A 72,089-nucleotide genomic window follows, 5' to 3' on the forward strand; every position below is an offset into this window, starting at 1 on the left:
TGTGAGAGATTAAAGTCACTTAAAAATAATAGAATTCAATGCTCTTGACTTTAAGTTACTCTAACATTGGCAGACCTTGGGTGCTGGCTTCGCACCCAGTCCCACAACACCCAGAGGTTGCTCAGCTCCCAAGTGCTCTAACAGGCCCAAAATCACAGGATCACAGGATCACAGGATCACAGGATCACAGGATCACAGAGGAAGCTTGACACCCAGAAGATTGGACAAACCAAGGAACATTGGAGCTCTGACACACTCGAGATTACAGCTGCCACCACAACATGTTTTCCAAAACCCAGTGTAACTGGGACCTCCACAGAAACAAGGGAAACACAAATCCCCCACATATCCAGAGGTACCAGTTCCTTCCAGCTTGTACCCGTGACTGGAGCAAACTCGGGGCTCTGGCTCACCACCAAGAGAAAGCTTGACTCCTATGAGATCTTACAGAAGAGTATCTCAGGAGCTTGCTCATGTGAGGATTTGAAGATCCCAAAGGCATCTTGACTCCCAAGAGCTCTGACACAAAGATCTCTGTATCATAGGATCACAAAATCACAGGATCAAAGAGACAGCTGGACTCTGAGGAATTCTGACACAACCAGGATGAGAGAAAGAACAGGCTTCAATCAGAAATAGTAAGGACTGGTACCACTAGAGACAACCAGATGGTAAATTGCAAGTGCAAGAACAAAATTAACAGAGACAAAGTATACTTGGCATCATCAGTAACCAGTACTCACACAATAACAAGGATTGGATAATCCATCACTTCTAAAATACAAGATTCAGATTTAAAATCACTTCTCATTATGACAATAGAGGACATTAGGAACACAAGTAACACCCTAAAAGAATTACAGGAGATCATAGGTGAACAGGTAGAAGCCCTTAAAGAGGAAACACAGAAATCCTTTAAAGAATGACACAGAAACACAAACAAACAGGTGAAGTAATTGAACAAAACCATACAGGATATAAAAATTAACATAGAAAAAGCAAAGAAATCACAAAGAGAGACAACCCTGGAGATAGAAAATTTAGGAAAGCGATCAGGAGTCATAGATGCAAGCATTAACAACAGAATACAAGAGACAGAAGAGAAAATTACAAGTGCAGAAGATACTATAGAAAACAATAAAACAGTCAAAAAAGGCAAAATGCAAAAAGTATCTAACCAAAACCATCCTGGAAATCCAGGACACAATGAGAAGACCAAAACTAAGGAAGATAGGTATAGAAAAGAGCAAAGAGTCCCAACTTAAAAAGCTAGTACCTATCTTGAACACAATTATAGATGAAAACTTTCCTAACCTAAAAAAAAAGTGATGCCTATGAACACACAAGAAGCCTACAGAACTCCAAATAGACTAGATCAGAAAAAGAATGTCTTTCATCCAATAATAGTCAAAAATCAAATGCAAAAAACAAAGAAATAATATTAAAAGCAGTAAGGGAAAATGTCAAGTAACATATAAAGGTAGACTTATCAGAATTACATGAGACTTATCATCAGAGACTATAAAAGCCAGAATGTCCTGCAAAGATGTCACATAGACCCTAAAAGAACACAAATGCCAGTCCAGGCTACTATATCCAGAAAAACTTTTTCTTGGCACCTCATGGTACCTTCTCCAAAACTGACAATTTAATCGGTCACAAAACATGCCTCAACAGGTAAAAGATGATTGAAATAATTCCATGCATTCTAACAGATCATCATGGACTATAAGGCTGGCCTTAAACAACAGCAAAAACAATGGGAAGTCTATATACACATGGAAGCTGAACAATGCTCTACTCAATGGTAAGTTGGGTCAAGGAAGAAATAAAGAAGAAATTAAAGATGATTTAGAATTCAGTGAAAATGAAGGTGCACTATACCAAAACTTATGAAACTCAATGAAAGAAGTGATAAGAGGAAAACTCATAAATATAAGTGCCTCAAAAAACAAAACAAAACAATTAAAAAAAACTGTAGAGAGCATATACTAAGCAGCATAACAGCACAACTGAAGCATGTAGAACAAAAACAAGCAAATGAATTCAGAAGGAGTAGATAGTAGTAAACAAACTCAGGGCTGAAATCAACCAAGTAGAAACCAAAAGAATTATACAAAGAATCAACAATACCAGGAGCTGATTCTTTGAAAAAACCAACAAGATTGATAAACCATTAGCCAGACTAACCAGAGGGCACAAAGACAGTATTCAAATTATTAAAGTCAGAACTGAAAAGGGAAGCATAACAACAGAAACTTAGGTAATTCAAAAAAAATAATCAGATCCTACTGCAAAAGCATATATTCAACAATACTGGAAAATCTGGATGAAATGGACAATTTCCTAGACATTTACCAAATACCAAAGTTATATTAAGATCAGATAAAACATCTAAATATTCCTATAACCCCTAAACAAATAGCAGGAAAAATTAAAAGTCACCCTACAAAAAAAAAAAAACAAAACAAAACAAAACAAAAAAAAAAAAAAAAAAACAAAAAAAAAAACCAAACAGGACCAGACTGTTTTAGTGCAGAATTCTGTCAGACCTTCCAAGAAGACCTAACACCAGTTCTCTATAAACTAGTCCGCAAAATACAAATAGAAGAAACACTACTCAATTTGTTCTATGAAACCACAATTATGCTCATACCTAAAACAAAGACCCAAAAATGAAAGAGAACTTCAGACCAATCTCCCTTATGAATATGGATGCAAATATTCAATAGAAATTTTGAAAACCGAATCCAAGAACACATCAAAACAATCATCCATCATTATCAAGTAGGCTGTATCCCAGGAATGCAGGGAAGGTTCAGTATTTGGAAATCAATCAACATAATCCATTATATAAAGAAACTAAAAACTAACCTTACATGATAATTTCCCTAGATGTTGAAAACTAATTTGATAAAATTTGATACACCTTCATGGTAAAAGACTTGAAAAGAATAGGAATTCAAGGCCCATACCTAAACATAGTAAAAAAATATGTAGTAAACCAGTAACCAACATCAAACTAAATGGAGAGAAACTTGAAGCAATCCCATGAAAATCAGGAACTAGACAAGGCTGCCAACTCTCTCCCTACCTATTCAATATAGTACCTGAAGTCCTAGCAAGAGCAATTAGACAACAAAAGTAGATGAAAGGGACACAAACAGGAAAGAAAGAAGTCAAAATATCACTATTCACAGATGGTGTGATAGTATACTTTAATGACCCTAAAACTTCCACTACAGAAATCCTAAACCAGATAAACAATTTCAGCAAAATGACTAGATATAAAATTAACTCAAATAAATCAGTAGCCCTCCTCTCCTTTATAGGATAAGCAGGCTGAAAATGATATTATGGAAATGACTCCCTTCACAGTATTCACAAGTACTATAAAATATCTCAGTGTGAATTTAACCAAGCTAATGACAGATGTGTGTGACAGAAACATCCAGGTCCTGAAGAATGAAATTGAAGAAGATCTCAGAAGATGGAAAGAAGTCCCATGCTCATGGATTGGCAGGGTTAATATAGTAAAAATGCCCATCTTGCTGAAAGCAATCTATGGTTTTAATGCAATCCCCATAAGAATTCCAACTTAATTCTTCCCAGAGATAGAAAGAGCAATTCTCAAATTTATTTAGAATAACAAAAAACGTAGGATAATGGAAAAGTATAATCAATAATAAAAGAACTTCTGGGGGAGTCACCATCCCAGACCTCAGCTATACTACAGATCAGTAGTGATAAAAACTGCATAGTATTCATACACTGGTAGGCAAGAAGATCATTAGCACAGCAGTAAAGTTCCTGAACAGGACACCAATGGCTTATGCTCTAAGATCAAGTATTGACAAATAGGACTTCATAAAATCACAAAGATTCTGAAAGGCAAATGGCTGTCAATAGGACAAAATGAGAACCAGCAGATTAGGAAAAGATCTTTAACAATCCTACATCTTATAGAGGACTAATATCCAAAATATACAAATAACTCAAGAAATAAGACTCCTGACAATCAAATAACACTATTAAAAATAGGGTACAGTGCTCAACAAATAATTTCAACTGAGGAATATCAAAAGGTTGAGAAGCACCTAAAGAAATGTTCAGTATCTTTAATCATCAGGGAAATGTTTAGGAAAGCAACCCTGAGATTCCACCTCACACCAGTCAGAATGGCTAAGATAAAAAACTCAGGTGATAGTAGATGCTGTCGAGGATGTGGAGAAAGAGGAACACTCCTCTACTGTTGGTGGGATTTTAAGTTGGTACAACCACTCTGGAAATCAGTGTGGCTATTCTTCAGAAAATTGGACATAGTATTACCTATAGATCCAGATATACCACTCCTGGGCATATACCAAAAAAATGGTCCAACATACCTCAAGGTCATATGCTCCACTATATTCATAGAAGCCTTATTTATAATAACCAGAGGCTGGAAAGAACCCAGATGTCCTTCAACAGAGGAATTGGATACAGAAAATGTAGTACATTTACACAATGGATTACTACTCAGATATTAAAAACAATGAATTCATGAAATTCTTAGGCAAATGTAACCAGAAAATATCATCCTGAGTGAGGTAAGCCAATAATGAAAGAAGGCAAATGGTATACACTCATTGATAAGTGGATAGTAGCCCCAAATCTCACAAGACATAACTCACAGACTACATGAATTCCAAGAAAAAGAAAGAACAAAGTGTGGGTCCTTTGGTCCTTCTTAGAAGGTGTAACAAAATACAGGGGCACATAGGAAAAAATGTGTGTGACAGAAACTGGAGCAGCTACTCTCCAGAGACTGAGCCATCTGGGGATCCATCCCAGGTATAATCACCATATTCAAACACTGTTGTAGATGTCCAGAAGTGCTTGATGACTGGAGCCTGAGATACCTGCCTCCTGAGATGCACTGTTAGAGCCTGACATATAGAGGCAGATGCTTGCAGCTAACCATCAAACTGATAATATGGACCCCAGTGGAGGGGTTAAAGAGAAGACTGAAGGAGTTGAAGGGGCTTTTGGGCTCATGGAAAGAGCAATAATACCAACAAACCAGCTGTCCCAGGGTCTAAACAATGAACCTGGGAATACACATGGAAGAACCCCTGTCTCCAGCTGTATATGTAGAGAAGGATGGACTTATCTGGCATCATTGGAAGAGGAGGCTTTGGTCTCTTGAACACTGAATGTCAGAGGGGGGGGGATTCAAGGACCAGGAGGTAGGAGTGGGTTGATTGTTGGGGGCAAACCCTCATAGAAATAGGAGGGAGGATGTGGTATAGCATTTCTGGGGGTGGGGTGGGGAAAGGAGATGAGATCTGAAATATAGATAAATAAAGTATCAAATAACGAAAAATATAAAAAAGAAAAATAAACTAACAAAAAACCCCAGATAATGGAACTGGCTATTACAGTCAAATAGTTGAGATGTTTTGTCAACAATTTTGCAGCGTAATGTCAGCAACATTACGAATCTTACTGAAATTCCTTAGAAATGTCAAGGACAAGAGACTGTGCAAGGGGCACATGGGACTTTAAAACAATAACTTCATAAAGTATAAAAGTTGTGGATATATACCTGTAAACCAGAAGTTAATTTAAATCATGTTTATTTTATTTTGCTTTTTAAATTTGGATGCCAGAGAACTTTCTGCAGAGTGTCTCTGACACCATACAACTAGGCATACTTATGCATAGGTGAAAGGGAAGGATCCACTTACTGGCATATGGCATGATCTCAATCAGGTATTAAATATGAAGAAGAGGGCATACTTCATACTTGTGGTTTTTCTGCAGGATGCTGAAGGTGCATGGTTGCTGCCAGAGTGATGGGTGAGATATGCTGATGCCAGGACAAAGAATGATGCAGACCTGTGAGCTTGCTGAGTGCCCTGACAATGGAGATTGGGCAGCTGTATTTGACATATGTTTCTGAACCACTGTTGCTTACCTATACACCTGATGAAACAAACTGCCTTGCCTCTAGTTTTAAGATTTTGTAGAATGGAGAATCAAATTATAATAACACTTGTAATTTTCTTAAATTTGACCAGTTATTTGAACTCAATTATGTACTGGTCTAGAAATCAATCCAATATTGGAAATAACAGTTTTCATTTGGATGTGTGATTCTGGATATTTTCAGAGTCATATTTGGAAGTTAGCTGCAGTTCTTTGTGTTATGTTAGCAAGAAATAGAGTTGGTGCAGGATCTGGATTTCAAACAAGTGTTAGCACATGTGTTAAGGCTCTTTTAATTGTCAAGTTCAAACGACTTTTTTTTTTTTTTTTTACCGTATTTAATGTAAGTTGCATTGATTATAAACCTTCTAAGTGTGCTAGTGTTATGAAATCCAGCATGTCAGTAAGGGAGGTCTATCAACCAGATTTTGTTTCCTTGCATGAGTATCACAGAACCTTGGTATTCTAAAAATATCTCGCAAGTACTGGAAAAAATCAGTCAGGCTTTAAGCAGAAGCAAGAGGGTAGTGGGCTTGATTATTGCTGATATAACACCTTTATTTACATTAATTGCTATTCCTACTCCTGCAATTGCGTTGACACATAAAGTAGAGACATTAATTTAAGACTCGGAGATATATAAATATGTGAAAAATGTTATAACCTGACATACTTTGATTTCTGCATTTACTAACATAATCTTTTCTATCATCTGACTAACAGAGCCTTAATCTTCATGTACTTAAATGGATTTTAGACAGACCTGAATCTGACTTTAAGTAATCCTGATCTGACTTTAAGATAAACTCTTCTTTTCCTAAGATTATTAACTTAAAAATTTATTTCTACAATTTCCTTCTCTGTACATTTTAGCTGCAGTTTTAAAAATCTCTGGCAAATCTTAAGTCTTTAGACTCTTTTTGAAGCATTTTGAGATATCTCTCTCAGTTGTGACCATCAATTTGCCTGTCTCCAATTTCTGTGAGAACCTGGGATGAACAGTGGTAGATATTCTATAGCAATTCAGAAACTTCCTCTGTCAGAAAGACAGAAGTATCTTTTTTTTCTCTGTGTATCTCTAACACACCCCCTGGGAGAATATTCAAATCCTTCTAGTGCTTTATTTTATTGATATTAAAATTCTACTATTTATATTAAAGGGTCTTTGTCCTACTGCAAATTCCTTCAATGAGACAATTGTCATTTGTGTAATTTTCATGGCAACATTGTTGCTCTGACATAATATGAGTAAGTTGATATACCTAAAAAGCAATATGATCCACCCAAATTTCTTTCAACCAGCAAAAGCTCAAAGCAAAATGGTTTTAGTGTAGAATCTTACAAGACATTCTTTTCTTTTTTTTCTTTTTTATTGTTTATCTTGTTTAGTTACATTTCAAATGTTATCCCCTTCCAGATTTCCCATCCAAAAACCTACCATCCCAAACCTTCCTCCCCTGCCTCTATGAAGGTATACAGAAACTTTGCAATTATATGAGGTCCCATTAGAGCATAAACAATTGGTGTTCTCTTCAAATGTGCCTTCGTGTTTGAGGTTCTTCCCCCACTTTCTAATCTGTTAAATTCAGTGTATCTGGTTTTATGTGGAGGTCCTTGATCCAGTTGGACTTGACCTTTGTAAAAGGAGATAAGAATGGGTCAATTTGCATTCTTCTACATGCTGACCTCCAGTTGAACCAGCACCATTTGTTGAAAATGTTCTCGTTTTTCCCCATTGGATTGTTTTATCTTCTTTGTCAAAATCAAGTGACAGTAGGTTTGTCGGTTTATTTGTGAGTCTTCAATTCTATTCCATTGCTCTACAAGCCTGTGTTTGTACCGATATCATGTGGTTTTTATCAGTATGGCTCTGTAGTAGAGCTTGAGTTCAGGGACAGTGATTCTTTCAGAAGTCCTCTAAATGTTGAGACTAGTTTTTTCTATCTTGGGTTTCTTGTTTTTCCAAATGAATTTAAGAATTACACTTTCTATCTCTGTGAAGAATTGTGTTGGAATTTTGATGAGGATTGCATTGAATCTGTAGATTGCCTTTGGTAAGATGGCCATCTTTATTGCTAATTCTCTACCAGACTTTCAAAGAAGATTTAATGCTAATATCCCTCAAATAGTTCCACAAGTAGAATCAGAATCTAACACCACATCAAAGATAACATCCATTATTATCAATAGAGGAGCAGGGATGGTTCATCACACAATCAAGTACAGCTGCATTAATCGTTCAACATACAAAAAAAAAAAACAGTAAATGCAATCCATCAAATAAATAAACTTAATTTAAAACAGCAAAATGAACAACAACATAACAATAATCATTTCATTAGATGCTGTAAAACCTCTTTTTGACAAAATTCAACATACCTACATGAAAAAAATTCTGGGGAGATCAGCGATACAAGGGATATATCGCAACAGAATACATGCAATTTATAGTACTTTATAGCCACTATCAAATTAAATGGAAAGATACATAAACTAATTCCACTAAAATCAGGAAAAGGACAAGACTAGCAACTCTCTCCATATCTATTTAATATAGAACATAAAATTTTAACTAGAGCAATAATACAACTGAAGAAGATCAAAGGGATCAAAGAAAGGACTTAAAGTGTCATTACTTAGATATGAAGTAACATCGATATGTGAACAACAATATTTAACCAGGGAACACCTACAACTGGTAAACACATTCAGAGAAATGGTTAGATACAAGAGTAACTCAAAAATAAATCAGTCCCCCTCTTATAAACAAATGGCTTGAGAAAGAAATCTAAAACAACACCCTTTATGATAGCCAAAAATAATATAACGTATCTTGGTGTAACTGTAACCAAGCAAGTGAATGGCCTATATAACACGATATTCATGTCTTTGAAGAAATAAACTGAAGGAAGTTTCAGACAATAGAAAGATTTCACATGATCATGGATTGGTAGGATTAAATAGTAAAAATAAGTGTCCTAACAAAACATTCTATAGATTCAATGCAATTCTTTTCAAAATTACAACATAATTCTTCACAGACTTTGAAGGAACATTATTCAACTTTATATGAACAAAAAGAAACAACAAAAAAACAGGATACCTAAAACAATATTATACAATAAATGAATTTCTGCAGGTATTACTATCCCTGATTTCAAGCTATATTGCAGAGCTATAGCAATAAATACCACATGGTATTGGCATGAAACAGACATATTGAACAATGGAATCACATTTAAACTTAGATATCAATTCACAAGCCTATGGACATGTCAGTTTTGATAAAGAAGCAGAAAAGATACATTAAAAATGTATAGTATCTTTAACAAATGGTGCTAAACAATCTAGATTTATTTATTTATTTATTATGTTATTTATTTACATCCCAAATATTGCCCCCCTACTGGTTTCCTACTTGGAGAGTTCACCTCTGAGAGAGTGCCTATTCACCCCTGTATCCCCCTACCCTGAAGCATGAAGTCACTAAAGGATTAGGAACATCCTTTCCCACTGAGGCCAAACATGGCTGCCCTCTGTTATATTTGTACCAGATGCCTCAGACCAGCATTTGCATGCTCTTTGGTTGGTGCCTCAGTCTCTGGGAACACCCAGGAGAGTCCAGGTTAGTTGTCACTGTTGATCTTCCTATGCAGTTGTCATCCCCTTCAGCTCCTTCAGTCCTTTCCCTAACTCTTCTATAGGGGTCTCTAATCTTTGTCCAATTCTTGGCTGTGAATATCTGCATCTTTCTCATTCAGCTGCTTGTAAAATTTCTCAGAGGACAGCCATGCTATGTTTCTGTCTGAAAGCATAAAATATCATTAATAATAGTATTAGGTATTGATGCCCATGCATCAGATAGATCCCTAGTTTGGCCAGTTACTAGGAGGACATTTCTTCACACTCTGTTCCATTTCTGTCCCTACACTTGTTTTAGACAGGAGTAATTTTGTTGGGCCTTGGAGGTAACTCCATTTAACCTGTTATTTTCAGTCACGTAGGACAGGTAGAGGGCATGATTAACAAGTCTCTACCTCCAGAGATTTAAATATTAATGAATTATCAAAAGGCCAGGGGCGTAGCTAATTAAGTTATTCCCTCCCCTTTCTCTCTTCCCTATAAGACTGGTCTCCCCTGGCCTTTGGGGGGGAAGAAGCGCACAACACCTACATCCATTCACTATGTCATGGACAATAAAAGCTTTGGAAAACCGGACTCCACGTGTCCATGGTCTCTCCGCCTGATTCCCAGCTTTTGGAACCCTGGAACCTTGCCGATGCAGCCGCCGGCCCGCCCACCGACAGCTGCATGAATGTGGGGCTGGCGGCGCGGGAAGCCCTGGTGCCAGACCGCCCTGAGACTCTGTCGCCGGACTCCCTCCTTCCCCACCCACGAGATTCGTCCCCACATAATTTGGGTTAAAAATATTGTAGGTGGGTTGGTGTCCCCATCCCTTCGCTAGCAGTCCCGTCTGACTATTGAAGGTAGTCTCTTCAGGTTCCATACCTCCTTTTTTGGATATTTTAGCTAAAGTCACTCACATTGACTTCCATGATTCTCTTCAAATACCAGGTCCCTGGTACTTTCTAGATGTTCTTTCCATCCCCTACTCCTGGCAGCTGCATATTCCCATTCATTCTTCTGGCCCTGTGTGCATTTCTCCTGTCCCCTACACATTTCTCCTGATCCTGCCCTCTTGATCCATTTGTCCTCTTGTAACTTTCCCAGGTCCATTCCTCTCTCTGCCTCTCTTGATTTATTTGTTCAACCTTCTAAATGGTATTTAAGGATCCTCAATTGGGCCTTTTTGTTCAACTTCTTTGGGTCGGTGGGATATATCATAAGCATCCTGTACATTTTGGCTAATATCTTTTATATGTAAGTATATAGCATGCATGTCCTTTGGGGTCTGAGTGACATCACTTGGAATGATATTTTCTAGTTCCATCCATTTGCCTGCAAAACTCATGAGTTCCTCAGTTTTAATAGGTAGACAACATTCCACTGTATAAACAAAATTCATTTTCTATATCAATTCTTTCATTGAGGGACATCTGGATTGTTTCCAAATTCTGGCTATTACAGATAAAGCTGCAATGAACATAGTGTGTCCTTGTAGTATTTGGGTATTTTCCCTGGAGAGATACAATTTAGATTTCTATATGTCAAAGAATGAAGATAGATCCATATAAACCTAACTCAATATAGACCAAAGACTTCAGCATAAATATGGAAACACTGAACTTGAAAGAATGAAAACTGGGGAAGTGTCTTCAACACATTGGCCCTGAAGTAGTCTTTCTGGAAACAAAACAAAACAAAACAAAACACTAGTAACACAGGCACTAAGTTCAAAGGTTAAAAAAATGGGACCTCATGAAACTGAATAGCTTCTGTAAGACCAAGGACATCATCAATGTGACTTGCAAAAAAATCTATGAAACAGAAAAAGACTTTTTAAACTACTCATTCTATAGAAAATTAATATCCAAAATATATGAAACTCAAGAAACGAGATATTGAAAAAAACAATGCAATTTAAAAAATGGTGTATAGATCTAAGCAGAAAATTCTTAACAGTGGGGTCACAATTAGCTGAGAAACAATTAAAGAAATGTTAAACATCCTTAGTGTTGAGTAAAATGCTAATCAGATATCTGTGATTCTGTCTTATACCTGTCAGATTGACAAAAATCAGTAATACAAGAAATAGTTCATGCTGACAAGGATGTGAGAAAGAAAACACTCCTTTTTTGATGGTGGGTGTGAAAATTTGTACAGCCAGAATGGAAATCAGTAATGTGGTTCCTCATAAAATTGGAACTCTATCTACTTCAACCACTAGAGTAAACTTGACACCCACAAAACTTTGTGACTAGAGTCAGCCCTTTCTGAAAGGTGTCCTGGAGAAATGGTGGTGCAGAACATGTTGGAGTCAACCAATGGTGAGTTTAACTTGAAGCCTACCCAACCCCATTTCCTATATTCCATGGGATGTCAGGCATAACAGGAGGTCTAATCTCCATTCTACATTTACCCTTCAGTCATGTACACAGGTGGACTGATAAAGAGGCCCCAGGCCGTAGAGAGATCTTCCCCTCCCTATTTAACTCAGGTCTGCCCTTGGTTTTAGGGGGTGCACATCCAGATCCATATACCATCTGTCATGCCAATAAACCTGTTTTGGAAACCCAAGGACTTCCTTGTGTGTTGGGGCCTCACCATGAGGAACCATGGAGAGGCCTTTGGTTAATGAGCAGCTGGGCCTAACTTGCAGCTGGAGGAACCCAGGGTGTTCCCAGCCGACTACACACAGCCTGTCCTAGAGGAACTCTCTGTGTTCCCCAGCTGTTTTTTCCCCACAGCTGGAGCACCAACTTGGACCAAGAACACCCAGGAGTCTACAAGAACCGTTCTGGCCGAGTCTGCTAAACAGGTATACTTCCTGTGAGGCTTGACACCAGAGCTCTCCCTTCTCAGTGCATGCACGAATGTTCCCTGCCTTCATCCTACCATATGTCCAAAGACCTCAAGATGGCATGGCGCATGGACCTGTCACCATGTGCCCCCACAATCTTTGTCTTGCTTCGTGCCACCCCCCCCCAGATGGCTGGGGCCCAGAACAGAGATTCTCAAGAGAGCCCTGCGCCTGCCTCTCCTACCCTGAGATATTCACCCCTGACAAAAGATGGCTCACCCAACATGGGACTCAATCCTCAATCACCCATGCAACCAAGCAAGTATAGTAACCTTTCTTCTGTGGTGTGCTGCCAGAGCCTCTTTCTTCTCCTCTCCGCCTTATTACTCTTGGCTGTGGGCTAGCCTGTCATGCTCCCACATGCCCCCTCGTCTTTCTTCCTCTCAGCTAAAAACACCAGGCTAGACCTGGTTGCCACATGTCTCTCCCATAGAGACAGCCTTTCACTCTCTCTGACTCTTGGCTCTCCTATCAAGCCTATATGTCTCTTCCTCTAAGCTTTGTTCAAAGTTAGCCTTTTTCTCCTTCTCTACATTTAAGATTTCTAAGAAAAAAAAGGGGGAATATAGGACTTCTCTGCCAGAACACCCAGACACCACATGGCAGAGCAAGCCCCTCCCCTACTGCTTCCAAACCTGCCATTACTGCTTCTCCACAACAGGAAGACCTACAACACCATTCATGTTTTTCAAGCAAAAATTTTAAACGTTTCCTTTTCTCCCTATCAGGAACACCTAAAGCAACAATGTCCGTGCTTCTCAACCAAAAATTTTCTTGTTTTTTGTTTAAATATCTCCTTTTCTCTCTAACACTCGTGATCTATGTCCAAAATTTGTCCAAAATTTTTTTCAACTTTTAATATTTCTTTAAGGTTCAAAAGTTATCTACTCAACTTCCACAGGTTAAATCAACATGCTGATCAACATTCTTCAGCTTTTAATTAACAACTACTTCCCTTTTACAGACAAATTGTTGCTGACTACCTGGTACATAAATAACATTATGTTTTTCTTCTATAGCTATCCAAAGCAGACTCAAAGGTGCCTTCTAAGACTAAATTTCCTCAAACACCTTTGATTTTCTAGGATCTCAACAACAGACCATGATGTGCTTGCTCCAAAGTAGCCTAATGCTTGCTACATACCCTTTGCAGACATCCCCCTGCTGGGGTGCTGCTTTCCTGTTGTGATTATCCTATAGGTGCTCCCATAAGTCCATCAGAAACAACGCTATCTCCTGGAACCTTCCTGAGATGCTGCCTTCTTTTGGCCACCTCGTCTGACTGAAGACTCCAGAGATGCACGTTGAGACCCAGACATGCACACTGAGATCCAGAGACACTCACTGTAGACTCCAGAGACACATGCCAGACCCAGAGATGCTCCTACAGAAGACAGATACAGACCTTCCAGCTACAAATGAACTCTTTTGCCAGTCACACATCTAAAGTTACATGTTGGTAAGGAAAACATAATGTTTATTTAGATTAATCAGATGTTATTACCCTCAAACTGTACCACCTGTGCTTAATTGTTTCAATGACCCCCTGCCTTCCTAACCCCCACTCCCAACTCCCCTTACCTTTTGGCTTAATTGTGCCACACCCTTTGGCTTAATTGTGCCACACCCTATGGCCTTCATAGTGTCTTCTTTTAACACCCTTAACCAAAATTTTCACTAAAAAAGAATGAGATTTGGGCCATAAAGGGAAGGTTTGGTCTCCCTCGTAGAGCACTGGGTTTGAGATAGCCAGGGACCCAAGAGGACATTGCCTGTCAGCATATATCTCCCGTGCTCCCGGATTCTAGACTACTCCATGTGTTCCACATCTCTCATTAACACAGAGTTGCCCTTCCTTTTATGAAAGAAAAGAGAGTGGGATGTCTGGCCTAACATGAGGTGAGGTCTAATCTCCATTCCACATTCACCCTTCAGTCATGTACACAGGTGGACTGATAAACAGCCCCCAGACCCTAGAGAGATTTACATACTAATGAGGTACCTGAAGGCCAGAGGGTGGAGCCTATTAAGCATTCCTCCCCAGCCCCTCCCCCCTCTTCCCCTCCCTATTTAACTCAGGTTTGCCCTTGGTTTTAGGGGGTGCACATCCAGATCCATATACCATCTGTCATGCCAATAAACCTGTTTTGGAAACCCAAGGATTTCCTCATGTGTTGGGACCTCACCATGAGGAACTGTGAAGAGGCTTTTAGTGAGCATCTGGGCCTAACTTCCAACTGGAGAAATCCAGGGCATTCCCACCGACTACACACAGCCTGTCCTAGAGGAACTCTCTGAGTTCCCCAGCAGCCATTGTTTTACCTACAGTGGGTGGCTACAAACAGGAGACTGTGCAGCCCAGAGACCTACTATAGAACTGTGACTGGCAAATGAAAGAAAGAAAGAAAAAGAAAGAAAGAAAGAAAGAAAGAAAGAAAGAAAGAAAGAAGTGTGCGAGTGGATGAATGAAATAAGTGATTATAGTGATATTCTGCTATACTTATAGATGCCTTGTCCAATGGTCATTGGAGAGACTACCTTTAGCAGCAGATGAGAACAGATGCTGAGACCCATATTAAGGCATTATAATGAGAATCTAAGTGGAGGTCTCTATCAGTACCCTTCCCTTGGAGACCTAGGAATTCTGTGGAAATAGAGGAGAAAAGATAACAGGAGTCAGTATGAATAGGGGATACTAGGAGAATATGGCCTACAGAATCAACTAAATAGGGCTCACATAGACTCACAGAGACTGGTAAGGCAAGTAAGGGGCCTACATTGGTCTGCATCAGGTCTTATGCATATATGTTATGGCTGTAAGATTGGTGTTTTGTTGTACTCCTTACAGTGAGAACAACTGTATCTGTGACTCATTGTTCTGTTCTCCATACGCTTTTACTCCTCTTAAGTTGCTTTGGCCAGCCTCAATAGGAGGACATTGTCTGGTCATACTGCAAATTCTTTTTTTATATCTGGCTATCGTCTCTTGGAGATTTGCTCTTTTCTGAACAGGAAATGGAGACTCAGTAGTAAGTGGATCTGGGAGAGAATAGACAGATGTGGTGGAATGAGGGTGATGGGAGGAATCAATGAAAGAATAACTGTGATAAGGATTTATTTTTATGAGAGAAGAATCTGTTTTAAAAACCTACTTAAAATAGAGGATTAAACTTTTTGAAAAAAATAAAATGAAATAATCTCAGAAAACATAAATCAAACAACTACCTCACCATGGAAACCACAGATTAGGCTGTCTTTTACTTACATGATGACAACTATGGCTTAAGAATTCCAAGAGAGTTTCTTACCATTTGTTGGAAAAGGGGAACAAGATGGTTGACTATTTTCATTCCAATAATAATCTTAAAGTAGACCAGCAAAACCAAAGAAGTTATTGATATATAGTTAAATCTAAAAGTAAACCAAGCAAGAAGAACACATTCATGTAATATTGTGCCACACACATCATAAGTAAAGTAGTTTTAAAATAATTAACTTTAAGAGAAAACACTTTATTGAATATTGTAACAATCTCTTAACTTTTTTGCTCTGATCAAATACACAGAAACACTTTAGGGGAGTATGCATTTATTTCATTTCAGACAACTCACTCTGACTAATCATCATGAGGAAAAGTTTAAGGTTACCACGTGGTCCAGTAGCAGTGTTTCTGGAGGCTGATGTGGGTTACATGTATTAATTATGAAAGAAAAATGAAGAAATTAAGTTAGGCAAGCATATAACCTTCATTATAATTCTCTAAAGCACTAGGGTTATCAATTTAATCTTGCATCTTTAAGGATTCACCCCCCCAACAGCATCCAACTGAGATATCAGTGGCTAAGCAAATGGTTTTTCAAGTACCATTACAGACTGAATAATATATAGAAAATGAAGAGCCTACTTAAAATTAAGTAATTACAGTTACAATGAGGAAAGACATAAAACATGCAAAAAGTCATAAAGTGAATGATTATGCTGCTGTGTATTGGAATAAAATTAAAGAAAATATATTATATCTCATGATTGTCTAATGAAAGTTGGAAAATTCATCAGTAAAGAAATTTTATAAAGGTTTAGAAAATATTGAAAATGTCTCACCTAAGAATGGTTAAATAATCACACAAGGTCTAAGCTTGAGTTTTAGTTTGTGATTTCGTATTTTTACCTGAAAAACAAAGCATAGTAAGAGAGAATGTATCCTTGTACCTAGCAAGACACATAGGAGTGGGTGGACAAGGAGATTTGTTCAACTCTGAGAATACCTTTGCTTGTAAAAAAGAAGACTCCCACCTATTATAGATATGAATTAAAACAAGGTAAAACAAAAAGTCAATTTGCTTATATAGCATAGGCTTTATTTTATTTAAAAGAAAAATATGTAGGAATTAAAAATAATTAACTATAATGCATGAAACTGGCTTAAACATTTGCATGATTTCTATATTTCATATCTATGAATAATATAAAAATTTAAAATGCCAGGATACTTTTATATCTGTTAAAACAAATAACATGTTAAGCCTAAGCACAATTGCTATAATAAATATCAGCTAGTGTGTCTGGGTTTGTAAAAAAATAATTTCAAATTACAAGCAATCTCTGATGACAATTGGAAGTTGTACTATTATTGGGAAAAATGACTTGAGTTCCTTCAAACACACACATACACACACACACATACACACACACATTACAGTATGATTCAGACTTTCTATTCGTATGACCATACTTTAAATACAAAATACAAACAAAAACATACAGTATCCTACTCAGTATTACAATAAAATATAATGAACCAAACTCCAAAAAAGCTGAGAACTTGGAATCTCAGATTCCAAAGGGGTAATCACATAAGATGAAATATTTTTTCCACCCTAAGCAGAAGATATACTCTATGCTCACTCTTTGAAATATTGCCTTTGATTGAGGAAATTAAACTAAAAATAATTTTCTCTCAAGGACACGCCAGGAAAAACATTATTGATGTTTTTCAGGGACCACCATTAGTTGCCTCTAGACATTTAACTACAATTAATGCTAAGCATGCTCTTAGATAAGAGGTAGAAAGTACAGTCCACAAGGAGGAGCCCTATACTACTAAAGAGCTCAATGGGTTTGCTATTTTGTTCAAGCAGATATATGGGGAATATAGCCTCACAGAGACTGATAGGGCAAGTAAGGGGACTGCGTTGGTCTGCACCAGGTCTTATGCATATATGCTTTTGTTGATATTTGGTTGTACTCATAACAGTGAGAACAACTGTGTCTGTAACTCTTTTTCCTGTTCTCCATACTCTTTTACTCCTGTTAAGATACCTCAGTCAGCCTAAATAGGAGGACATTTGTCTGGTCATACTGCATCTTCTTTTTTATATCTGGCTATCTTCTCTTGGAGATCACTTTTCTGAACAGAAAATGGAGAGTGAGTAGTAAGTGGATCTGGGATAGCATATATGTGGTGTCATATGGGATCGATGGAAAGAATGGTGTCAGGAGCCATAATGGGACAAGCTAATAATGAGCAGATGATCATCCTGAAATGCTTGCCTCGGATTATTATATAATCTGCGACGAGTGTGCCCCATTAGCAAGGCTGTGGTAGACATGATTTTAGGAAAGATTCCTGCTATTAATATGCTTTTCCCATTATTATTATTATTAGACATATGCTACTATCACCAAGCAATAGCACTCCCCTTTGTAGCAGATCTCTGCAGATCCACGAAGATGTACTGTCTTGTAGTGATGCTATATAGACAAATAGATGACTTCTTAAGTCTTAATGATGATCGTATAAGAATTCCTAAAATTATATCAGTGATTGTTAAGCTCTTTTATAACGGGACTGCTATTAAGTCCCTCATGCATAGTCGAAACTGCAAAGAGAACTCTGCCAGTCTCCTGAGTGTTTGTTATCAGTTAATTGCCCCGAGAGAGATAGTAACTGGGCCTTCTCCTGCCCAGAGCACATTCCAAGAGGTCATAAAACAATTAGCCTAGGTCACTAGAGGGAATCCAAAATTTATTATAGGTACCAGGACAGAAGAGAAAATATTGCCTGGGTTTATCTATACAAAACTTCACTAATTTCTTAAGTTATAGTTTCAAACTTTCTGCAAACCTGTGGAGCTAGACAGGTGATGAATGTCTAGTTAGATAATTACTCCTAATGGATATTCATGTAAACATTCTGTGTTGTAAACTTCTATTTAAATTTATGACTTGAAATTTGGTGTGAACTTGTGATGAACCTTGTAACATGTGACCATGTACTCTGAAAGATGTATAAGTTCTGAGGACAAAGAGATGAGAGGAAGTTAGAATGGGCAGTTAGAATGGCAGTTAGCATGGTGAGTTAGACTAGTCAGTTAGTTAGACCCCATCGCCCTTTCCTTTCCCCCTGCCTAGAATTTTTCTCTCTTAGGATTTTACTTTGTTAGAATCTTTTCTTCTTCCCCACTCAGGACCTTTCCACGTTTCCCCTCAGATAGCTTTCATAGGATACCTTTTACACTTAATAAACTCTATAGTAACCTTTCTAAAGTGTCTTCCGCAAGTTAGAGCCCAGCAGTTCCTGCTGAGATAGAACAAAGGCCATGTTACCTAATCCTCTGCTGTTAGGCTACAGGTGTTTATCACCCTAGCCTGCAGTCCCATTATCCTCAGAAGAAGTTTTTAAGATAGTACAAGGCTATTTACTTAACTCCTTGCTGGTATTAGGGCCAGGATGCTGACTGTAGGTCAGCTACAGTAGCATAGGGGCTGCCTCAAGAAGAACGGGATGGTGGGAGGAGGAGAAGAAAGAAGAACCAGCTGTGTCTCTCTCTCTCCCCCTCTCACTCCCAAGCCAGGGGCGAGGATGTTGGCCCCCAGCAGAATGGATGAAGGGGAAACTGTGATAAGGATTTCTTTTTCTGAGAGAAGAATCTATTTTAAACACCTGCGTATAAATAGAGGATTAAACATCTTGTGAAAAAATAAAAGGAGATAATCTCAGAAAACACTAATCAAACAATTACCTCACCATGTAAACCACAAACTAGGCTGTCTTTTACAAAACTTACACGTTGGTATCTATGGCTTTAGAATTGTAAAGGAATTTCTTACACCTTATTGTAAAAGAGGGAAAAGATTGTTTAATATTTTCATTGCAAGGATAACTCTAGACTAGACTAGCAAGACCAAAATAAGTTATTGATATATAGTTACATCTAAAAGTAAAGCAAGCAAGAACACATTCAGGTATTAGTTTGCCATGCATATTATGAGAAAAGTAGTTTTAAAAATAAATAACTTTAAGAGAAAACACATTGTTGCATACTGTAATAATCTCTCACATTTTTTCTTCTGACCAACTACAGAGAAACAATTTGAGGGAATATGGATTTATTTTATTTCATTTATTTCATCTCACCTTGTAGATGATTATCATGAGGAAAATATTATGGTTACCATGTGGTCCAATAGCTGTGTTACAGGAGGTATAGGCTGATAACATGTTGCTAACTATGAAGGAAAAATGTAGAAAATAAGTTAGGCAAGCATATAATCTTCAATGTAGATCTCTATAGCCCTAGAGTTAACAATTTTATAATGCCTGTCTAATGTTTCACAGCCCCCCAAAACAACATCCAGGTGATAAACCTGGATGACAAACATCCAGTTGATAAACACATGATTTTTAAAGAACCATAATAGGCTGAATAATATCTAGATAATGGAGAGCCTACTAAAATGTAAATAATTAAAATTACCATGAAGAAACATAAAACATTCATAAAGACATAGTGTGAATGATTATGCTGCTGGATATTGGAATAAAAATGAAAAAATATATTTCATAATAATCTAATGAAAGTTGGAAAAGTCATCAGTAAAGCAATTTTATAAAGGTTTAGAAAATATTGAAAATGCCTCACCTAAGAATGGTTAAATAATTATACAAGGTCTAAGCTGGCTTTTTAGTTTATAGTTTTACATTTTAGCCTGAAAAACAAAAGACAGTGAGAGAGCTGCAACCTTGTAACTGACAAGACACTTAGGAGTGGACAGGGTGATTTTTTTAAACTCTGGGAATATTTTGCTTATAAAAAGACCCCACATTTTATAGATATGAAATTACATAAGGTAAAACAAAAAGGCAATCTGTTTATATAGCATAGACTTTATTTAAAAGAAAAACATGTAAGAATTATAAGTAATTAAAATGCATGAAACTGGTTTAAACATGTATGTGATTTCTAAATTCCATATCCATGAATAATAAAAAAATTCAAAATGCCAGGACATTTTTATATCTGTAAAAACCACTAACTTGTAAAACTCAAGCACAATTGCTATAATAAATATTATCAATTTTTGTATGGTTTTGTAAAAGAAAAGAAACAAAAAGCAAACACTCATGACAATTTTAAGTGATGCTGTTATTGAAGAAAATGACATGGGTTCCTCAAAAACAAAACAAAAATTACTGTATGATTCTCACTTTCTAATTCTATGACCATACTTTAAATATAAAATAGAAACATAAACATAAAGTATCATGTTCAACATTACAATAAAAAATTATGAACCAAACTTTTTTAAAAGCTAAGAACTTGGAACGTCAGATTCCAAAGGTAAATCACATAAGATGAAATATTTTTTTCCACCCTAAGCAGAAGACATACTCTACACTCACTCATTGAAATACTGCCTTTGACTGAGGAAATTAAACTAACAGTGATTTTCTCTGAAGGACATGCCAGGCAAGACATTATTGATGTTCTTCACAGACTACCAATAGTTGCTCCTAAAGGTCATGCTCCTAGGTGACAGGTAGAATGTAGAGTCCTTAAGGAGGAACTGCATACAACTAAAAAGTTCAGTGGGTTTACAAATTCATTCAAGATAAAATTTTGGGAATTATGTGGGAATAGATTTTAAGGGTATGAGATAATGGTGGATCAGGCTGAGTTTACTCATAGGAGCTGAATGTGTAGAGATATAATTTTTAATATGGAAGCTCACAGGGTAAAATTTTAAATAGTCAAATGAAGTATTTGTCAAAATATAGCCTACTGAAAAGGAGTATATGTGTTCTGATACCTCTCGGTTTAAGGTTGATGAAGGAATTGAAGACGCAGGAAAATTGCAATGCTAGAGTGGGTATGGTCTGTTAAAACTTATCTTTCCTAATGGGCAGGCCCAGAAGACATGCCCTTCAATAATTAAATAATCAGATGCAAACGGGTAAGAGGGGAAATATCACATTTGAAGCAATTTGTGGTTATTATTTTTGTTGTACCAGAATTTAGGGTTTGAGACACTTCTGCTCTTTTGTGTGACTTAAATACAATGGGTTTACCTGGGCCTAAAATTAGTAGGGTTCAGTGGGCAGCACAAAATCAACAAGTGCAAGTGTTCATAGTTTTTGTAGTGGGAAGCATAAATAAATCAATATTCATAATGGGCTGACCCATTAATTTTCAGCTGAAGCAAAGTGCCTTGACTCATATGGACCTTTGGTACTGGCTAAATGAAAGAGGTGTTTCTAGGCATGAAATAGATTTTTAAAACACATACTCCAATTTTGTTTGCTCTATATATGTAAAAAAAAAAATCTCAAAAATGAAAGTTTTTACTGGATTATGAAAAAAGAGAGTCTCAGCCATGAACCAATTTCCAGACTTGCATCTGTGTGAAGACCCAGAAGAGGTGTCCAAGTTTCCTGAGAAAGAATCTTACTAAAATACCTAATAGTTTTACTTTTAGCCTTTCTAAGGCCCTTTGCCCATAGAGACCTACAGACTTTTATAACGAAAATTATATGCTGGGAAAAAGGAAACAATCAGACTTGCTGGGGTCCATTAAATACTGTTTTTGAATTAATACTTCTTCCTTTTTCTGGAAGGACCCAAGAAACTTTTTGGATTCTGGTTCTGAATTGATGATAATTCTGGAAGACCTCAAAAATCCTTCTGCCCCTCCAGTTAAAATACTAGCTTATTGAGGTCAGGTGACTAATGAGGTTTGTCTGAAGTCATATTTCCACTAGGTCCAGTAGGCCCCTAATTCATCTTGTGGTTATTTTCCCAGTCCAAGAACCTCTAGTTGTGGTATATAAACTTAGAAGTTGGAAGAATTCTCACATTTGTTTCCTGACTTATAGAGTCAGGTTATTATTGTTGGATAAACTAAATGGAAACCTTTAGAGATGACTCTGCCAAAGAAAATAGAGTATCATAAAGTGACTCACAGTCCTGAAGTAATTGCAGAAATCGGTGCAAAAAGGCAGAGACAGTGGTTCCCAATACATCTCCCTTTAGCACTCATATCTGACCATTGCAGAATGAAGATTGATCATGGATGACAGTTGCCTATCAAAACCACAACCAAATAGTGACTTAGTCTGCATTTCCATGTACATGGGTATGCAGCTATTGAAGCAGAAAATGCTTTTTTCTCTGTAACTGTCAGCACCACCAGAAGCAATTTGCTTTCATTTGGCAAGGTCAGAAGCTACCTTTGTATTTACCTTAAGAATATATTAATTGCCCAGCTTTGTGTCCTAACTTAGTTTGAGGGTGTTTTTGGTCATCTGTCTCTTCCTTAAAACATCATACTGGTTTATTATAATGACAGACAGCATTATGCTCGATTGGATCAAATAAGCAGTAGGTAGCAACCACTTTGGACTGGTTTATAACACATATGTGCATAGAAGAAGAGAAACAAATCCAACCAAAATTCATGTACATTATACCACAGGAAACTTATTGAGAGTTTGGTAGTGTGTGGCATGAGATATATTCTTTTAAAGATGAAGGATAAGTTATTCAACCTGACTCCTCCAACCACCAAGTAAGAAGTATAATGTTTAGTTGGTCTATTTGGACACTTGAGACAGTGTATTCATCACTTGGAGTTGCTACTTATATTCCAAGTAACCTGGAAATGGTCTCTAGCTTTGGGAGAGACCTAGAACACCATAAAGTACTTCCACATGTCTAGGCTGCTGTGTGGAATGCTTTCCTACCTTAACCATATTATCTAGCAGACCTGATGGTACTTGGATTTTCAGTAGCAGATGAGGATGTTGATTGAAGACTTTGGCCAGCTCCTGTAGGTAAATAATAGAATATGCCTTTTAGATTTTGTAAAGAGGCTCTACCATCATCTCTAAAAAACTATTTTACTTTTAAGAAACTGCTTTTGGCCTACTATTGAGCCTTAGTGTTTACTGAATGTTTGGCAATAAACTGCTAATTTACCATTTATTCTGAGCTGACTATCATGAGCTGGAGGTTATCTTACATACCAAGTCATAAAATAAGACAAACACAAAGCAATCTATTATCAAAATAATGTAACAAATATGAAATTAGATTTAAGCAAGTCCATAAGGACAAAGTAAGTAATAGGAAGAAGTTGCCTAAATCCCTATGCTTTTTATTCCTGTTGCAATGATGTCTTCTGCCAAGCATGTATATATAGACTTATGGGGCATGTAATATGATCAGTTGGCTGAGGAAGAAAATAGTAGTTCCTGGTTTACTGATGTTTTACATGTTAGAACATGCAAAAGTTGGAAGCTGCAGTATTTAACTCCTTTCTGGGACTGCCCCAAGGAATTCCAATTAATGGGAATTTTTATAGTGAACAGTACTTAAGACCCAATCATGAGTCCATGCAATAGCAGCCATTTAGTAATTGTTAAAGATATCAAAAGCATATTTTAAAATAAAGAGAACATCTTTAACAAATGATGCTAGAAAAAAATATGTACATATGTATAAGAATTAAATTAGACTTATATTTACCATCTTTCACAAAAACTAACTCAAAAAGATATCAAAGACCAACATGCAAAACATGAAATAATGAAACAGGTAAAAGAAAACATAAAAGTACCCTTCTTTATATGGGTGTAAAAAAGGGCTTTCTGAATTGGACTCCATTAGAAAAAGAATTGAGGCCAACAATTACCAATGGATATCATAAAATTCAAAAGCTTCTGAACAGCTAAAGAAACAATTATTTAGATGAAAAGGAATCAAAGAGAAGGAATATTTGTCAGCTATAAATCTGTGAGAGAATTAATATCTAGAATACATAAAGAATTCAAAAAACAAAAAAAAAAAAAAAAAGAAAAGAAAAAGAAAAAAGAAACTCACAACTAAACAAACAAATAGAATGTTTTCATCAAAGCTTCCCCTCAGTGCCCAGGGTGCTTTGCAGAAGAGTAGGTAGAAAGGTTGTAAGAGCCAAAGGTGTTGGCTGACTCCAAGGAAATTGTGCCTGCTAGACACAACTGGTTTGTTGCATATATGAACTCAAAAACTGTGGCAGTACACAAAGACCCAGTGGATGTTTATGGCAGATGGTGTCAGAGCACTGAGAGGGGAACTTAGGCAACGTCTCCCATCCCAATTAACAAATTTATCTCCAATTCATATCCACTTGAAATAGAAGACCTAATTTCTTTAACACAGTTTCAAATAACAAATCAAAACAGACTTAAGAAATCCCTTTACACTACTTAGAGTGGCAAAGACCAACAAAGGAGGTGAATAAAAATAATGGGGGGAGTATGGGCAAACGGTAATAGTCACTCACCATTGGTGGAATGGCAAACTGGTGGAACAACAATGGATAACAGTGTAAAGAATTATCAAAAGCTAAAAGTAAATCTACCCTATGCCTCAGTTGCACTACTCCCTGGCATATGAACAAAAAACTAAATATCTTACTTCACAGACAATTAATCAGATATATTCATGGCTGTTTTAATTACAAAAGCTAGAAAATAGCAAAATGTAAATGTCCTTCCTCAAATTAATATTTCATGAAAATATCAAATATATATATATATATATATATTATATATATATATATATATATCTGTAAAGAAAAGTGAAATCACATACTTTTTATTAAATGAATGAACTTATAAAAGATCTTACTGAGGGAGGTAAACCTGACCTAGAATAAAAATTTCACATATTTTTCTCAATAGATACTTCTAGCTTCAGGTATAAGTACATATCCCAGAGTAACTGCAGAAATAAGAAAGGTCATGGGTACCACTGAAAAGATAGGGGGCTGGGGAAGCAATAAAGAGAAAATTAGCAGGGTGCAATGATTTGATCATGGAAATGAGAAACAATAACACTAATAAGGAATAGAGGAAAAACGTAAATAGAGACAAAAGAAGCAGGGACTAAAATATTGATATGATATTTTATGAAGTCATAAGGAATCAACATATTTGCTGTTTATATAAAACTTAAAAAGCATAATGCATTTAAATCTATGTAGAAAACATCAAAGAAAATGTTAAGTCTAAACTTTCTTGAAACAAAACATCTTTAAAATCAGAGACAACATGAAAAGTCCAAATCTAAGAATAATAGTAACAGTCCTTCCGGTCTGGGCCAGAGCACTGAGCAGATCTTGGGTGGCAGCTCTGCCCCCAACCTCCAAGAACCCAGAGGAAGCAGGGATCCCAGGTGCTCTAACTCAGGCAGTATCTTAGGTAAGCAGACAGCAGGGCCCGCCCTAAACAGGGAGTAACTGGGAACCAAAAGGACCCAGGAAGTCACTCCCGGCCTGGAACACTGGTTCCTTCCAGTCTGGGCCAGAACACTGAGCAGATCTTGGGTGGCAGCTCTGTCCCCAACATCCAAGAACCCAGAGGAAGCAGGGATCCCAGGCGCTCTAACTTGGACAGTGTCTTAGAAACTAGTTCTCAGATCTGAGGCCTAGATCAGACCTCTGCCAGGTCTGCTGTTGTGTGGACCCCGGATTCCACCTGAGACATACTGGAAGTTCCACTCAATCCAGATCCACAGAGGAACAAATGAACTCAGAGCTTCAGACAACATATCCTGAGATATTCTAGAGGAGACACTGCACCCAGAACAGCAGACACCTAGCTGGACTACTACCTTGGAGGCACCATATCCTGAGGCATCCTAGAGGTACCACTATAATCAGTGCAGCTGGAAAAGATCACAGAGACATCTGGACCCCTAGGAGATCAGACACAAGCTAAATAACTAGAAAGACAGGCTTCAGTCAGAGACAGCAAGTACAGGCAGCACTAGAGTTAACCAGATGGCAAAAGGCAAGAGCAAGAATGTAAGCAACAGAAACCAAAGTTACATGGCATCATCAGAACCCAGCTCCCCCATCAGAGCAAGCCCTGAACACCCCATCACACCAGAAAAGCAGGAATCAGAATTAAAATCACTTCTCATGATGATGATAGAGGGCTTTAAGAAAGACATAAATAACACTCTCAAAGAACTTAAGGAGAGCACTGGTAGACAGATAGAAACCCTTAAAGAGGAAACACAAAAATCCCTTAAGGAATTGCAAGAAAATGCAACCAAACGGGAAAAGGAATTAAACAGAACCATGCAGGATCTAAAAATGGAAGTAGAAACAATAAAGAAATCACAAAGGGACAATACCCTGGAGATAGAAAACCTGAAAAAAAAAAAAACGGTCAGGAGTCATAGACACAAGTATCACCAACAGAATACAAGAGATGGAAGAGAGAATCTCATGTGCAGAAGACACCATGGAAAACATTGACACAACTGTCAAAGAAAATGCAAAATACAAAAAGCTACTAATCCAAAATATATAAGAAATCCAAGACACAATGAGAAGGCCAAACCTAAGGATAATAGGTATAGATGAGGGGGAAGACTCCCAACTCAAAGGACCAGTAAATATCCTCAACAAAATTATAGAGGAAAACTTCCCTAACCTAAAGAAAGAGATGTCCATAAATATACAAGAAGCTTACAGAACTCCAAATAGTTTAGACCAGAAAAGAAATACTTCCCGCCATATAATAGTCAAAACATCAAATGTACAAAACAAAGAAAAAATACTAAAAGCAGTAAGGGAAAAAGGCAAAGTAACATATAAAGGCAGACCTATAAGAATTACAGCAGACTTCTCACCAGAGACCATAAAAGCCAGAAGATCCTGGACCGATATCATACAGACCCTAAGAGAACACAAATGCCAGCCCAGACTACTATACCCAGCAAAACTCTCAATCATTATTGATGGAGAAACCAAAATATTCCATGACAAATCCAAATTTACACAGTATCTCAACACAAATCCAGCATTTCAAAGAATAATTGGTGAAAAACTCCAACACAAGGAGGGAAACTACAACCTAGAAAAAGCAAGAAAGTAATCTTCCAAAAACCCCAAAAGAAGAGAGTTACACAAACATATCTCCACAGATGTTAGCCCAAAAGCTTGGATTAGCGAAGACTCAACCCACAGACCACATGAAGCTCATGAAGAAGGAAGACCAAGAGGGGATGCCTCAGTTCTACTTAGAACGAGAAATAAAAATGCTCAAGGGAGCAAATAGGGAAAGAAAACATGGAACAGAAACTGAAGGAGGGGCCATCAGGAGACCTTTCCACCTGGGTATTCACCCCATGTACAGCCACCTAATCTAAACACTGTTGTGGATGGCTGGAAGTGCATAATGTGAGGAACATAATATAGCTGTCTCCTTAGAGGTCAGCCAAAGACTAAAACACTCAGAGGACAATGTTCACAATTAACCACTGATATGATCAGGGGTTTCCCAATGGAGAACTTAGTGAGAGGACTGAAGGAGCAGAAAGGGTTATTGACCCCAGGTGGAAAGCAACAATACCAAACAACCAGAGCCCCCCAGGGTCTAAACCACCAGCCTGGGAATACATAGGGAGGGACCCAAGACTCCAGAGGTATATGTAGGGGAGGATGGCCCTGTCAGACATAGGTGGGAGAGGAGTTTCTTGGTCCCATAAAAAAAAGAATGAAAAATGAATGAATGAACACACTGTGGGGGAGGATGTGAGGGCGGGGAGGGGATAGTGAGGGGGGTAGGTGTGGTCACTGCCTCATAGAAGCATGAGGAGGGTGATGGGATAGGTTTCTGGGTGGTGGGAGGAAGTAGGCTAAGGGGATAAAATCTGAAACGTAAATACTACAACCAATTTTAAGAAGCGGGAAAAAAAAAGTCTTCAGAACCAACATCTTTAAAAAAAATGTCAGCCCCCTGGGGGTGGAAATTTTTTTTTCTTTTTTCTTGATACTAAAACTTGTTCTGAGAATTGTATATTGCAGAATACACAGCCTTGGTGTATCTACTCATCAAGCATACTGAGCAGACCTGCCCAAACCTCTGATGTCCTGGAATTCCATCTGGATTCAGTGAAGACACAGCATCAGAGGCTTATCAACTTACTCTCCCCCCCACCCCTCTTCTAAAATCTCAACGCCCTTAATCAGCTTGAAGAAGTTAAAGAAGAGTCAGCGCCCCTATTCCCTGAGCTTGGGGACTAATGTGGTTAATAATGGTCTGTCTTTCTAGGGACAAGTAGTGGTTTTGTTGGAACAGGGGGGATTAGCTAGGACTTACTGCATAGCCATAACCTACTGGTAGAAATCTATATACTTATTATCAAGATGAAGTTATAAATTCTTAAATGGCACAAAATTTACTTTGATCTCAAATTTAAGGTTTTCATTGGTACGAGCCTCTTATTAATATAAAAATGAGATGAATATTGATACACTCATGGGCATTGTGCCTGTATAACACATTTAGGAATACAATGCCTAGACCCAGCCCTTTTTTAACTTTTTTAACTGATTTGGGATGGTTAACCTATGAGTTAAGGGACTATAGCAAATTCATATTTTTGAGTTTATTGTTAGGGTGCTTTCCATATTTTACTTAGAAATAGCTGAGAGGAGTTAACAGAAAACAGTCCAGGTTACCTTACATGGATAGTTGGTTTTCAAAACATCAGAAGTCCATAGAACTGATGCTACAAATATTTATATATTAATGTTCATATTGATTAGAGACCTGTCTGCTCCTGACAGCTTCCTTTTGTGGATTCTAAGAAGAAATTGAGCATCCTTGGAGTTACTCCAGTTGTGTGGTAACAGCCACTAGGCAAGAATTGCCTCTCTCCATCTACAGACAAATTACTGTCCAGAAAAGGACACACATGCAGAATAGTCGACTGATTATATCTGCCTAGACAGAGTAATCAGTCCTTAATAACCCTGCATCACCAAGGTCTGTCAGATGATTCTGGGCCAGAAGGCTGAAGATTTGATGCTCCAACGTTCGGTAGTATAGGGGCTTTTCAGGTGTTCAGAGGTCTCTATAAATTGGCTAAGTTTTAGAAGCTATGCTTTGTGCTTCCCACAATTATAGTTAACTCAGTCATTCTGGATTTCTGACGGGGTTGAAAACTTATAGCTATTTACGGTAAGAGAAAAGATTTGAGTGGATGGTAGTCAGCTGACATTCATCCTAAAGCCAGGTTCAGAACTAAATGTTTCAGTTAGGATAGATGACAGAGGTGCTGGTTAGTCAACAAAATGATGGACTGGGTATTAGGACTATCTTGTACCTCACTGGTACAAATTGGCATAATTATGCTCTAATTGTATTTTGAGAGAAAAGTTTCATTTTAACAGGAAGGGTGATGTGTAGGAGGAGCTAAGGTAGGAGGAGTACTGAGAGCAAGAAAAGGAGTAAGAAGAGGAGGAGAAGAAGGATAGGAGAAGCTAGGTGATGAAAGAGAGAAAGAGGGGGGAGACAGGGAGGCAGATATTCATGTATCTCCACCAGTCAAAGATAGTTGTTATATCTAGGTTGGTCAGTGGGTTACACCTCTGATTGAACAATTCCAAACTTATAACGCTTATGATTAACATTATTTTAAAAAAAATGTATAAATGCAAAAAGGAAAAGGGGGCATGGGATAGGGGTTTTCTAAGGGGGGTGGGGGGGAATGGGGAAAGGGGATGGCATCTGAAGTGTAAATAAAGTATCTAATAAAAAAATACATTAAAAAAAAGAAAGTTTCAGAGAGCAAGTTTAAAACATAAAAAAAAGAATAATAGTAACAAAGAAAGCCCCAGAAAATGTTATCAACAAAATAATAATGGAAAATTTATAACCTAAAGAAAAAGAGGCCTAGAAAGGCACAAAAAGCATACAGAACATTAAATAGATTAGACTTTTTAAAAAAGTACCCTTGGTACTTAATTATCAAAACACTAATCATACAAAACAATGAAAGAATGTTAAACGCTGCAAGGAAAAATAAAGCCAAGTAATAAATAAAGTCAGTTTTGCTAGAATTACACCTGAACACTCAACTGATTCTGCAAGGAATAGAAGGGCCTTGACCAATATGCTGCAGAATCTGAGAGAGAACAAATTCCAGCCTAGTCAACTACACCCAGCAATCATTTCAATCATCATAGTTGGAGAAAATAATATATTTTATAAAAATGCCAAATTTAAGTAATATTTATGTACAAATCTATCCTTACTATAGTGAAACCAAAAATTAAAAGAGTTCTACAACCATGAAAAGATAAGGAAAAATAATCTCAGACCACCAAATCCAAACAAATAGAAGCAGGTGAACACACCATCACCACCATCAACAACACCACCAAAAAGAAATCAATTATCAATATCTCTCAATATCAATATCTCTCAAGGTCAGTGGATTAAGTTCCCCAATAAAAGGACTCAGCCTAATAGAAAGGATGCAAAACCAGGATAAATACTTCTCTTGGACCCAAGAAACACATTTAACATACAGGATAAATATTACTTCAGAGCAAAGGGTTGGAAAATAGATATTTCAAGCAAATGGATATATGAAGCAAGATGGCAAAGATATTCAATATATAACAAAATACATGTAAAGCCAAAAATTGTCAGAATATATAGAAAAGAACATACTCAACGAATATTTTTTCATTTCTGGTAAGATTTTATTGGTGTCCAAACATTGTCAATTTCGGAGAAAGTTCCATGAGCTGCACTGAAGAAGGTATACTCTTATCATCATCATATCACCATGCTCTTCAAAGAAAATATCTATCAAAATGACAATTCCTTTCAATTCTTAACATCTATGCTTCAAGCACAAGCACACCCAAATTGTAAAAGAAGCAGTAGAACAACTGAAACTACCTATTGACATTCAATTTATATGACAATGGGACACTTCAATATACCACTCTCACCAGTAGACAAGTGAGTGAGATAAAATCTTATCTGAGAAATGTTAGACTTAACAAACATACACAAATTGATTCAGTAGAATACTTGAGATCTTAACTATAGTAATAAGACATTTGAAGGAGACCAAGGCAATAAAAATTGGAAAGAAAAATGAAATATATATATATATATATATATATATATATATATATATATATATATATGATATGATAGTATACATAGATGACCCTAAAAATTCCACCTTGGAATTTCTACAGCTAAAAGAACACTTTAAGCAAAATAGCTGACACAAAATGAATTCACAAAAATCAGTAGTCCTCCTATATACAAGTAACAAATTGAGAAAGAAACCAGGAAAAAATTTATGGTAGCATCAAGTAATATGAAATATCTTGCATTAAATCTAACGAGGTAAGTGGAAGGAAGTCTTGTATGATAAAAACTTCTAGTCTTTGAAGAAAGAAATTGAAGATGATATCAGAAGATGAAAAAATCTCCAATGATCATTGGTTGGCAGGATTAACTTAGTAAAAATGACTACCCTAGCAAAAGCAAGCTACAGATTCAACTCAATCCCCCATCAAACATACAAGACTATTCCTCACAGATCTTGAAAGTACACTTTTTAACTGAATATACACAATAGCTATATAACTAAAATACAACTTGAATAATAAAAGAAATTCTGATTGTATGTGCATCACCTATTACAAGTTGCACTACAAAGCTGTCATTATCAAAATAGCTTGGGATTGGAAAAACAGACAGATTGACCAATAGAATGGAATTGATGATCTACAGACTAATACATGTACACATGTGTACCTGATCTTTGAATTAGAAGCCAGAAATACACAGTGTAAAAAGATAATATCTTCAACAAATGATGCTGGCCAGACTGGATGTCTGCATGTAGAAGAATATAGATAGATCCATAGTTATCACACTGTAAAACACTCAAGTCTAAGTGGACCAATGCCAGATTCACGGAATCTGATAAAAGAGAAAATGGAAAATAAAGTTGAACTCATTGTCACAGGAGAAGTATTACTGTTTCCATCAAATCCCTTCACTTAAATCTCAGGGCATCTGTGATATAAGAGGTAGAATGAGTTCAAGAGCCAGACAAATAGAGGATGCCAAGGGAACAGGGGCTTTTAAATCAACTGAAAAAAGCAGATATGAACTCACAGAGAATGAAGTTGCTAGCACAGGGCCAGTTCTGTACCAGGTCCTCTTTGTATATATTATAGCTTTCAATTTAGAATTTTTATGTAAACCCTAAACAAGTGGCTCTCTGATTACTGTGTCTTTTGTTGGGGCTCTTTTCCTTCTCTTGATTTGCCTTATCAAACTTCTATATGACAGACTGTGTGTGTGTGTGTGGTTTTATTTTAACTTATATTTTATTTTCTTGTTTTTGTTGTCTGTTAGAAATCTGCTCTTTTTAAATCAGAGACAGAAAGGTAATAGATCTAAATGTGATGGGATGAAGAGAGGACCTGGAAGCAGTGGGGGTAGCAATTAGGATGTAGTAGTGTATGAGAAATTATTCTATTTTCAATAAAATAAAAAAAAATCTGAAACTTTAAAAAAACTCGAGAAAATCTTTAAGCTTTCAAATTGGATCAATGTTTAATACACTAATCTGTAAACTGTGAATATTAACAGGTAATTTAAATGACAAAATGGACTTTAAAATAATGGTACCGAGGATCTACTTCCACCCATAATTTAATGCTGTGAAAAATGTTTAATGCAAATACATCTTTATAAATTCTGTGGTAACATTGTCCATACATAGAATCAAGTCAGAGTTTCTGACTTGATATAGGTTATAAAGCTTATAGCCATGTAATTGGATTCTAGAAGCATATTTATGCTTCTTCGTGGGTGCAGAATAAAGATAGACCCATAAGACTACAAATTGTCTAGTATATCCCCCTATCTACTTCCAAAGAAATGGAGCCCTTTAAATGGTGAAGCTGTTTCTGCCTAATGCTCTATAAATGATACAGTGCTATCACTGGGTGTATAAATATTTATCAAGCTGGTTCCCAATTTCTTTGATATCTTTCTTAAGCTAACACAAAGCTAGATAGAGTTAAATTTGATTAGCCATGGAATTACCTGAGGTTGTTGCTAATTCTTTATGTCCAGAGTAATCTTTTTTTTTTTTTTTTTTTTTTTTTTTCTACAAGACCGAGGAAGAATGGTCTCAAGTTTAGTAGTCCCATCGGTTACAGAATCATAGGTCACTGTCTAACTATCATGTTCAAACTCAGTTGTTTTAGCTCGTTTGTTATTGGGACCTGCATTTTTACTGCTCTGTGTGGATGTATTACTGCAGCAGGGTAAACTGTCATTATTACTTTCCAGTCCACTAGTAGTTTTATCCAGATGGTCTTTTCCATGATGGACACTGTTTGTAATTGTTATCTCCTGTCCTGTTTCATTGGTAAGACTGCAGGTTCGATGGGTTTTGTATTTTCTTTTGCCTAATGGTTTCTTTTGAGAGGAATCCTTTTCATTACAACGTGGAAACATTTTGCGAATGAGTTCATCTAATTGAGGGTCCGGATTTAGTGACCTCTTTGAATTTAATTTTGTTCTACAGACAGGACATTCTTTGTTTCCTAACCTAAGTGCTGTGATGATACAGTCCTTACAAAACCTGTGGAAGCAGGACTTGGTAATCCTTGTGCTCCTGAGTATGTCTAAGCAAATTGGACATTTGAAGTTGTTATATTCATCACTATATAAAGTCTCAATTTCCAAGTCATTTGTAGTTATGTTCTGAGATGTTACTGGTATGTCCTGTGAATTCTGTTCTGATGTTTCTCTTTCTGGTTGTTTTTCTTTTGTTTGAACTGTCTGTGACATGATGACTTCTGATGGAGCCTGAGGCAACTCTGGTCTCAGATTTGCTGGACTAGAGATTTCGCACTGTTATTCTCTGGATTCTCCATTAGCCAATGAGCATCATCTTATTCAGTTATACTGGAATATTTTTTGCATGTAAAAACCTACAAAGATTAAAAATAAAGAAAATGTTAATTGTACAAGGCAAATAATCAGTTTTATAGTCTGACAAAATCCATCTCAAAAGGTATAGATTGTGGACTGGAGAGATGACCCAGCAGGTACCAGCATTGGATGTTCTTCCAGAGATCTTGAGTTCAATTCACAAGAAACAACATGTTGGCTTTCATCTGTAATGGAATCCGATACCCTCCTCTATATGTAGACAGAGTACTCATTCATAAAGCAATTTTCTTAAATGGGCATAGATTGGAAAACTAGATTTTTCTCCACAAAATATATTTTGAAGAAATATGTTAATCAAGAAAATTGTAAAGGAAATAATAACGTGACTAAGTAAATTTAAAAGGAATTTTTAACATCAACTACAAAAGCAAGGAAATTAAAACAAGCTAAGTCAGATGGGAAAAAATCACCCCTAGACAAAATATTACAAGCAAGTATTGACTGGAGAGAGAGAGAGAGAGAGAGAGAGAGAGAGAGAGAGAGAGAGAGAGAGAGAGAGAGAATATGTTAATGTTAGTGTCTCCTAGGGATGAGTTCTCTAATTGGTTATCCAATGCATAGTGATCAGGCCTGAAGCCATATACATAAAAGAAACACAAAAAGGGCTCACCAGGTATGTTTTCATATTTATGGCTATGCTTAAGTGTGCTTGTCAAGGGATGAAATGGAATTAGCAGGAGTGATGAAAGGTAGAGAAAGAACTGGTATGAAGTGAATATGGTCAGAATATGTTGTATCCTTGAAAGGCTTCGTGAAACAATATATTTGTGTGTGTGTGTGTGTGTCTGTGTCTGTGTGTGTCTGTGTGTATCTGTGTGAGTGTCTGTGTGTGTCTGTGTGTGTGTGTGTGTAAAACAGTAATCACAAAAATATCCCACCAACTGAAGAGGTAATATTCTATTATACGTAGTATTAGAGAGAGAAGAGGGAAGAAAGAAAATGATATAATATTTTAGTTTATATTTTAAGAAAAATATAAAATAAATATATAAAGTAATAAAATTGTATACAAAACAGTGGCAAATAAATCCATGATTGTAATCTCTCATTGTGAAAGTATGCTACTCATTTTCTCTTATTTCAGGATCCTATATGTTTAATGCATGCACAAACTCATTGGTACATCAGTATGACAAGATTCTCTGTTTGCTTTTCAAGGAATGAAATGGAATTAGCGAGAGTGATGAGAGGTAGACGGAGAATTTATTTGGAGTTGGTATGGTCAAAGTGTGTTATATACTTGAAAAGCTTCATACCATTCAGGTGAATAAAAAAGAAACATAAAGAACACCTGGGAAAAGTCAGCAAGCCATAGATGATATTGTTTGCTGTGCTTGAGAAAATAATAACATTGTACCAATTATGAGTGGATGCATCTTTGCTGTTGCTTTCAAACCATACAAAATAGGAGTGCACTGTGAAGAGTACTCCTATTAGCCATTCATCATTTGGTAGATTACAGATCACTTATAAGCTAGGATGTGGCTCAAAGAAACATGGCTAGACTAAAAGGCATAATTATATAAATTTAATCCCTAGTGTCATTTACACACAGAAACACCGTTATGTTGTAGGACATGGGATGTCATAAGACAGTACATTTGTTCATTGAAAATATTTGAGAAATATCTGTTAGTGAACTACCATTCATAAAAAAACAATGTGTGAGAGGAGAGCAGTGGGTTATTAGAAGTGATTTACATAGCTAAAAAAGTAATATGCAACACATTGAATATTTTCTATTCTTAAAAGCCTGCCTTCAAGTGGATTATCATTATGAATGTCTTTCTAGTAAAGAATTATTATTTAACTTTGTGAAAAATTTCTATTACTAAGCCAGTCTACAAAAGGAGATCAATATTTTTCAAAATATTTTGAGCAAACCAGTGGAAAGAACAATATCTAAAAAGATGTTTGTTATGTATTTAACTTTACATTTTCTCTTAGACTGGTTCATGGTATCTGCACAAATTTTCTGAAAAGGACAAACTTACATTACTGGCCATCAGAACAAACTAAGATGACAGCTTGATGGAATCAATTCATCTGCCATGAAATGGTCTGCATAGCTGAAAATAAAACAAAAACAAAAGAATAAATATTCCATTTTTAAACTAAAAATCACTTTCCAATTAAATGCAGTGTTCCCATGAAATAATTGTCATATCTTAAAATCACAATCATTAGAAGACTGCTTGGTTGTATAGCTTTCAGTCAATGAAGTCTGATCTTCCAAGTGTAATTTACATTTGTATACTAAGACAGTACCATAGTAATACAGCTAGAAAAAATAAAGGATTGTCTTTAATCTGCTCAAAACGATTATTTAAAGGATGTTGGCCACAAATTAGCTTTAGTCTTGGTCAGGGAGTAAACTGGAATAGAGATTAGATTAAAGGATTTCTTTCTCTCTCTTTTTTTTTCCTCTGTTGTTCTTTCTCTCTAATCTAACATTAGGGGAAAATATGGGAGAAGGAATGAAAAGAAAAATGGGAATCAAAGGAAAATGGGTAGACTGTTGAATCTACTTTTAGACTAAAAAGCATTAGCAAGCCAAATTTTCTACATTTGGTATGGATTTTGTACACAAATTTAAGGTTAGTTTGCTATAATGTACTTTATATATCTTTTGACTCTAGTTTAGGTATTGTACCTGCACAATTAATTAAAAAATGTCATGCTAACTTCCAGTTCTTGAAAGCTGCTATTACAAACTACTTAGGATAGTTAAGAAAGACAAGTTAGTAGTCAGTCAATTAAACTTGTAGTCATATTAGGTAAGAGTTTAATTAATTACAGAAATAAGTTTTATTTAGCCTCCTGTAGATGAATTCAAAGTTAAGCAAATAGTAAATAGCTATAAACAAGCAATGATTTCCTTTAGACATAATACAGATAGGTGGTCTTCAAAAGCTTCAGACATCTACAGAATATGACATTTGAAGATGTTTTATTAACATAAGGCTTTTCATGAAAATGAGACATGAATGTTCCTGTCAGCACACTAACACTACTTCAAAGATTATGGGCATTGAAGAACCTCCATAAAGAGTTTGCTTCAAATATGACAAAGCTAGCCACTGGACAAAAATATGCCCTTGCTTCAATTGCTGACAGAATACTGTCCAAGCTATGGACAGGAAGGACACAAAGGAATTCAACTTTCAAGCTTTGGCAAGACATGGTAAGTAAGTTCATTAATATTCTGGCCTTACAGAAGAGTTCTTCAGATATTATGGCCCAGAAGGCCAAAGATGATTTTCAAAAAACATGTAGAAACCATGGGTGAATATTTATTTTCCCCAGCATACTAACCAAAACCACAATAACATTTTATAATTCAAGTATTTTGAGAAAAAGAAAATGGATTGTCAGAAGCTAAGTCAGCAGAGCCAGGGGGACACTGTGTGTTATTTCTTTTTTTTTATTATCAAATCATAATTTTTACTTTTTACCACAGGGGTTATAAACATGAAAACGCAGGATGTGGGGAAGGGATGACACAGGAGCATAGGTGTTCAGGTGGAGTACAGATATCTTTCAGAACAGGGTATCAGCTGGGTGAAGATTCAGAGGTCAGGTCACTATGACTCTACCTATGATTCACTTGTCCTTATCTAATTTGGTACTATCTGCCAAGGCTGCCTATTTACAAGGTCTATGACTACTCAGGCTGGTTGATTTCCACAAAAGCTACCTGTTACAATAGTTTATAGACATCAGTTTCAATGTTTTTCCATAGAGACCCAAGACTTGGTGTTAGCAGGCATGTATGTTAAGCTTAGTGCTGATTTTAGGCTTATGGCTGATTTTAGGCCTTCAGTGTATAAGCAGGGCTGCCCCTGACATCTCCTCTCTTCTCCAAGAATAGAAGGTCTGTGGCAATTCTAATCTTGCCAAGGCCGGGATAGAGGCCTGACCTCCAGTAATTAAAGGGGACCTTTTAATTGTTCCAGTCCTCCGGTTGTTGTCCAGTGAGGCATGAGGGCCATACCCGTCCCAATGTCTTTTTCCTGGAGAGGGGATATTTTTGACATCAACCCCTATACAGTCAAGCTTATCCCTCAGGGAACCCAGAAACATATTTTTAACTTTTATTTATATTCCCTTGCAGTGCTTAGCCTCACAGCCTAAGCAAGAATTCAGATCGCCAGACAGAGGGGGTTCTGGGTGGCCCCTCTCTGCTTGATCTAGGGGCTGAAGTCCCCTCTTTTAGGTTGGGTGGAGATGGGACTTGGAGCACCCTGGATAGACTAACATCCTCATCTAGAGTCTCATGGTCCTCCATAGCTAACATATAATAATGTATCTGAATAGATTTTGCTATCAGATTATCTATCTGTTGTTTCACAAAGTAGTCAGCCTATTTAAGGCCCAGGAACCAAAGGAAATAAGCAAAATAGCCTAATTAATGATCCCAAGATGGAAGGAAGTAGGGTTAACAATCATGGAGGGGTTGAAGACCAGTTCTTGTACAAGCTCTCCTTTTTCTCTTTCTGTCTCTGTCTTTTCTCAAGACCTTCTCTGGCCTTTTTTATGCTCTCTTTAATCATCCCTGTTTTGTCTATGCAGCATTCTTTTTTAAGGGCTTTACACAGTCTACAGCTGTACACAGTCTTTTCTATTGTAAAAGACAAATTCAAGACCAATATAGTTATAGTCTCACAATTAAGCTTTAGTTGTTTTAGGATTTAAGAAAATAATTTAAAGACTAAAAATATATTTTAGGTTGATAAATTCAAATTATGTTAGATAAAAAGTGAATAAAGTATTGAACTTTGAATTCACAAAGATAGGATAGATAATAGAATACTTTCTCCAAAGTTGCCAAATACATATGTTCTAGACATTGTGAATGTAATTATTAACTGATAGTTTTCATAATTGTTTTTATTGTGTATACTTTATTGATACTAGAGAAAAAGCCTTTTATTGTAACAAAAGATGTTGAAGTGGTGCTTCTTTACATTGTGGTGAAGATGTATTTCTATGCTTCCTTGCCTTTGTAAGCTAACTTCTGATTTAGTAATAAAAAGTCTATGACCTATAGGAAAAGTCTGGATAGTAAGGTTGAACATCTAGTAAAGGGAAAGGCTGTGGGAACGATTCAAGCACATGAAGATTTGCCACCATTATGTGGAGGAAGATGGATGTATGAAACTAAGGAGAGGAAACTGGTCACGTGTCAAAAATTAGATTACTATAAACAGGATAACTAACACAAAAAAAGTGTAGTAAAATTGGAAATTAAAAATTCACGATGGTAAAAAAAAAAAAGCCTAACAGAAAAGCCACCCAAACAATACAAAAAAAATGAAAAAATGAATCTTGGGCATTAAAACCAAGATAGAAAAAAAATGGATATTTCAACGAAAAAATGTTAAATCTAAAATCATTCAGGCACAAACATTCAGGAGAAGTGGGACACTATGTAAATCCTAAATCTATAAATAATTGGAATAGTAAAAGGAGAAGAGATCCAGCTCAATAGAACAGAAAATATTTTCAACAAAATCATAGAATAAAATTTTCCTAATTAAATGGAGCCTACAGAGAAATAAGAAGTAAACACAATACCAAATAGATGTTACAAGAAAAAAAAGTGTCCTTCACACCCAATAATCAAAACTCTAAACATAGAGAACAAAGAAAGAATACTATAAGCTTCTAGGGGAAAATAACAAGTAAAATGTAAAGGAAGACCCATTAGATTAAAAACTGCCTTTTCAGTGGAGACTCTAAATGCCAGAAAAGGGGTTTCAAATACATGCTGTAATTCTAAGAAACAACAGATAATGTCTTAGACTACCATACCTTATAAAAATTTCAATCACTCTAGATTGAGAAATAAAAACATTCGATAATACAACTAAATTTAAGCAGTATCTATCTGTAAGGACTTCATTTTTGTTTAAAATTCAGCTGTGATTTATTTTTAAATGAAAAATTGACAATCATAATTAACATTTGCATAATAATGATTTTTCAAAAAAAATTATGACAGCCTCATCACATGGTTAGAGTTTAATAAAATGCTGAAGACTTTCTTCCACTCTTATAAAATAGAGATTTTTTAAACAAGGCATTAGCAGAAAAGAAGTCAACCAAAAAAGTTTAAACACATGTAAGAGGACACGTGCAATAAATAATCCCAGACTAGTAAATAAATAATAATAAAAAAGTGCATCAATTCAACAAAATAAAAGAAATCAACAAACATTTCTCACTGATAATTCTCAACATCAATGGTATCAATTCCCTAATAGAAAATCACTGAGTAATAGACTGGTTTCAAAAACAGCATCCATCATTTGGCAACATTGAAGAAAAATACTTTAACATCTAGGAGAGACAACACCTCAAGTTATAAAGATGGAGAAAAAAATGCCAATCAAGTAGACCCATAAAGCATAAAACCTTCACATAAAACCAGATACACAGAAACTAATAGAAGAGAAGGTGGAAAAGACACTCAACTACCTAGGCACAGGGGAAAAGTTCCTGAACAGAACTCCAATGGCTTATGCTCTATGACCAAAAATTGACAAATAGGACCTCATAAAATTGCAAAGCTTCTGTAAGGCAAAGAATATTGTCAATAAGATAAAATGGCAACCAACAGATTGGGAAAAGATCTTTACCATTCCTACATCTGATAGAGGGCTAATATCCAATATATACAAATAACTCAAGAAACTATACTCTAGACAACCATATAACCCTATTAAAAAATGGGATACAGAGCTAAACAAAGAATTCTCAATGGAGGAAACTCAAATGGCCGAGAAGCACCTTAAGAAATGTTCAACGTCCTTAGTCATCAGGGAAATGCAAATCAAAACAAACAAGAGATACAACCTCACACCAGTCAGAATGGCTAAGATCAAAAATTCAGGTGATAGTAGATGCTGGCAAGAATGTGGAGAAAGAGGAACACTCCTCCATTGTAAGCTGGTACAATCACTCTGGAAATTAGTCTGGCAGTTCCTCAGAAAACTGGACATAGCATTACCTGAGGAGCCAGCTATACCACTCCTGGGCATATACCCAGAAGAGGCTCCAACATATAACAAGGACATATGCTCCACTATGTTCATAGCAACCTTATTTATAATAGCCAGAGGCTGGAAAGTACCCAGAGGTCCCTCAACAGAAGAATGGATACAAAAAATGTGGTACATTTACACAATGAAATATTACTCAGCTATTAAAAGTAATGAAGTCAAGAAATTCTTAAGTAAATGGATGGACCTAGAAATTATCATCCTGAACGAGTTAACCCAATCACAAAAGAACACACATGGTATTTACTCACTGATAAGCAGATGTTAGCTCAAAGCTTGGAATAGCAAAGACTCAACTCACAGACCACATGAAGCTCATAAAGAAGGAAGACCAAGTGGGGATGCCTAAGTCCTACTTAGAAGGAGTAACAAAAAAAATTATCAAGGGAGCAAATATGGAAATAAAACATGGGACAGAAACTGAAGGAGGGGCCATCTGGAGACTATTCCATCTAGGTATCCCTTCCATGTACCTAAGCTAGACACTGATGTGGATGGCTGGAAATGCATGCGGTCAGGAATATGATGTAGCTGTCTACTTAGAGGTCTGCCAGAGACTGACACATTCAGAGGACGATGCTCACAGCTAATCACTGATCTGATCAAGGGTTTCCCAAGGGAGAAGTTAGAGAGAAGACTGAAGGAGCAGAAAGGGTTTGTGACCCCATGAGGAGAGCAACAATAACAACCAAGCAGAGCTCCCCGGGGTCTAATCCAGCAGTCTGGGAGCACATAGAAAGGGACCCATGACTCCAGCTGTATATGTAAAGGAGAATGGCCTTGTCTGGCATAGGTGGGAGAGGAGATTCTTGGTCCCATGAAGGATGAACATGGAGTGGGGGGAATGTGAGGGTGGGGAGGTGGGAGTGGAGATGGGGTAGGTGGGGGCACAGGCTCATAGAAGCATGTGGAGGAGGGAAGGGATAGGAGGTTTCTGGGTGGTGGGGGAAGGTGGGGTAAGGGGATAAAATCTGAAATGTATATATAATACTCCCCCCAAAAAAGACCAATTCTTGTACAAGCTCTCTTTTTCTCTTTCTGTCTCTGTCTTTTCTCAAGACCTTCTCTGACATTTTCATGCTCTCATTAACAATCCCTGTTTTGTCTATGTAAAAGCAGTATTCTTCTTTAAGGGCTGTACACAGTCTTTTCTATTGTAAAAGAGAAAAACAGGTCCAATAAAGTCTTTTGCAATTTGGGGGGATCACATCAGACAGCAAAACAAGTGATTTCTTCAGATTACTGTTGTCAATCTAAAGCTGTTTGATGTCCTTTTCAAAGGCCCATCGGATGTCTGAATAGTATAAGATCGGAGGCCAGCATCAGGATTAGAACTCCTAATAGCAGATATCACTAGTGATTAATTTTTACCTGGAAGACCAAGAAGAAAGGAATTCTCAGGGAAATATCTCTTCCCTGGATGTCAATTGTTATTCATCTTATTTATAATGGGCCTGGTTTGTGGAGGTATCTATTTAATTCATCAATCTTTTTGTTGGCCATTTAGTTGTGCCTTCAATGGTATCAAACAGTCATATCAATCCTCTGCCCCATATATCCTGGCCATTCCATTTATGGGTAAGAGGGTCCTTCCACATAATTGTGGCACAGTTTTTATTGGTCTCAGCAATGCCAGAGGCAATCAGTAGCAGATTTGCCATGAGCTTTCAGGTTTACAAAGTTAAGAGTAAGCAAGGCATGATCCTTCCACCCTCAGAGAGTCATAAAGTCACTATTTAAAGAAATTTAGTTCTTTTTAAATAATCTCTTTTATCAAAGGACTGTTATAAAACAGCCAACAGTTAATCAATCTATATAATATATCAATTAGTGAGAGCTTCTTCTACTTTTTGTAAAATTACTCCTCTTTTATCAATTGTTGAGGGAAATTAAGATTTGCATCTCTCTTAAGAATATTAAACAGAGACATAATTTCTTTTGTGAAGAGCTTAAAATAAGATCTTAGCCAATAAGCATCTCCTGGAAACTTTTGAATATCGTTTGAAGTAAGTAAACTATCTTTTCTTTTTCTTTCTTTTTTTTTTTTGCCAGACCCATTACCTGTTATTTTTTATGGGATATTTTACATATTTACCTTTCTGTTATCTCCTGTTCCTTTCTCCCCCCAAAATCCTTTATCTCATACCCCCTCTTCCAAATTTTATGAGGGAATGCTCCCATCATTCTACCAATCCCACCTCCCTGCTCTCACATTCCCCAACACTAGGGATCCAAACTTTTGGGGACCATGGCCCTCCACTTTCATTGTTGCTTAAGGAGGCCATCCTCAGTTACCTATACAAGTGGAGCCATGATTCCCTCCCTTTCAGTTCTCAGGCTGGAGGTTTGGCCCCTGGGAGCTCTGGTTGAGTATTTTGCTACTCCTTCTAAAATAAAACCAAAGCACCCACATGTGTCTATGCATTGTGTCTTAGGTAAAATCTTTCATTTTGATTGAGGTATCCCAGAACACAAAAGACAAATATGACCTGTATTCACATATATGTGGATATAAGGATTTAAGTGCTAGACAGTTGGGATATAATCAGTATAACCACAGAGGTTAGGATAAGCCTACAAGACTAGAAAGCAAGTAAAGAGCTCCCTATGATGGAGAAGTAGAACATATAGTTATTTGTGAGGGGGGACTACAAGGGAGGATCAAATGGAAAGGAGGATGAAAGAAGATATAGGGAGAAAATATGGAAAGGTACTGCTGACAGGAAGGGCCTTTTGAAAGATCATATGGAAATCTAATAAAATAGAGGCCTCTTAAAAATATAAACATATGTGAAAATAGAGCAATATTGAATCACCAAATAATGGGAGATATAAAGGCCCAACTGCAAATTTCTTGCCATCAAATAAAACCCTCAGTCCTGGGACTGGGTTACATCTAAATGAGTTATTGGCCAAAGAAGACTCACTGAAATCCCCAAATAACACAGACCATTGTCAAGGCTATTGGTTGCTCTCTGAAAACTGCCAGTAAGTCAGAAGACAACACCTAGATAACTGATTCTTCATGGAGAAGTCAAGTTGGTGTCAACCTAGGGCTTTCACTCCTATGATGAGTGTTCACCATAGTGGAAGGTGTCTGGAGGAGGCAGGTAAACACCAAAAGAATTACAAATATTTCCATTTCCAATGATAACTTGCCTGTAAGTTATAATAGTACAATAATTTCACAAAGCTTATGGTGTAACCAGCCAATGTCTGATAAGTTTTAAGACCCATTATATGAGATAAAATCCATCCTTGAGACTGCTCAGTAACCAGGAACCTGGAACAATATTTTCTATGAACCTATAAGAAAACCAAATATGATGTACTACTAAAGGAATAAAGCAAGAAAAATAATTTCTAATGACATTCTACTATACTTATAGATCAGTATCTTGTTCAGTAATAATTAGAGACACATCTTCCTACAATAGACTGAAACAAATATGCAAACACAGAACTAGAAAATATGTGGAGAAAGAGAAGAGATCTGAAACATTAAGTCCTAAAGGAGATTTCTTCACCAAACACTTCCCCTAAGTGTTTAAAGAAATCTAAGTTAAGCAGAAGCCATCAAGGATAGATGACACTAAAGAAACAAGGCCTTCTAGAGACAATAGGGCTTACATATGTATGAACTCAGCCACTGTGGCACCATGCACAAAGCCAACAAAGGTAAAAGCCATATGGGGATCCAGTGCTGATAGGGGAAATAGGCACAAAACACACCCCCATCTAGAAAAGAAATCTCCAAATGACAACTGTTCCAAAAGGAAAATGAGTGTGGTCCCAGAGATTCTCAATGAGTATGCAAACCACTCTTCAGGCCAAATCCCCTGCCAAGTAGTAGATGTCCAACATGAAATAAAATCAGTAGTAATTTTGGAGATTTTTTTTTTTTTTATTCTCACAATGCTTTTTCTGGACTTTTATTTGTTTTCCTTACAGATCTGTTTTTGATGATGTAAAGTCAACTTGACACAAGCTGGAGTTATTTGAAAGGAAGTAACTTCAATTGAGAAAATGCCTCCATTTAGCTGAAAGGCATTTTCTTAATTAGTGATCAATGAGGGAATGGCCCAGGCTATTTTTGTTGATACCATCCATGGTTCTATAAGAAAACAGGCTCCACAAGTCATTGAGAGCAAGCTGGGAAGCAGCATCACCCATTTTCTATGTATCAGCTCCTGCATATCAGTTACTGCCCTAGTTTGTGACTGTCCTTACCACCTTTGATGATGAAGTGATAATGAAATATAAGTCAAATAATCCCTTTCCTCCCCAAAATCCTTCTAAAGATCATGGTGTTTTGTCACAGCAATAGAAAACATAGCTAAGACAAGATTTTTCCCTTACAAATTATGATTAAACTATAACTAAGACAAAATCTTTCCCTTATGTATTAATGATTTCCAGTTTTATATTTATGCATATTCTCTGGGGTGAAGACATATTTTATAGAACATATATATGTTTTCTCACTTTTTTGACTCTCTTTTTCTGTTGTTTTGTTTTTTGTCATATTCACAATTGTTTGTATTTTATTTCATATTATTATTATTATTACTGTTATGATTTATATTTCCATTCATATTCTAATGAGAGTGAAAAACAGTGTATAAACTTGGGTGGGAGAAGAATTGGACAGATTCTGGGAGAATCACAGAACAGGGAAAGAATATGTATTGTGGGAAAAATTCTAATTCCAATAAAACCAAGTAACAATATTTAAGTCTATCCAAAATCAAGAATCTACCAGTGTTAGTTTGTTATAAATATTACTTATGTTAAACCACTATAATACATTTATGAATCTCATTTTGCTCTATTTCATTAGGAAAAGAATTGAGGTAGACAGTACATAGTAATCTGTAGAAAAATATAAAAACAAAGTATAAGTACCTATTATACAAACATTTAAAAATTTAGTCTGGGATTTTTGAGGCTCTTAATAGTGGGAATGGGTATATCTCTGACTCCTTTGTTTGCTCTTATGACCATCTTCTTCATACTGAGTTACCTTGTCCAGCCTAAATATGAAGGTTATGCCTAGTCTTACTGCATCTTGTTATAATGTGTTCAACTGTTGTCTCTGGGAGACCTGTTTTTTTCTGAAAGGAAATTAGGAATTGTGGATTTTGGGGGAGAGGTAAGCCTGCAGTTAAAATATGTTGTATGAGAGAATAATGTATTTTATAATAAATGAAAGTTTTAAAAGGTGAATATAGTTTGAAAAAGTAAGAAATTTTATAATACAAAATCAATATTTCTCTAAAATAGACTATGCTTTCGAAAAAATAAAACAAAAGTGAGAACGAAACCCAGAGAATTTATTCTAATCTCAAGATGACACATAAAGTTTGTGAGAAATAAAACATAAAGATAGTACAAGTATGATAATTAGGTTTTAGAGAATATGACACCCATCTTTTATATGCAGGAGAATGTAGTTCAGTTGGTAGTGAACATTTGCCTAAGATGCAGGGTACCCTGGGTTTAATCTTCATTAGTGAACAGAATAGAAATGGGTTCCACAGCTGTAACTCAAGTTTTGTAGAGTGGAAAGAGGGTCAGGAGCTCAAGATCACCTCAGATAAATAGCAAATCCAGGCCAGCCCAGATTTTATGAGAAGTATAAGTATAATACTATAATATATTCCTCTATTTTAAACAGTGTTATTTCCCCTAAGATGTTTATTTACACTTGGCAGCATTTATAGAAACTCATTTACATAACTAATATTTTATGTTGTATTGAGAAACATGTTTTTTCATAAGTTTGTTAGAATTTTTAAATACATAAGAAACCAAATTTTAATGAATTGAAGTTATTTAATATTCTGTTTGTTTCCTTTTATGATTTGAATGCTTAATGAAAGTTATAACTAAAATCTATGACTTCATCTTCAGAACGAGGAAAACTATCCTTAGTGATCATCAACAATGTTTGGATGCTGAAACTAAATATGGTTAATGGCTTAAAGGATAGCTGTTATATTTACCTTGTTATTCATGGTCAGCCCTATCCCAGGATAAAATACGCTCTCACAGCGTCCCTCTGATTTTGTTAAAGCAATCAGCCTTTTGATTAAACAGAGCAAAAAACTTCCAGATTATTGACATTGATCAGTGCTTATGCTGAAAAGAGGAGATTAGAAATGAAGGAAGCATGTCTGTCTCAATTTCTATGGATCAGGGAAACCCTGGCCTATCTTTAGAGATAGGGAGAGATGTCAATAAAGAGGTAGAGAAAGGAAGGAGGGAAAACTAGTACTAAAGATATTTTTAAAAACCCTAGTCATATTTATTTTATATTCACCTAAAATTTTTCTCATTTATATGCACACACACACACACAAACACACACAAACATATACCCTTCACACACAAACATACACACACCAAATGAAGTTATCATGCATGGCCTAATAATGTTATACTCCATATCTATAGGTCATCTAAAAAAATAATCCCAGCAGTAAGCAGTAAAAACTTCTTTTTGACTTGTTGGTTAGGGAAATCCAATATATATATATGTATATGTATATGTATATGTATATGTATATGTATATGTATATGTATATGTATATATATGTATGTATATGTATGTATATATATATATATATATATATATATATATATATATATATATGTATATATATGATTCCCATTGCCCTGTTTTGCTTCCTGGATAGTTAATATATTTCTCTGTTGCTGAAGATACCATGTACTTTTTATATAGGCCTCAGGGTATTAAATATTTATCAGACCCAGAAGCCTTCTCCTGGGTTACCTGCTTTCATAGTACAAAAAATGGTATGCAAGATACTGGAAGAGACAATTAATCAAGAGACTTCCTGAGCTTTGATGCCTATGATTTATAGCAATGACCAGTAATAGTGGCACTCATAACGTTGCAGTGGGTAATAGATTCAAAATTGAGATTAAGGTACCCTCACCAGGAGATGAGTCATGCCTTGTACTAAAAATCTATGCAACCTATGACTAATGTTGTCTTGAACCTTAGAGGAATACATACAATAGCCATTTTACTAGACAGGCATAATTCCTATCTGCATTCTGAATGCTTATTCTTACCCTCAAAAATAACTATTGCTCTCACCCCTCATCAAAGCAGTTTCCTTTGCATGAGATATAGATCTCTACAGAAAAAATACAACTTGTCAAAAGCAGTTGCCTATGGGTTACTCTACAATGAAACTTCTCGTCAGAAAATATTGCACAAGAGAGGAGAAAATATTGTAAGAGGAGGAGGACCAGAGATTCTGCAGTGAGATTGTGTATTCTAGAAATAACTGAGAAGCTGAATCCACAGCACTACAACAATATAGCTGCTGATCCACACCAATAAACAATGTTAATAAGAAATTTTTACATGGATGAGGTAATTCTCATAAGATCATACCTTAGACAAAGAACTAGAAGAAAATATTGAATACCAAGAGTTGGAATTATTCTTCTCAAGGGTCAGTCTTGAATATATGTGTGTGTGTGTGTGTATATAGATACACACACACACACACACACACACACACACACACATACACACTAAAGGGACTCAGCAGGCTTTATTTCTAAATCTATGCATAGTAGTAAAGAAATATAGGCCATAAATGTGCAAATAAATAAGAGAAGTTTGGACAGAGAAATGACAAAATAAAAAAATAGCATCTTGATTAAATGATGTTAAAAGTGGGGAAAAAGTAATTCTACTAAGAACTGATCAAAATTGTCATTCTTATGTTTAAGGTAGAGATTGCATTGATTTAAATCCTACAAATAGTGTTGACCATTAAAATGTTTCTGACATCAACACAAACGCAGCTAGTATCTCTGGTCTTTTTAATTGCCCTCTGACCAGACACTGCTTCCAGTTGTTCTATTGCTGTTGTTGCTGCTATATATCTGGTTTGACATTAGACAATTTTACATGGTTGCCTTTGTCATTTGCTCATTATTATTTAATAAGAATTTTTGTCTGGTGTGAATTTTTTGTTTTCTTTGTATGAATTTGTATAGCGTGCAGTGTGTATGACAACACTTTACCTTTAAGGTAAGGCTCATATGTTTGTAATGTGCTTCAATAGTGCTATTAATCATGTTAACATTTACGTGATAATGAACTAAAACCACTTATGGAAATTGCAGAACTCTTTATAAACATTAATGCCTCATGGATATCCAGAAAAATAGGCATAATATTTACTTTTTAGAAATACATGCTAGCCTTCAGGTCTGGGCCAGAGCACTGAGCAGATCTTGGGTGGCAGCTCTGCCCTCAACCTCGAAGAACCCAGAGGAAGCAGGGATCCCAGGTGCTCGAACTCAGGCAGTATCTTAGGTAAGCAGACAGCAGGGCCCGCCCTAAACAGGGAGTAACTGGGAACCAAAAGGACCCAGGAAGTCACTCCTGGCCTGGAACACTCGTTCCTTCCTGTCTGGGCCAGAGCACTGAGCAGATCTTGGGTGGCAGCTCTGCCCCCAACCTCGAAGAACCCAGAGGAAGCAGCGATCCCAGGTGCTCTAACTCAGGCAGTATCTTAGGTAAGCAGACAGCAGGGCCTGCCCTAAACAGGGAGTAACTGGGAACCAAAAGGACCCAGGAAGTCACTCCCGGCCTGGAACACTGGTTCCTTCCGGTCTGGGCCAGAGCACTGAGCAGATCTTGGGTGGCAGCTCTGTCCCCAAACTCAAAGAACCCAGAGGAAGTGGGGATCCCAGGCGCTCTAATTTGGACAGTGTCTTAGAAACTAGTTCTCAGATCTGAGGCCTAGATCAGACCTCTGCCAGGTCTGCTGTTGTGTGGACCCCGGATTCCACCTGAGACATACTGGAAGGTCCACTCAATCCAGATCCACAGAGGAACAAATGAACTCAGAGCTTCAGACAACGTATCCTGAGATATTCTAGAGGAGACACTGCACCCAGAACAGCAGACACCTAGCTGGACTACTACCTTGGAGGCACCATATCCTGAGGCATCCTAGAGGTACCACTATAATCAGTGCAGCTGGAAAAGATCACAGAGACATCTGGACCCCTAGGAGATCAGACACAAGCTAAATAACTAGAAAGACAGGCTTCAGTCAGAGACAGCAAGTACAGGCAGCACAAGAGTTAACCAGATGGCAAAAGGCAAGAGCAAGAATGTAAGCAACAGAAACCAAAGTTACATGGCATCATCAGAACCCAGCTCCCCCATCAGAGCAAGCCCTGAACACCCCATCACACCAGAAAAGCAGGAATCAGAATTAAAATCACTTCTCATGATGATGATAGAGGGCTTTAAGAAAGACATAAATAACACTCTCAAAGAACTTAAGGAGAGCACTGGTAGACAGATAGAAACCCTTAAAGAGGAAACACAAAAATCCCTTAAGGAATTGCAAGAAAATGCAACCAAACGGGAAAAGGAATTAAACAGAACCATGCAGGATCTAAAAATGGAAGTAGAAACAATAAAGAAATCACAAAGGGACAATACCCTGGAGATAGAAAACCTGAAAAAAAAAAAACGGTCAGGAGTCATAGACACAAGTATCACCAACAGAATACAAGAGATGGAAGAGAGAATCTCATGTGCAGAAGACACCATGGAAAACATTGACACAACTGTCAAAGAAAATGCAAAATACAAAAAGCTACTAATCCAAAATATACAAGAAATCCAAGACACAATGAGAAGGCCAAACCTAAGGATAATAGGTATAGATGAGGGGGAAGACTCCCAACTCAAAGGACCAGTAAATATCCTCAACAAAATTATAGAGGAAAACTTCCCTAACCTAAAGAAAGAGATGTCCATAAATATACAAGAAGCTTACAGAACTCCAAATAGTTTAGACCAGAAAAGAAATACTTCCCGCCATATAATAGTCAAAACATCAAATGTACAAAACAAAGAAAAAATACTAAAAGCAGTAAGGGAAAAAGGCAAAGTAACATATAAAGGCAGACCTATAAGAATTACAGCAGACTTCTCACCAGAGACCATAAAAGCCAGAAGATCCTGGACCGATATCATACAGACCCTAAGAGAACACAAATGCCAGCCCAGACTACTATACCCAGCAAAACTCTCAATCATTATTGATGGAGAAACCAAAATATTCCATGACAAATCCAAATTTACACAGTATCTCAACACAAATCCAGCACTTCAAAGAATAATTGGTGAAAAACTCCAACACAAGGAGGGAAACTACAACCTAGAAAAAGCAAGAAAGTAATCTTCCAAAAACCCCAAAAGAAGAGAGTTACACAAACATATCTCCACAGATGTTAGCCCAAAAGCTTGGATTAGCGAAGACTCAACCCACAGACCACATGAAGCTCATGAAGAAGGAAGACCAAGAGGGGATGCCTCAGTTCTACTTAGAACGAGAAATAAAAATGCTCAAGGGAGCAAATAGGGAAAGAAAACATGGAACAGAAACTGAAGGAGGGGCCATCAGGAGACCTTTCCACCTGGGTATTCACCCCATGTACAGCCACCTAATCTAAACACTATTGTGGATGGCTGGAAGTGCATAATGTGAGGAACATGATATAGCTGTCTCCTTAGAGGTCAGCCAAAGACTAAAACACTCAGAGGACAATGTTCACAATTAACCACTGATATGATCAGGGGTTTCCCAATGGAGAACTTAGTGAGAGGACTGAAGGAGCAGAAAGGGTTATTGACCCCAGGTGGAAAGCAACAATACCAAACAACCAGAGCCCCCCAGGGTCTAAACCACCAGCCTGGGAAAACATAGGGAGGGACCCAAAACTCCAGAGGTATATGTAGGGGAGGATGGCCCTGTCAGACATAGGTGGGAGAGGAGTTTCTTGGTCCCATAAAAAAAATGAATGAAAAATGAATGAATGAACACACATTGGGGGGATGTGAGGGTAGGGAGGGGATAGTTAGGGGGGTAGGTGTGGTCACTGCCTCATAGAAGCATGAGGAGGGGGATGGGATAGGTTTCTGGGTGGTGGGAGGAAGTAGGCTAAGGGGATAAAATCTGAAACGTAAATACTACAACCAATTTTAAGAAGCGGGAAAAAAAAAGTCTTCAGAACCAACATCTTTAAAAAAAAATGTCAGCCCCCTGGGGGTGGAAATTTTTTTTTTCTTTTTTCTTGATACTAAAACTTGTTCTGAGAATTGTATATTGCAGAATACACAGCCTTGATGTATCTACTCATCAAGCATACTGAGCAGACCTGCCCAAACCTCTGATGTCCTGGAATTCCATCTGGATTCAGTGAAGACACAGCATCAGAGGCTTATCAACTTACTCTCCCCCCCCCCACCCCTCTTCTAAAATCTCAAAGCCCTTAATCAGCTTGAAGAAGTTAAAGAAGAGTCAGCGCCCCTATTCCCTGAGCTTGGGGACTAATGTGGTTAATAATGGTCTGTCTTTCTAGGGACAAGTAGTGGTTTTGTTGGAACAGGGGGGATTAGCTAGGACTTACTGCATAGCCATAACCTACTGGTAGAAATCTGTATACTTATTATCAAGATGAAGTTATAAATTCTTAAATGGTACAAAATTTACTTTGATCTCAAATTTAAGGTTTTCATTGGTACGAGCCTCTTATTAATATAAAAATGAGATGAATATTGATACACTCATGGGCATTGTGCCTGTATAACACATTTAGGAATACAATGCCTAGACCCAGCCCTTTTTTAACTTTTTTAACTGATTTGGGATGGTTAACCTATGAGTTAAGGGACTATAGCAAGTTCATATTTTTGAGTTTATTGTTAGGGTGCTTTCCATATTTTACTTAGAAATAGCTGAGAGGAGTTAACAGAAAACAGTCCAGGTTACCTTACATGGATAGTTGGTTTTCAAAACATCAGAAGTCCATAGAACTGATACTACAAATATTTATATATTAATGTTCATATTGATTAGAGACCTGTCTGCTCCTGACAGCTTCCTGTTGTGGATTCTAAGAAGAAATTGAGCATCCTTGGAGTTACTCCAGTTGTGTGGTAACAGCCACTAGGCAAGAATTGCCTCTCTCCATCTACAGACAAATTACTGTCCAGAAAAGGACACACATGCAGAATAGTCGACTGATTATATCTGCCTAGACAGAGTAATCAGTCCTTAATAATCCTGCATCACCAAGGTCTGTCAGATGATTCTGGGCCAGAAGGCTGAAGATTTGATGCTCCAACGTTCGGTAGTATAGGGGCTTTTCAGGTGTTCAGAGGTCTCTATAAATTGGCTAAGTTTTAGAAGCTATGCTTTGTGCTTCCCACAATTATAGTTAACTCAGTCATTCTGGATTTCTGACGGGGTTGAAAACTTATAGCTATTTACGGTAAGAGAAAAGATTTGAGTGGATGGTAGTCAGCTGACATTCATCCTAAAGCCAGGTTCAGAACTAAATGTTTCAGTTAGGATAGATGACAGAGGTGCTGGTTAGTCAACAAAATGATGGACTGGGTATTAGGACTATCTTGTACCTCACTGGTACAAATTGGCATAATTATGCTCTAATTGTATTTTGAGAGAAAAGTTTCATTTTAACAGGAAGGGTGATGTTTAGGAGGAGCTAAGGTAGGAGGAGTACTGAGAGCAAGAAAAGGAGTAAGAAGAGGAGGAGAAGAAGGATAGGAGAAGCTAGGTGATGAAAGAGAGAAAGAGGGGGGAGACAGGGAGGCAGATATTCATGTATCTCCACCAGTCAAAGATAGTTGTTATATCTAGGTTGGTCAGTGGGTTACACCTCTGATTGAACAATTCCAAACTTATAACGCTTATGATTAACATTATTAAAAAAAATGTGTAAATGCAAAAAGGTAAAGGGGGCATGGGATAGGGGTTTTCTAAGAGGGGTGGGGGGGATGGGGAAAGGGGATGGCATCTGAAGTGTAAATAAAGTATCTAATAAAAAAGATTATATATATAAAAAAGAAATACATGCTATAGATCAATTGTTGTCAAAATTCCTAATTCTGTGACCTTTTAATATAGTTTCTAATTTTGTGTTGATTCCCCAACCAGACATTGTCTAATTAGTGCATATGAACAGGTAAAAACTTCATAAATATCAAGGCTCAAACAAGAAACTTTTGACTCATAAATATAAATTTAAGAACTAGCTCTCTGAGCCCTCTGGACTAAGACAAGCTGCCCTGATCAGACAACTACCCCAAGGACTGGGGGGCTCCATTCCTCCTGCCACCTCTCCTCAGACTCCTGAATCATACATGTAAGCTTCATTGCCTCCACACATCTTCCCTGCTTTCTGATTGCTCTCAGCCAAGCCAAAGTGCCCTGATCAGCCAGCTATCCCAAGTGGACCTCCACTCTCCGACTGTCTTTCCTCCAACTCCATCAGACTCTTGAAACATACAGGTAAGTTTTTATCCCTCCACCCTTTTTTTCTGCATTCTGAGCCCTCTTGGCCCAAGCCAAGCTGTCCTGAGTATCCTGCCATTACAGAGTGATATTCACTATCTTGTCCCCTCTCAATCCAACTTCATCAGACCTGTATCTCTGCTAACCCCATCAGAGTCCTGAACCATAAGCTTCCATTCCCATGCCCATCTTTCCTGCTCTCTGAGCCCTGCAGGCCAAGTCAAGCTCTTCTGAGGAGCCTGTTAAACCAGGAGAACTTCCATTCTCCTGCCACCTCTCTGCCCACCTTCATCAGATCTGAGGTTCCTGAGCCATACAAAACTGAAGATCTGGAGCCACACAGCCCAAGGATACCCATCAGAGGCCTGACACATCAGGACCGTCAAGGTTCACTCCCCTCCTAATACCTAGTACAATAAGAAAATCCAGGGACCAAAATTTCCCAGATGGCAAAAGGCCCTCAAAAGTACACAGTCAACAGGAACCAGGTCAACATGATACCTCCAAACCACACTTACTGCCATATAGCAATCCCTGGATATCCTAACACAACTGAAACACAAGGAAATGATATTAACTCCAATCTTATGAAGATAATAGAGGCCCTTAAATCACCAAGCAAATAACATACATAGGCTGGCCCTAGTTCTCCAGGCATATATGTAGTAGATTTGCAGCTCTAGAACAGGGGCTAACCCAAAAGTTGGTGCCTACATGTAGGATATGCCCTATTAGGTGGGCTACCTTTTCTGGCCTCAGTGGCAGAGGAAGTGCCTAGCCTGGCAGAGACTTGAAGTACCAGTCTAAATGGATACCTGAAACAAGGGCACCTGGTCAAAGAAGAAGAATGATTATAAAGACTAGAGTGGTTGAATTGGGAATGTTCTTCTGAAATATAGGGCAACCCTGAGTGATATTGATATGCTATAAGTCCCAGGCTGGCTTGGACTAAACAAAATGAATCTATCATAATCAAGCAAGATAAGGGGAGGGGGAGAAGGATAAGGAGGACAAGGGACGGAGAAGATGGAAAGGAGAAAAAAGAAAAAAAGAGGGAAAAAAGGAAATTGCACTATTATGCTTAACATTAAGCTCTCAGAGCTAGGTTTAGCTTAAAACTGTCTTACGTGAACATGTAAGTCAAACCAATACATCATATAAAGGAAATAAGAATTTAAATATATCAGTATTCACACAGGATCTTTGCCATTTTCATAAATCTAGAAATAAGTGAACCCTTAAAATATTGAAAAAGGCAATGAAATATTATGTTAGTCTACTACCTAAGAACTAAAAGTCTGTTTTCATGAAAGATACCAGCACCATTTTGAGGGAGATTTTGACTTCAAATTGACATCAAAACAAAGATGGAGACATATTATTGGGCCAGGATGTATATTAAGAGGGTTACTTAAATTGAGCCTAAAGTTCGTTTAGAAACAAGATAATAAAATAATTTATGTGAGCTAGAGCATACTGCAGAGTATATGTAAAAGACTGGTGAACATATGACCTCTACAATTCTTCTGATAATATAAAGGAGTTCATATCAATAGATACCAAATAACAGACAGTAACATATTACTAAATAATACTAATGTGAGATACCAAAACCCAAATAAAACCTACTAAAATTTTCTCAAACCAAGGGAAAGTTATTCTTCTATGAAAGTCAAGAGAGAGTTAGGAAACATGTTACCTGGTAGGGGTGAATAAGCAGACTGGTGCCCTGTGGGCCCAAGGTGGCTCCTATGTCAACAGATGATGAGGGGCTTTATGACATCATAGTAAAGAAGCAAATCAAAATGGCTGCTTCTGGTGCCAGGATGGGCCTATTGCAGACTATTAGACCTTCAAACTTGGCTGTAACTGGAAAGACAAAAGTTATAAAAAACAAACAAACAAGAAAATTAAGAAAAAATTTTTGAGAAGAAACATTTTTTTCCCTGAAGTTCTTTTAGACAAGGACATTTCATTTCTAGGTCAGAGTTTTGACTGTGGGATGGCAACCTCATCCCTTCACTAGATACTTTGCCTTTCTACTGGAGGTAGACTGTACAAGTTCCCTCTCCCCACTGTTGGGCATTTCATCTAAAGACTCTCCCTCTGAATACTCAGTGTCTCTTACCTCCAAGGTCTTTGTTACATTCTAGAGGGTCTACCTAACTCCTACCTCATGAGGTTGTGTGTTACTATTATTTCTGCTAACACAACTGCAGGGACAAAAATGAAGAGAATGTGAGAGCAGAGGTCCAGTGACCATCACCAATTGGGATTCAGCTCAAGGGGAGGCTCTAAAGCCTGATTCTATTATTAGTGTTGTGGTGTGCTTACAGACAGGAGCCTAGCATGGCTGCCCTCCAAAAGGCCCAACAAGCAGCTGAAAGAGTCAACTGCAGATATTCACACTCAATAGATAGACAGAAGCAAGGAAACCCTGTGGTTGAATTAGGGAAAGGCTGGACAAAGCTGAAGAGGAAGGCAACCCCATAGGAAGACCAGTAGTCACAATTAACCTTGACTCCTGAGATCTCTCAGACACTGAGCAACCAACCAGGCAGCATAAGCTAGATGGTCCAAGGCCCCCAACACATATATAGCAGAGGACTATCTGGTCTGGCCTCAGTGATAGAAGAGGCACCTAATCCTCTGAAAACTTGAGGCCCTAGGGAGTGGGGAGACATGTTGGGGTGGGTGGTAAGTACTTCTTCTTGGAGACAGGGGAGAAAGAATGGGATGAGGAACTGTTAGTAGGTGGATCAGGACAAAGATAACAACTGGACTGTAAAAATAATAGTAATATAATAATAATAAATTAATAATAATAATAATAATAATAATAATAATAATAATAATAATAATAATAATAATGAAGTAGAAATATTGAAGATATTTTCACATATTTCAGGAATGTATAATAAATATTAGCTGACAGTGATTGGCATCAAAATCTTTATTCCCTGAGGAATAGCTCAATTGTGCAATGTTCACATATGCTAAATCACTTGGCACACCAACAAAATATTATCGAACTTTATCTAAATACTTACTGACATCCCTTTATTTCATTAAAAGTCCTTGAGCAAGAATGTTTTGGAATTTATAATTTTTCCAAATGATTTTCAGTGGGAGAGAATAGGTTTTCCTTTGCTTCACAGACTCTCTGTTGCCAAATAATAAATGTTTTATTATTTCTAATGACAGAAACTGCAACATGGTTGGTTATTTACAAATATTGTGCACAACACAAATTATTCCATTTGTTAAATATTACCATGTTAGTGCCACAGTATCAGAAGTTATGATCATTTTCTAAATATTTCTGCATTCATTATGAAGCTTGGTTAGTATAATCTGATGGCTTTACTATAAAGAAATGATTTTGAATTGTGTCATAGTCTTTCTTTTCAATTGATTATTTTTTTTAAATATTGTATTTATGAAATAGAACAAAGCCATGTAAAATACCCTGCACTTTACTTTCCAACAAATACCTAGCCACCAGAAAGTGATTTTAAAAGAAAATAAAAAAGACAATCATATTGTTTGTGCAAAACAAAATATTAGGGGTGCTGAAATGTTGAGATTATTGCTTAGCTATTAAATTTTAAATTTTGAGATAAAACAAAATAAATATTTTTAAAGTGAAAACAAAACAGAGATTATTGGCTCTCTATAACAGTGAATCATGAAAGAATTGAAAAGCAGACTCAATCAACAGTAAGATAAAGAATAAAATCACATTCTATGCTACAGAAAACACAGCAAACTACATTGGACTATAACAATGTGTTCTTTTTGTTTTGTGTACTTTATCACAATAAGAAATAAAAGAAGTAAAAATGCCTTTGCTTGCTTATTTGTTCTTGTCATGTCTTTATGTGATATAACTTAATTGTATGCTTTCTCAAGCAGCATACATACTAAAATTTGAACAATGCAGTACATTAGTATGACCTCAGAACAAGGCTGACATACAAGTTTTTGAAACATATTTTTTCTTTACAACTTTATTATTATAATAACCAAGCCAGTTAAAAATACAACAGTGACAAGGAAAATAATATTCTTGATGAACATAGGTTTAAAAATAAAGTAATTAGAAACCAAAACACAGATATACATTGTGAGATCTTTGTAAAAGGAATTGTGTTTTTGCATTCTTTGACACTTGCAAAAGTGTGTTCTTCTTTTTATACCATTATTATTATTGTTATTATTATTATTATTAATCATTTTATAAATTTACATTTCAAATGATATCCCCGTTCCCCATTTGCCCTTCCACAACCCCTCATTACATCCTCCTCTCCCTTCCCACTGCTGCTATGTATCCTCTACATACTCACCCACTCCTGCCTCTCGGGTCTAGAATCCCCCCCACACACACACACTGAGAAATCAAGACTTGACAGGACCAACTGCCTCCTTTCATAGTGAGTTCAGATAAGGCCATCCTCTGTTACATAGGTATCTAGAGCCATGGTTCCCTCCATGTATACTCTTTGGTTGAGGTTTAGTCTCTGGGAGCTCTGAGAGTTTCAGTTAGTGGATATTGCTCTTCCTATGGGGTTGCAATGCCCTTCATCTCCTCAGTTTTTCCCCTAACTCTTATTCTGGGGTCCCTGGGCTTAGTCCTATGGTTGGCTGTGAGTATCTGCATCTATATTGGTCAGATGCTGGTAGAACCTCTCAGGGAAAAGCCATACCAGGCTCTAGTCAGTAAACACGTCTTGGCATCAGCAGTAGTGTCTAGATCTGGTGCCTGCATATCAGTTGAAACCCTGAGAGGTCCTCTGGATGGCCTTTCATTCAATCTTTTTTCTATTTTTTGTCTCTGTCTTTCCTTTAGACAGAAAATATTCTGGGTTAAACATTTTGAGGGGGTTGTGTGGCCCCATCTCTCAACTGGGTGCTTTGAATATCTACTGGAGATAGTCATGATAGGTTTGATCACCCCATTGTTGAGTATTTCTGCTAAAGTCATCACAGTTGGGTCCTGGAAGCCTGTTACTTTCATGGAGTGTAGGACTTTCTAGTGGCTACACCTAGTTCCCCATCCCCCACTGCTACATATTCTTAGTCAATTATCTGACCCTCTGAACTTCTTTCTTATATCTTCCAATACCTGATCCTGCCCCCCTTTTCCTCCCCCATCTCTCTCCCTCTAAGGTCTCACCTTTCCTCTACCTCCTGTGACAGTTTTGCTCCCATTTCTATGTAGGATTGAAGAATCCATACTTTGGTCTTCCATTTTCTTAAGCCCCAAATGTTTTGTGGGTTGTATCCTGGGTTTTCTGAGCTTTTGGGCTAATATACACTTATTAGTCAGTACATACCATGTGTGTTATTTTGTGATTGGGTTACCTCACTCAGGATAATATTTTCTAGTTCCATCCACTTGACTGTGAATTTTACGAACTTATTGTTTTTAATACCTGGCTAGTACTCCATTGTGTAAAGCTATCACATTTTTTAATCCATTCTTCTGTTGAAGAATATCTAGGTTGTTTCTAGCTTCTGGCTATGATAAATAAGGCATATATGTACATGTATGTACATAGGTGGAGCATATATCCTTGTTATATGTTGAAGCATCTTTTAGTGTGCTGATGTGTTTGAGCCTCTTCCTCATTTTTTCTTGTGTCAGATTCAGCTTATCTGGCTTTATGTCTAGCTCCTTGATACACTTGGTCATGAGTTTTGTATAAATAGATAAGAAGAGTTCAATTTCCATTCTTCTAAATGCTGACCTCCAGTTGAAACAGCAGCATTTGTTGAAAACACTGTGTTTTCAGTCATTGCTCATTCAGAATTGCTCTTTCTAACTCTGAAGAATTGAGTTGGAATATGGATGGGGATTGCATTAAATCTGTAGATTGATTTCAGAAAAATGACCATTTTTTATATTAACCCTGGCAATCCATAAGCATGGAAGATCTTTCTATCTTCTGAGGTCTTGTTACATTTCTTTCTTCAAGGACTTGAAGTTTTTGACATACAGCTTTTATACTTGCTTGGTTAGAGTCACACCAAGATAGTTTATATTATTTGTGACTATTGTGAAAGCTGTTGTTTCCCTAATTTCCTTTCCAAATCTTAATGAAAATCTCCTATAAATAATGAAATTATCTCAGACAGCAATGGCTAGAAAACTTATCAAAACTAAAGCCTATATGTATTTTTCTGACTCAGGACAGCCTGTAACTTTTTAGCTGTAATTTAAGAAAAAGCACTCCTTCACTTATTAAACTGGGAAAAATCATTATCAACTTTCTTATTACAGAAACCAAAAAACTACTGGCCCCCTTCCAAGAGCTGCTTATGAAAACAGTCTGTTCTTTTCAAGGTTCTTTCAGCTGGTATCCTTCTCCTGGCCACAGAGCAGGGTGAATTGTCAGTTTTTCTTGTGTAAATTAAGACTGCCTCACAAGTAAGTTTTAAACTAAATTAAGTAAGCAGTTTTAACCAGTTCTTTTCTCTTTAAAAAAAAATAATTATAACTCTCAGGTGAATAATCTTGCTGTGGCTGTTTTATCCAGCATGGCTCAAGGAAGATGTCTCTCTCCTCCGCCAGGATTTTTTATCACCTGGGCTCTACCTATCTTCATAGGCAGCAGGTGGAAAGCTGCCAATTTGTTACAGCAGCGACCTTGGGGTCCCCTGCACAGCCACACACACTCAATTAGGTAGCTGTTGCACCCTACCTCCTCCGTAGCATCCGCTAACAGCAGAGAAACAGAGTTTTCTCTTGGCTACAAGCTGTGGAACAGGACCTGCCTGTCTCACTGCTCTGTAGCAGCACTCACCAGCTGCTCTATCTCTTTTTCTGCCAGTGGTCATGTTATCTCTTTTAACTTAGGATGTTTTACACAGTAGTTTCAGTCCAGAAGAAAAGAAAAGACGATCATCAGTCAGAATCCAAGAACATATAAACCAAATAACACAGATAGCTCACCCCTGCCATGGGCAGCACAGAAAACACAGACAAACACACCCAGCCACTTCTGGTCTGATAACACCAGTCAAACGTGACCTCAAACGGAGAAGCACACCACGTCTTCTCCTCCAATAGGAGCACTCCATCTCCTAGATTCAGAAACTCAATGGTCGAATCCCTCAACCGCCTGGCTGAATCCCTCGACCCTCAGATGGTCAAATCCCTTGACCTAGCTGGCTCTCTCAGATCTTCTAGGGCGTCCCCCAGGGTTGCAGCCTGCAGCCTGATACACGTGTCTGCTACCACTGGCCACTAAGTCCTCAAGGCCTGTAGTGACAGCTTCTCCGAAACCAAAACCAAGACACAGACACAGAAACCAAAACACAGAGACAAAGACAGCAGCAGAAACCAAAATACAGAGACAAAGACAGCAGCGCTGCACTCAGACACACTCCACTCATACAGACCTACCTCCAAGGGTCATCGTGAGTCCTGGGGTTGTGTACTTCCCGGCCAACGCACCAAATGAAAGACCCCGGACAAGGGGACCCTCACCCAAGTCTGGAACTGCACGAACCCAAGGACACATGAGAGACCTTCTTGATGCAATTGCAGAGGAGGTTTAATGACGAGGGCCCTCGGGCCAGAACATATCTCACACAGGAGATAGAGATTCCGACCCAGAACCCAAGAAACTTGGGATATTTATGGGTAGGGGTTGGGGAGAGCGGGAAAATTTGGCGCGCTTACATATGATTGGATATTTCAACCATCAGCAACTTGCAGAAGTGGCTATGTGCGAGCTGGCAGATGACTAGTTACTTTTGACCATGAAATCTTGGACTTCTCAGAAAGGGGGAGAGAAAAGTAAACACCAGATGGCCCATTACTCACTTGGGCTTGTCTGGACTTGTCTGGGCACATCCTTGCATGCCTTTTCATTTGGGTCACCCTGCCCCTGCAGGGGCTTAATATTTTTATTATAACTATATTTAACAAATTGTTGGTGGTCTTTACTGACCATGAATTTTTGTTATTGTTACAATGCTGCTTTCAAATTTTGTTCTCACAAAGCCTACTTGGTTATGGTGAATAATTATATTAACATGTTCTTGTATATGTTTTCTAAGAATTTTATTGTGAATATATTTATTGGTATCCATAAGTTAAATTGGTCTGAAGTTCTTTTACTTTGTTGGATCTTTGAACCAATCAATGTAGCTGTCATTTCACAAAATGAATTGAGTAGTGTTTCAGTATTTGTGGAACAGTTTGAAAAGTATTGGTATTAGGTCTTCTTTGAAGGTCTAATAGAATTCTGCACTAAAACAATTTGGACCTGGGTTGTTTTATGTTGTTGTTGTTGGGAGACTTTAAAGATGGATTTTATTTTCTTAGGGACTATAGCAATGTTTAGATGGTTTATCTGATACTGGTTTAACTTTGGTACCTTATATCTGTCTAGGAAATCATCCATTTTATCTATATTTTCCAGTTTTATTGAGTATAGGCTTTTGTAGTAGGATCTGGCAATTTTTTTTTTTTTCGAGACAGGGTTTCTCTGTGTAGTCCTAGCTATCCTGGAACTCACTCTGTAGACCAGGCTGGCCTCGAACTCAGAAATCCGCCTGCCTCTGCCTCCCAAGTGCTGAGATTAAAGGCGTGCACCACCACCGCCCAGCGATCTGACAATTTTTTTTAATATCCTCAGTTTCTGTTATTTATATTTATTTATTTATTTATTTTAAATTTTATTTACATTTCAGCTGCCATCTCCTTTTCCCATTTCTCCTCCCTAGAAAGCCCTATTCAATTCCCCCTCTGCCTTTTTGCTTTTATACAGTTTTTGAAAATGTTAATCAAAGGTTTTATAAGTTTGGTAATGCGCAATAAGAAGTGTAACCCAGGAACACTGGTCCTCTCTGGTCTGAGCCAGAGCACTGAGCAGATCTTGGGTGGCAGCTCTGCCACCAACCTCCAAGAACCCAGAGGAAGCAGGGATCCCAGGTGCTCTAACTCAGGCAGTATCTTAGGTAAACAGACAGCAGGGCCTGCCCTAAACAGGGAGTAACTGGGACCCACAAGGACCCAGGAAGTCACTCCCATCCCAGAACACTGGTTCCTTCAGGTCTGAGCCAGAGCACTGAGCAGATCTTGGGTGGCAGCTCTGTCCCCAACCTCCAAGAATCCAGAGGAAGCAGGGATCCCAGGCGCTCTAACTTGGACAGTGTCTTAGAAACTAGTTCTCAGATCTGAAGCCTGGATCAGACCTCTACCAGGTCTGCTGTTGTGTGGACCCCGGATTCCACCTGAGACATACTGGAAGGTCCACTCAACCCAGAGCCACAGAGGAACAACTGAACTCAGAGCATCAGACAACATATCCTGAGATATTCTAGAGGAGACACTGCACCCAGAATAGCAGACACCTAGCTGGACTACTACCTTGGAGGCACCATATCCTGAGGCACCCTAGAGGTGCCACTGTAATCAGTGCAGCTGGAAAAGATCACAAATACATCTGGACCCCTAGAAGATCAGACACAAGCTAGATAACTGGAAAGACAGGCTTCAGTCAGAGACAGCAAGTACAGGCAGCACTAGAGTTAACCAGATGGCAAAAGGCAAGAGCAAGAATGTAAGCAACAGAAACCAAAGTTACATGGCATCATCAGAACCCAGCTCCCCCATCAGAGCAAGCCCTGAACACCCCATCACACCAGAAAAGCAGGAATCAGAATTAAAATCACTTCTCATGATGATGATAGAGGGCTTTAAGAAAGACATAAATAACACTCTCAAAGAACTTAAGGAGAGCACTGGTAGACAGATAGAAACCCTTAAAGAGGAAACACAAAAATCCCTTAAGGAATTGCAAGAAAATGCAACCAAACGGGAAAAGGAATTAAACAGAACCATGCAGGATCTAAAAATGGAAGTAGAAACAATAAAGAAATCACAAAGGGGCAATACCCTGGAGATAGAAAACCTAAAAAAAAAAAAAAATCAGGAGTCATAGACACAAGTATCACCAACCGAATACAAGAGATGGACGAGAGAATCTCATGTGCAGAAGATACCATGGAAAATATTGACACAACTGTCAAAGAAAATGCAAAATACAAAAAGCTACTAACCCAAAATATACAAGAAATCCAAGACATAATGAGAAGGCCAAACCTAAGGATAATAGGTATAGATGAGGGGGAAGACTCCCAACTTAAAGGACCAGTAAATATCCTCAACAAAATTATAGAGGAAAACTCCCCTAACCTAAAGAAAGAGCTGTCCATAAATATACAAGAAGCCTACAGAACTCCAAATAGTTTAGACCAGAAAAGAAATACTTCCCGCCACATAATAGTCAAAACATCAAATATACAAAACAAAGAAAAAATACTAAAAGCAGGAAGGGAAAAAAGGCAAAGTAACATATAAAGGCAGACCTATAAGAATTACAGCACACTTCTCACCAGAGACCATAAAAGCCAGAAGATCCTGGACCTATATCATACAGACCCTAAGAGAACACAAATGCCAGCCCAGACTACAATACCCAGCAAAACTCTCAATCATTATTGATGGAGAAACCAAAATATTCCATGACAAATCCAAATTTACACAGTATCTCAACACAAATCCAGCACTTCAAAGAATAATTAGTAGAAAACTCCAACACAAGAAGGGAAACTAAAACCTAGAAAAATCAAGAAAGTAATTTTCCAAAAACCCCAAAAGAAGATAGTTACACAAACATATCTCCACGGATGTTAGCCCAAAAGCTTGGATTAGCGAAAATTCAACCCACAGACGACATGAAGCTCATGAAGAAGGAAGACCAAGAGGGGATGCCTCAGTTCTACTTAGAACGAGAATTAGGAATAAGTATGCTCTAATTGTATTTTGAGAGAAAAGTTTTACTTTAACAGGAAGAGTGATATGTAGGAGGAGCTAAGTGGGAAGGAATACTGAGAGGAAGAGATGGAGCAAGGAGAGAAGATGAAGAAGAGGAGAATCTAGGTGATGAGAGAGAGAAAGAGAGAGGGGGCATGGAGGCAGATGTTCACATGTCTCCACCAGTCAAAGATAGTTTTTATATCTAGGTTGGGTATTGGGTTATGCTTCTGATTGAGCATTACCAAACTTATAAATCCTTAGATTAACATTTTTAAAAAATTGTATAAAAGCAAAAAGGAAATGGGGGGCATGGGACAGGGATGTTCTAGCGAGGGGAAATGTGGAAAGGGGATGGCATCTTAAATGTAAATAAAATATAAAATAAAAAATATAAATTAAAAAAAAAGAAAATTGATGACAATGTGAAATATTTAATTCCAGTTACATCAAATAAAAAAGATATGTTTATGGCTTTAAAAAAAAAAAGAAGTGTAACCCAATACCCAACCTAGATATATAAACTATCTTTGACTGGTAGAGACACTTGAACATCTGCCTCCATGCCCTCCCTCTCTTTCTCTCTCTTTCTCTCATCACCTAGCTTCACCCTTCTTGTTAAAATAAAACTTTTCTCTCAAAATGCAATTAGAGCATAGTTATTCCTAATTTTACCACTGAGGTACAAGATAGGCCTAATACCCAGTCCATCATTTTGTTGACTAACCAGAACATCTGTCTTCTGTCCTAACTAAAGGACTTAGTTATGAACCTGGCTTTTTTTCTTGGCTTTAGAATGAATGTCAGCTGAAAACCATTCACTCAGATCTGTTTTCTCAAAGTAAATAGCCAGTGTTGGCTATGATACTATAGGTCTTCACCCCGTCAGAAATCCAGAATGACTGAGTTAACTGAAATTATGGGAAGCACTAAGCATAGCTTCTAAAACTTAGCCAATTTATAGAGACCTCTGAACACATGAAAAGCCCCTATACTACCGAATGTTGGAGCATCAAATCTTCAGCCTCCTGGCCTAGAATCATCTGACAGACATTAGTAATGCAGAATTATTAAGGGCTGATTACTCTGTCTAGGCAGATATAATCAGTCAACTATTCTGCAAGTGTGTCCTTTTCTGGACAGTAATTTGTCTATAGATGGAAAGAGGCAATTCTTGCCTAGTGGCTGTCATCGCACAACTGGGGTAACTCCAAGGATGCTCAATTTCTTCTTAGAATCCATGACAGGAAGCTGTCAGGAGCAGACTGGTCTCTAATCAAAATGAACATTAATATATAAATATTTGTAACATCAATTTTATGGACTTCTGACGTTTTGAAAGCCAACTATCCATGTAAGGTAACCTGGACTGTTGTCTGTTAACTCCTCTCAGCTGTTTCTAAATAAAATATGGAAAACACCCTAACAATAAACTCAAAGCCATGAATTTGCTATAGTCCCTTAACTCATAGGCTAACCATCCCAAATCAGTTAAAAAAGTTAAAGGAGGACTGGGTCTAAGCCTTGTATTCCTAAATGTGATATATAGGCACAATGCCCATGAGAGTATCAATATTCATCTCACTTTTATATCAGTAAGAAGCTCATACCAATGAAAATGTTAAATTTGAAATCAAAGAAAATTTTGTACCATTTAAGAAATTATACCTTCATCTTGATATTATTTATACAGATTTCTGCCAATAGGTTATGGCTATGCAATGAGTCCTAGGTAATCCTCCTTGTTCCAACAAAACTACTACTTTTCTCTAGAAAGACAGACCAATATTAACCACCTTAGTCCCCAAGCCCAGGGAATAGGGGCAATGATTCTTCTTTAACTTCTTCAAGCTGATTACGGGCATTGAGATATTAGAAGAGGGGTGGGGGTGGGGGTGGGGAATAGTAAATTGATAAGACTCTGAGGCTGTGTCTTCACTGCATCCAGATAGAATTCCAGGACATCGGAGGTTTGGGCAGGTCTGCTCAGTATGCTTGATGAGTAGATATACCAAGGCTGTGTATTCTGCAATATAAAATTCTCAGAACAATTTTAGTATCAAGAAAAATTTTTTTCCTAGAGGGTTGACATTTTTTAAAGATGTTGGTTCTAGCAACTTTTCTTTTTCTTCCTTTTTAAAAATTAGTTGTAATATTTACATTTCAAATTTTATCCCCTTATTCCATTCCCCCTACCACCCAGGAACCCCTTATCCCATCCCATCTCCTTGTGCTTCTATGAGGGTGTTATTTTCCAGTTTCTATGATGTTGTTTCCATTAACATAAATTGCCTCCTAAATTTCTAAATCTTTCCCTTTATTTAAATCTCCTATTTTTTCTCTATTTTCTCCTTTTTCCCCCCTTTTTCATCTTTATTTTTTTTAATTGGGTATTATATTTACCTTTCAGATTTTATCCCCTTACCCCACTTCCTCCCACCACCCAGAGACCTCCTGTCACATCCCCTTCCTCATGCTTCTATTCGGCAGTGCCCTCATCTACCCCCCATTACCCCATCCCCATCCTCAGATTCTACCCCATCCCCATCCTCAGATTCCCCTCCCCCCCAATCTGTGTTCATCTTTTATGGGACCAAGAAACTCCTCTCCTACCTATGCCCGACAAGGCCATTCTCCCTCCCCTACATATACTTCTGGAGTCATGGGTCCTTCCCTATGTGCTCCCAGGATGGTGGTTTAGACCCTGAGGGCTTCTGGTTGTTTGGTATTTTTGCTTTCCTCCTGGGATCACAAACACTTTCTGCTCTATCAGTCTTCTCTCTAAGTTCTCCCTTGGGAAACCCTTATTCAGATCAGTGGTTAGCTTTGAGCATCGTCCTCTGAATGTGTTAGACTTTGGCAGACCTCCACGTACACAGCTACATCATATTCCTGACCCAATGCATTCCCAGCCATCTGCATCAGTGTGTAGCTCAGGTGACTGCACATGGGATGAATACCCAGGTGGAATGGTCTCCTGATGGCCCCTCCTTCAGGTTCTGCCCCATGTTTTGTTTCTATATTTGCTCCCTTGAGTATTTTTTTTTACCCGTTCTAAGTTCTAAGTAGGACTGAGGCATCCCCACTTGGTTTTCCTTCTTTATAACCTTCATGTGGTCTGCAGGTTAGTCTTCGCTATTCCAAGCTTTTTGACTAACATCTGCTTAACAGTGAGTAAATACTATGTGTGTTCTTTTGTGATTGGGTTAACTCGCTCAGGATGATAATTTCTAGGTCCATCCATTTACCTAAAAATTTCTCGAATTCATTATTTTTAATAGCTGAGTAATACTCCATTGTGTAGATGTACCACATTTTTTGTATCCATTCCTCTGTTGAGGGACATCTTCGTTCTTTCCAGCTTCTGGCTATTATAAATAAGGCTGCTATGAACATAGTGAAGCATATGTCCTTGTTATATGTTGGATCATCTTCTGGGTATATGCCCAGGAGTGGTATGGCTGGATCCTCAGGTAATGTTATGTTCAGTTTTCTGAGGAACTGCCAAACTGATTTCCAGAGTGGTTGTACCAGCTTACAATCCCACCAACAATGGAGGAGTGTTCCTCTTTCTCCACATTCTTGCCAGCATCTACTATCACCTGAGTTTTTGATCTTAGCCATTCTTACTGGTGTCAGGTGGTATCTCAGTGTTGTTTTGATTTGCATTTCCCTGATGACTAAGGATGTTGAGCATTTCTTAAGGTGCTTCTCAGCCATTCGAGTTTCCTATGTTGAAAATTCTTTGTTTAGCTCTGTACCCCATTTTTCAATAGGGTTATAAGGTTGTCTGGAGTCTAATTTCTTGAATTCTTTGTATATTTTGGATATTAGCCCTCTATCAGATGTAGGATTGGTTAAGATCTTTTCCCAATCTGTTGGTTGCCAGTTTTTCTTGTTGACAATATCCTTTGCCTTACAGAAGCTTTGCAATTTGATGAGGTCCCATTTGTCAATTCTTGATTTTAGAGCATAATCCATTGGAGTTCTGTTCAGGAACTTTTCCTCTGTGCCTAGGTATTTGAGGGTCTTTCCCACCTTCTCTTTATTAGTTTCAGTGAATCTGCTTTTAAGTGAAGATCTTTTATCCACTTGGATTTGAGCTTTGTACAAAGAGATATGAATAGATTGATTTGCATCCTTCTGCATGTTGACCTCCAGTTGAACCAGCACCATTTGCTGAAAATGCTGTCTTTTTTCCACTGGATGGTTTTAGCTCCTTTGTCAAAGATCAAGTGACCATAGGTATGTGGGCTCATTTCTGGATCTTCAATTCTATTCCATTGATCTTCCTGCCTGTCTCTGTACCAATACCATGCAGTTTTTATTACTACTGTCCTGAAATATAGTTTGTGATCAGGGAAGGTGATTCCCCCAGAAGTTATTTTGTTGTTGAGAATAGTTCTCATTATCCTGGGTTTTTTGTCATTCCAAATAAATTTGCAAATTGCTCTTTCTATCTCTATGAAGAATTGATTTAGAATTTTGATGGGGATTGCATTGAATCTATAGATGGCTTTTGGCAAGATGGCCATTTTTACTAAATTAATCCTGCCAGTCCAGGAGCATGGGAGATCTTTTCATCTTCTGAGATCTTCTTCTATTTCTTTCTTCAGAGACTTAAAGTTCTTGTCATACATATCTTTCACTTGCTTGGTTAAATTCACTCCAAGATATTTTATATTATTTGTAACTATTGCGAAGGGTGTCATTTCCCCAATTTCGTTCTCAGCATGTTTATCTTTTGAGTATAGGAAGGCTACTGATTTGTTTGAGTTAATTTAATATCCAGCCACTTTACTGAAGTTGTTTATCAGTTTAGGAGTTCTCTGGCTGAAGTTTTAGGGTCACTTAAATATACTATCATATCATCTGCAAATAGTGAAATTTTGACTTCTTCCTTTCCTATTTGTATACCTTTGACTTCCTTTTGTTGTATGTTCGCTCTAGCTAGGACTTCCAGAACTATATTTAATAGGTAGGGTGAGAGTGGGCAGCCTTGTCTAGTCCTTGATCTTAATGGGATTGCTTCAAGTTTCTCTCCATTTAGTTTGATGTTGGCTACTGGCTTGCTGTATATTGCTTTTACTATGTTCAGTTATGGACCTTGAATTCCTAATTTTTCCAATACTTTTAGTATGAAGGAATGTTGAATTTTGTCAAATTATTTCTCAGCATCTAGTGAGATGATCATGTGGTTTTTTTCTTTGAGTTTATTTATGTAGTGGATTACATTGATGGATTTCCAAATATTGAACCATCCCTGCATACCTGGGATAAAGCCTACTTGATCATGGTGGATGATTGCTTTGATGTGTTCTTGGATTCGGTTTGTGAAAATATTATTGAGTATTTTTGCATCAATATTCATAAGAGAGATTGGTGTGTAGTTCTCTTTCTTTGTTGGATTTTTGTGAGGCTTAGGTATGAGCATAATTGTAGCTTCATAGAACAAATTGGGTATTGTTCCTTCTGTTTCTATTCTGTGGAATAGTTTGAAGAGAATTGGTATTAGGTCTACCTGGAAGGTCTTATAGAATTCTGCACTAAAACCAACTGGCCCCAGACTTTTTTGTTGGGGAGATTTTTAATGACTCCTTCTATTTCTTTAGGGGTTATATGACTGTTTAGATGGTTCATCTGCTCCTCGTTTAACTTTGGTACCTGGTATCTATCAAGAAAATTTTCCATTTCATCTAGATTTTCCAATTTTGTTGAGTATAGGCCTTTGTAGTAGGATCTGACGATTTTTTTAATTTACTCTGGTTCTGTTATTATGTCTCCCTTTTCAGTTTGGATTTTATTAATTTGAGTACTGTCTCTGTGCCCTTTGGTTAGTCTGTCTAAGCCTTTGTCTATCTTGTTGATTTTCTCACAGAATCAGCTCCTGGTTTTGTTGATATTATGTATAATTCTTTTTGTTTCGACTTGGTTGATTTCATCCCTGAGTTTGATTTCTTTCCTGCCATCTACTCCTCTTGGGTATATTAGCTTCTTTTTCTTCTAATGTTTTCAAGTGTGCTGTCAAGTTATTAATGTATGCTCTTTCCATTTTCTTTTTGTGGGCACTTAGAGCTATGATTTTTCCTCCTAGTACTGCTTTCATGGAGTACCACAAATTTTAATATGATGTGTCCTCATTTTCATTTAAATCTAAAAAGTCTTTAATTTCTTTCTTTATTTCTTCCTTTACCAAGTTATCAGTGAGTAGAGCATTGTTCAG

The 72,089-nt window shown here is 37.4% G+C and overlaps 1 long non-coding RNA gene, 1 other non-coding gene and 1 pseudogene across 2 annotated transcripts; 1 reads left to right on the top strand and 2 right to left on the bottom strand.

Moving 5' to 3' along the window:
- Positions 1–16,025: 16,025 nt before the first annotated feature.
- Positions 16,026–33,723, bottom strand: LOC143435483 (uncharacterized). Its single transcript, XR_013105825.1, has 5 exons — positions 33,660–33,723; positions 23,472–23,555; positions 19,869–19,960; positions 16,553–16,619; positions 16,026–16,128 (listed from the first exon to the last, which is right to left on the bottom strand). It is a non-coding gene; the product is annotated as an uncharacterized LOC143435483 (long non-coding RNA).
- Positions 33,724–33,791: 68 nt separating this feature from the next.
- Positions 33,792–34,412, bottom strand: LOC117695027 (E3 ubiquitin-protein ligase RING2 pseudogene; annotated as a pseudogene).
- Positions 34,413–58,931: 24,519 nt separating this feature from the next.
- On the top strand, positions 58,932–59,036 carry LOC117695568 (U6 spliceosomal RNA). Its single transcript, XR_004604626.1, has one exon. It is a non-coding gene; the product is annotated as a U6 spliceosomal RNA (small nuclear RNA).
- Positions 59,037–72,089: the final 13,053 nt, after the last annotated feature.

Source organism: Arvicanthis niloticus, chromosome X (assembly GCF_011762505.2).
Source record: "Arvicanthis niloticus isolate mArvNil1 chromosome X, mArvNil1.pat.X, whole genome shotgun sequence".
In the NCBI taxonomy this organism is placed as follows: Eukaryota; Metazoa; Chordata; class Mammalia; order Rodentia; family Muridae; genus Arvicanthis; species Arvicanthis niloticus.